Source organism: Stenella coeruleoalba (assembly GCF_951394435.1).
Source record: "Stenella coeruleoalba genome assembly, chromosome: 1".
Taxonomy (NCBI): domain Eukaryota; kingdom Metazoa; phylum Chordata; class Mammalia; order Artiodactyla; family Delphinidae; genus Stenella; species Stenella coeruleoalba.
The window spans coordinates 165,263,417-165,335,177 of record NC_137169.1 but is presented as its reverse complement, the minus strand read 5'-3'; the positions used below and the strand labels follow the sequence as shown (position 1 = coordinate 165,335,177).

General features: G+C 43.4%; 2 protein-coding genes across 3 annotated transcripts; both read right to left on the bottom strand.

The window, feature by feature from the left end:
- Positions 1-11,732: 11,732 nt before the first annotated feature.
- On the bottom strand, positions 11,733-56,681 carry HSD11B1 (hydroxysteroid 11-beta dehydrogenase 1). Of its 2 annotated transcripts, XM_079939606.1 has the most exons (8): positions 56,480-56,681; positions 55,386-55,453; positions 41,142-41,255; positions 40,270-40,400; positions 39,418-39,529; positions 39,096-39,287; positions 13,913-14,056; positions 11,733-12,311 (listed from the first exon to the last, which is right to left on the bottom strand). In XM_079939606.1, the coding sequence occupies exons 3-8, from the start codon at positions 41,227-41,229 to the stop codon at positions 12,094-12,096; spliced, it is 885 nt and encodes a 294-aa protein (XP_079795732.1). In that variant the 5' UTR covers positions 41,230-41,255; positions 55,386-55,453; positions 56,480-56,681; the 3' UTR covers positions 11,733-12,093. The 2 variants fall into 2 exon arrangements, with proteins under 2 accessions (XP_079795732.1, XP_079795733.1); XM_079939607.1 differs by lacking the exon at positions 55,386-55,453.
- A 4,959-nt stretch (positions 56,682-61,640) lies between these two features.
- On the bottom strand, positions 61,641-63,146 carry G0S2 (G0/G1 switch 2). Its single transcript, XM_079941679.1, has 2 exons — positions 62,470-63,146; positions 61,641-62,310 (listed from the first exon to the last, which is right to left on the bottom strand). Exon 2 carries the CDS (start codon positions 62,277-62,279, stop codon positions 61,968-61,970), a length of 312 nt encoding a protein of 103 aa, XP_079797805.1. The 5' UTR covers positions 62,280-62,310; positions 62,470-63,146; the 3' UTR covers positions 61,641-61,967.
- Positions 63,147-71,761: the final 8,615 nt, after the last annotated feature.

Below are 71,761 nucleotides of genomic sequence, written 5' to 3'. Positions count from 1 at the left end.
AGTCTGTTCCCATTCAAGTTTTCCCCAGTGCAGACTTGCGGACTTTCCTCTTTAGTCTTCCAAGTGTCTAGCTGGTAACTGTTTAATCAGATGTCCATACAAACATCCCTAGGACAAATATTCATTCTCAGAGGTGATACAGTCTAAACTCATCAGGAGAAGATGAATATCTTCTTAACTTGTCCATTTGCAAGTCTGCTTCTCTAACAGTGGAGTTACAACTTCACATTCATGGCAGGACAGAATTCTCAGTCCTCTTCTCTTTTGTTGCTTTGTGTCATCATTGTTGAAAGAGGACCTTTTACTGTACTAACACCTCCAGGTTACGCTGTGAGAGATGATCAACATTGGAATGAGATTCATCTATTGTATAGATGCTAAGAATCTGAAAGGCTTAACCCCAACGCACAACTAACTGTGGATCCATTCTTGTGGGTCTCAGCACTGAGCAAGGAACAAGTTATTTTTCATTCGAGGCTCCTGAGAAGGACCATCTCACTGGCTTTGACCTGGAAGGGCCCAGACAGGATGCAACTTTAAGCCTGGGGGTGGGGTGGAAGGTGTGTGCGTGTGTGCGTGTGTGTGTGTTAGAATGGACAGATAGAAAAGTGAAGAAGAAGGTAGGCCAGAAAAGGAGGGCCTCCCAGACACCAATCTGTTTGGACTAAAAGGAAAAACTGGGTGTTAGTCTTCAGAGCAACTTAGTTTCTCCCTTTAGACTTTGTTTCGGATTGTGTCCCCTTGGGCCTGTCAGAATACAAAATAAGGTTTATCTCCGAATCAGATATCATCGTGAGTTAACCCCTAGGTATGCCATACCCCTTTCTGAACTTTAAAAACTACTGCTTTTTCGGGTTCAATTGAAGCACTGCCCTCCTCTCCCCAGGGTGAGTTGTCCGATAAAAGGACTCTGAGAACTTCTAGTTTATCACTAAAAAGCCACATTATTTATTAAAAACAATATACTTACACAAATTACTCAGCTACCAAAAGCCATTTAAGAAAAAATTAAAAATATGAAGCTTCTATTCTTTAAAACATGCTTTCACTTACTTTACTTCACTTGCATATTGTTTTTTCAGGATAGCCTGGGTCGTCGGAACCAGTACCTTTGTCTTAAGCCAAGAATTCTAAGAGCCTCAACAATAGTAACTGTGCTCACTAACAATGTAATTCCAGAGACGTTTGCTTTCCGGTAAAATTAGGTTATTTGATAGTGTTATCCTCTTTCTGAAACTGACAATTCTCCTTCCTAGTTTAAATTGCCATTTTTTGGCCACAGCTTCAGTTAAACAATACCAATTATTTCACAGATGGCCTCACATTCCCAAACTGTAATATCCTCCAGAGCCTTTTCAATACATCTTACCTCTACATTTATACCCTTACCTTTCAGATCTGTTTTAGACTCAGCGCGATCTATTATCCATAACAGAGAATATTTGAATTGATGCAGTAACATGAACCCAGACTGACCTCACCAGAGGGCTGACATGTTAGACGGCTGTCAGCCTGCTCTGCAGAGAGCATTCCAGGGCTCTGAAGACTAATAATGAAAGCAGCTTGGTGGAGAAATGGGTCAGAAAGCCTTCAGATTTTCTTTCATTTTCTTTTTTTCAGTTCTAAAAAGGGGTAATCTGATACCCTTAAAAGAATTTTTAAAATAGAAAAAGAAAGACTTCATCTTACCACCCAAACACAAATTAGTTTCATATTTTTTACATTCCCTTCTAGTTTTTGCCTGTATGCACACATCTTTTTTTTTAACAATATAGATTTTGTGTTGTGAATCTACAATTGTTTTCTTTCCACTTGATACTGTATTATAAATAGTTTTCATGTTTTTACCTTTTTTCATATTTTTACTTTTTAGTGTTGTCACAATCTTTCATAATGTGAGTGTGCCACGATCTGTTTAATAATTTCCTTATTATTGAATGACAGCCATGGCTCCCTAGCATTGCTCAGGATAATGATTAACCACTGGTTAATACCATTTAATAGACATAAAAATAACTATGAGTTATAATATTATAATTTTCTGTGATTGCAATGATAAATTCAGAGCTGGGATAACTTTCAACTTTGGAACAAGATTACTTTATGTATCATATCTGATATGTCCTTTTGCTCACTCTGAAGGGTTTTGCCCTGAGTGGCAGCCCAGGGCAATAGAGCAGCAAGGGTGCTCCGAAGTAGGACTGCCTGTGTTGGAAGCCTGGCTTCACCTCTACTGCCTGTTTCAGTTTAGTAAATTATTTAACCTCTTTATTTCTCAGTTTCTTCCTCTGTAAAATGCCTATAATGATAATCCCTACCCTATGGGATTATTTAAAAGATTACATGAGGGCTTCCCTGGTGGTGCGGTGGTTGAGAGTCCGCCTGCCGATGCAGGGGACACGGGTTCGTGCCCCAGTCCGGGAAGATCCCACATGTGGGGGAGCGGCTGGGCTCGTGAGCCATGGCCGCTGAGCCTGCGCGTCCGGAGCCTGTGCTCCGCAACGGGAGAGGCCACAGCAGTGAGAGGCCCGCGTACCACAAAATAAATAAATAAATAAATAAAGATTACATGAGCTAACACTTATGTAGTACTCAGTACATGTTAGCTCTCACTATTATTTTAGCCCTTGTGACCTATCAGTGGTGGAGGTAATGGATCCTCACTTGGATCTGCAGTTGTATGAATATGAAGGAGTGGTTTCAGTGAGTTTTTGTCTGGTATAATTTCACAAGTATATCTATAGGATAAAAATGTTTAAAGTTATCACTTCAAAAGACCAATAAACACGTGGAAACTCTCCATCCATGAGATGATGGCAAAAGTTAAAATATGTAATTTTTTGACAATCTAAATATCTTTATTTTTATTCTATTTTTTGTGTTTAATAAAATATGTAACTTTTAAAACTCACTGAACAGACCAGGTTCTTTTAAGAGTACGTGTTACACTACTCTGTGGAAGAAAAATATTTGACGTGCCTCACAGAGCTCCCCCCACATAAGTGTCTGGTAGGTCACTTAACTTCTATTTTTTATTGGACCAAATCAAATGTGTTCTGACATAAATAATGGGAATCAGAATAGCAACTACCTCATTTTGAGCATTCAATGAGTTAATATTCATACAGTAGAATAATGTCTGAACATAGTGAGTATATGGAAATGTTGGCTAATAAATGAAGTTAAACAATCATCCCAGTGTGTCGATACTCTTTAGCTTTTGCATTATGTGACTGATAATTTGATTTATACGGAGGAGGTTAATTTTATTTATATGGAGATTTTGGTCATTTCTAATTTTTAGATTTTACTACGGTGCTGCCAGTGAGCACCTGCGTGCACACAGTTACGCGTCTTCTTCTTTTAAAATATATCCTTGAGGATGAAGATCTCAGCAGTGGGTTTGCTGGAGCGGTTTCAGGAAGACGTGGTTTCCTTCTGATGAGAAAGTTTTGCAGGAAGTGGGCCGGAAGGAGTAGAGCTAAGGTATAGGGCACTGCTGGAGATGGCAAAGTCAGGAGAGCTGCAGAGAGGGGAGGGCCCTCCTACCAGCATGATAGCTCAGTGCTGCTGGGTGTTGGCAAGGAGGCAAAACCAGGGTGGTGTGGTGAAAAGAGTAATGGTCTGGAATCTGGAGAAATGACTTTTACATCCATCTACGCCTCTCTCCTGAAATGCAAAGTTGTTTTGTCCCTGTGGGTCTCAGTTTCCCCTAAAGCCTTTCCCAGTATTAGGGTCTAAGAGTCCTCTATTTCTGATATATTAATTAAATACTTTATACATGCCAAGATCTGTGTTTGGTACTAGGGATGCAACAGTGAGTAAAATACAGCAAGTCCCTGGATGTAGTCATGTAAGACAATTTAAAAGGTAAATTTAGAGTTGGTAAACTCAAGTGATAGGCAAATACAGAAATTTATAGAGGCATGGGAGAGGGGTGGGAGAGCACCCATCCCAGCCTTGAGGGTTGGGCCCTGGCAGAAGGGGGCAAGTTTTCCTAGAGGGGGTAGTGGTTGAGCTGAGTCTTAAAGGATGAGCAGGATTTAAGCAGACTACGGGGAGAGTGAAGAGTGTCTGGGCAGAAGCGGTGGCCTGGGTAGAGGTACAGCGGGAATAGCAGGGCGCCTTCAGAGGGCCAGCGGTTCTGTGTCCTCAGGGAATCCAGAGCATGGCAGGTGACCTGAGGTGTGTCTGGGGAGGTGGCCGGGGTCCTTGCACATCACTGTAAAGAGTTTAGGTTTTCTATGTACCATTTTACCCAAGGATGGCTTTGGGTTTATGCTAGCTTCCACTCGCAGCCAAGACTCTGTCTTGATTTCCCTATACTTTGACATTTCTTTCCCCTGGAGGCTCAGAGCACCTTGCTTTTGAGGTTGACCACTAGCTGTCGCTATTGAACAGATCTGGCTGCCCACAGCTAAAGGCCAATGGTGGTGTCCTAGGCTGCGAGCTCCCGGCGGCCCTACCAGATGCTTGAGTGTGCCCCGCCTCCTCTGGGTCTGTTCATCCGTCCTGAGAGGTGACTCCCCGTAGACACGCAGTGAGGAGGTGGTGGTAGCCCTTGAGCAGAACCTGGGCAAGCTGGGGGAAGGAATTGTGGTGAAGTGCGGTCCACCACACCACCGCAGTCAGCCACTGGGTGGCGCTGCCACCACTGACCGCAGAAAGGGAGGCCTGTGAAAAGGGTAAGTCTCTGGATAGGACTGCTTTGCTGCTTTGGGGTGGGGTAACTTTTGCGTCCACTCTGTTACCTGGAGTTCGGGGGCCACACGACTGGTCAAGGACAGTGTGAGGGAGGTCTGGAAGCACACCGACCCAACAGTCCCAGGTCAGCCAACACTGCCATTTTTCGGGTCCTTCAGGCCTCACCCCTGGCCGGTGTGTGTTTTTTGACTTGTCCCCAGTTTCCACCCTTTGGTTCCAGGTCATGCAATGAGCCAATACACCCTTCCCTTTGGCTTCTCTTTCCTTATTTTCCTTCCCAGCAACTCCCATCTCCAAAGCCTCCCCATTCAGCGGGTGTTCATCTGGGACTTTTCTTTTTTAGGAATCCATTTCCCCCTCTCCTTTTTCCTGTGGCCTTGCTGTTCGCTGTGTCTGTGTCCTCACCCTGTGTGTTCGGGATCTGTGCAGACTTAATTCTGCTTCTCCTGGCTTTTCTGCCTCTGGGCGTTGTAGTTCTAAATACTATTTTACCTTTTTAAAAATTCTCTCTTTTCTTGTCTGCCTTTCGTTTTCACATTTGCCCTGTCTTCGTCCCTGTCTCCCATTCCCCCACCTTTAAAAACCAGAGAATGTAGACATATTCTAAGTCTAAGTAGAAAACTTGTGAGTCTAACAACTAGAGAAGTTAAAGTCTAACAACTAGCGGGGGAGGATATAGCAAGTAAGGGGTATCCTGACTTTTCTTGGCATCCTTCATGAACTGGCGACCCTCTGGGATGGGCTGGTGATCCAGGGGCGCTGCGAGGCTGACACTGAGGCAGACTTGCTGGAGACATTGTGAGACAGCATGGGTACTTATGTGTTTTTCTTTTCCCTCAATGCTCCAAGTTAGTTTGGTTCTCATACCTCCCTTGAGAAATTAAGGGATGCTTCTGGGACTTCATTAGCATATGTGTCCCCGTGCTCTGGGACGGGCACTAATGAAAAAGAATGTGGGTTCTTGGCAAATTCCCTGGACAGCAGGCAATGCCAGAAGGGGTAAGGGTTCTACCCAACATGTAGCATCCTCAGAGGGGAACAGGAGTGCACTCTGAGCCAAGGGAAGGTTAGGCCTGTAACTAAGGTCCCAAAGGACTGGTTAGTAGCATAACATATGCTGAGTGCTTCCTCTCACACAACTTTAGAGGCTTAGTCTCCAAAGGGGATTTGTTGCAGGGACTACTGGGGTGTAGGGAGAAAAATATTAGAATTTCTCTTTATTTTTTTATCTTGTCTTTTTAAGATTTCTATTTTTGCATATGTTTTGTGCTAGTAAATATTACGTGGATATATTATATAAATAGTAGCTATATATCTATCAGAAATACATGTGCCTAATCATTTTTTAATGATGAAGTTTTCGATCCAAAGTTTCAGAGATCCCTGCTCTGGAGAATCTTTGGAGCTTGCCATGAACTCTAGCGGAGGCCTGTGATGCTGGCCCAGAGCAGCACAGCTGAGGAGAAAGGTCCAGCCTGTGTGGACAGACTTGGCGGCGAGGTGGGACTTAGTTGTCCTTGAGAGGGAGCTCTCCAGAAACAGCAGCTGGATGACTGTCCCCCATGCCCACAGCCTCCGAGATCAACCTCAGGGTCCCCTGCTACCTGATATCTTAGGGCCTTTTATTATATTCTTTGCTGAGGAGAGGTTTCATAGTTTCTCAAAGGGAAATTTGAAGAGGTGGGAGGCCTAGGATATTCTGCAGCATGGGGGGAGCTGTGACTGATTAGGACTTTGTAGATGGTCAGGTGGGAGGGGATCCTGTCACCATGGTTAGGAGCCTGGCATCTTAGGGACTGTGTCCTTCTGCTCTGACCGTATCTCAGACTTGTTTCCGAGGTGATTTACATTTGTGACAAATACTTGTGGTTGCCTAACGGAACCCCATTTTTGTTTGGGGTGGAAATGTGCTCAGCTGAAAATTCCATTTCTCAACCTGTCTTGAAGGGAGAGGTGTCCCAAGATGTGACCCTAGCCCAGGGGATGTAAGCTGAAGTCCTCGCTGGGGCTTTCCTGTTGGCGGCTTATTAGGGCTCAGAATCAGCCGGTGCACACATTTGACCCTTCACATTCCTCTTCTTTTTTTGGCATGATGCTGAAGGTGGGGCAGCTGTCTTGTGACCCCACCGTGACAAGGAGGAAGATGGATAATTGGAAATATAGAAGGAGCCTGGCTGCCAGAGGTGCTGGTCTGCTCTTCCCAGACTTTTTGTTATGGAAGGAAAAGAAATCTCTATTTGATTCAGCCATTGCAGGGGTTTTTCTGTTGCTCCCAGGGGAATGCAGTGCTAGCGAACACGAAGGTGGACTCAGGGCTCGCAGACACCTGGGTTAAGGCCATGGCTTCATGCAAGATGCTGACGTCCTTAGAGTTGAAGAGCGTGAGCGTCCCCTGTCTCAGGGAGCCCTTGTTCCCTCTTCTTCTCCAGCAAGGATGGAAACAAGCTGTCCTGTTACTTGCAAGTCCTTGGAAGAGGAGAGAGGCATTGAGCTGGCCCTTTAAGAATAACTAATTCTGTTAAGAATGTGGAAAGTGAAAGTCCGGGCGAGTGCTGGAGCCGGCTGTGCAGGTTTGAGCGAACTGATGGTGCTTAGCTCTGCTAATACAGATTCAGTGGTGGCAGCTGGTGGCTTCAAGTTGGCCATGGTGAGAGTACTTGTATCATGGAAGTAGGCAAATATTACACATCAGGGCTTTTCTCTTTTTTTTCCTTTTCGGGAGAGCCACTTGTTAAGCATTTACCAACACACCCTTGGAAAGACCGCAAGTTTAGTTTACTAACTACCTTAATATCGTTTCATAGCTTCTCTGCTTTCCCCATGCTGTCTAATAAGTTATAAGTGAGCAGAATCAAGAAGCAGCTGATTTCTACTGAACTCAGGCTGGAGTCTTTTATGTATTTATTTTTAAAGATCCTTGAATTTTATTTACTTATTTATTTATTTGGCTGTGTCGGGTCTCAGTTGTGGCATGCAGGGTCTTTTGTTGTGCACGGCTCTAGGCGTGGGCTTAGTGGCCCCGAGGCATGTGGGATCTTAGTTCCCCAACGAGGGATCCAACCCACATCCTCTGCATTGGAAAGCCGATTCTGAACCACTGGATCACCAGGGAAGTCCCAGGCTGAAGTCTTATTATGTCTTTGGGCCTAAGGTGAGCCCTAAAAGTTCAGCCTGAAGGCAAAACTAATTTTAATCTGACTTTGGCTGTAAATTTGTCATCCGGTCAAGCCCCTGTCTCGGCATTCGTCTCCTTTCCACGTCATCAGCCTCCTGCCCCCATCCTGTCGACAATCTACTGGGCCTCAGCTCTTGCAAACCCAGCTTCTTGCCCCAGTTGTGCCACCCACAGAAGCCCCCGATTCTGGGTCCGGAACAGCAGTTTCTCACTTGCATCCACACATCTTATGATCTTCCTTAGGAGCACACCACGTGCTCTTTTTACGATGTGACATGACACTCCTCTATCAAGAGGTGGGGTCTGTATGTCCTGTCCTTGAAATGGGGTGGATCTTCATAAAACTGCTTCACTAATAGCATATGGTTGGTCGTAATGGGCAATACAGCTTCTGCCTGGCTCTGTCTCTCAGGACACATGCCTTTGGAGCCCGGAGCCACCATGTAAGAAGTCTGGCAGCCCTGAAGCTGCTGTTCTGAGAGACCACGCGGAGAGGCCACAGAAAGCTAGAGAGGCCCAAGGAACCCTCAGCTGTTCCAGGCTCCAGCTAGCCAAGCCTTTCCAGTTCAGGCACAGGCTGCATGTGCGACGGGGCCTGCAGATGATTTAATGCCTGGCCTTTGAGCCAGCCCAGCTGTGCTGAGTGGAGCAGAAGTGAGCTGTCCCTCTCTGAGCCCTGCCCAGACTGCAGACTCATGAGTGAAGGAAATGTTTCTCTGAGGTACTGGAGATGAAGCCTTCACCATATCTTTAGTGGGGACACACTTCAACCCACAACACTGCCATTGCAAGAAACACAGGTCTGCTCTTCAGAGGGAAACCGGTCCTAATTCTGTCAGGTCTGGGAAGAGTGTTTCATGCAAGTTAGCCTCCCCATTCCATACACTCACACTGACACTCACCCTCACACACACGTGTGCACAAGCCTCCCATTATGTGTGTGTATATATATATAATATAAATATTATATATATAATTTTAACATAAATGGGATTATGTTATACACATATGTAAACAACTTGCCTTATACACTTAGCAGTATGTCCTGAAGGTCCTTCCATGTGAGTACGTTTCAATCTACCTCATCCCTTGTTATCATGATATAGTGATTTCATAGTATTGATAGGCTGTGGGTAGATAGTAAAGTTGTTTTCAATGTTTTGGTTAGGGTTAGCCCTAACCACAAATGTAATGTTTGGTGACATTAAAATTTTCCTAACAGTTAGGACAGTAATTCCTTATGGTAAGAGAATATTTTTGTTAAAAAAGTATTGCTGGGTGACCTCCAGGTGGAGTCATAATCCACTTTGCATGATAAATGAGGGAGCAGAAGGAGAGTCAGGGCTGAGCACACTGGGGTCTGAGTCAGGGAAGACGTGGAGCTGGGAGGACGCACTTTGAAAGAGACCTGGCCCAGGGGGCCCTTTTGAGTTAAATGATGCCCAGCCATGGAATGTAAACCCAGTCTTCCTTCCCCTCTCTGAAAGATTAGGAAAAGGTGACATTGCTCACTAATACGTTCAGTGAGAGTGGAATTGGTTTTAGAATCCACAAAGGAATGCTGAATTTTTGTGTCACTGTGGGTGAAAACAGACATCCTTGCACATCTGTTTTTGAGCTCATTGTGAAGTGAGCTAGGCAGGCCAGATTCTCTTACATGGAACTCATCCAATGACAAAAACCTTTAGGCTGCTGGTATCACTGAAATTGGACCTTGCCTCTGGAGACAGTGGGCAGATATCTAGGGGTAGGGAGCCAGGTAAGGAGCTGGGTTAGGGACCGTGAGAGGGCATCTTGGGAAGGGCTCCCTGAAAAGATCGCTACAACCACCTGTGGGTGAGAGAAAGCGCTGAGTTTATTGCTCACTCAGGTAAGGGGAAGTACTACCTTGGATGGAGACTTAGCAGCCTTTCAGAATGGGGAGGGCAAAGTCAGGGTATTTATGAAGTGTTGGAGTCTAGTTTAAGGTGGGCTTTCAGTGTGGTGGCTTGATTAGGATTGGGGAAGGATCTTGATGCAAACATTTCAGATTGGTGACGACAGGGTTTTGACATCAGGTTCCAAAGAGCCTTGAAGAGAATAGCCATTTGATGCTGTCTATTGAAAAGCTGAGCATTTTTAAATGCGTTTGCAACATTTATCTTCCTGGACAGAAATTGCTTGGAAGAGTAAGGTCATGCTGCTGAAGACAAGGGAATTGTAATGTCCAGGTTAGTGAAGACAGCAAATGATGAGGGTGTCAATGGTATCGGTTCTCAGACCTAATTTCTGAGATCATCGCCTTCGGATTCTGGGGAAAACCTCATGTAGTAAGATGTTTAACCTGTACCCAAGCAAATGCTAAGTCGCTTTTAATATTGTCCCCACCCTTCAGTTAAGGAATTATTGCACTCTATGTCATCAACAAAGTCTGTGAAGAGGGAGCCTCATTTCTACAGGAGACTGAAGAGTGTTAATCTGACTGGTCAGAAACCAAGACATCTACTAGACCTCATTTTACATGTGTATGTGTGTGTGTGTGTGTGTGTATTATGCTATATAGTCAGAAACCAGACTTCACGTTTCTGGTCCATTTTCTCACACACAGGTTCAGTCAGGTCTCTCCTGCTCCCTTTGCCCTGGACATAACCTGGGAAGGTCCATGTTATGGACTGAGAAAGGTCCAGCCATATTCACACTCCCAGATCCAACTCCTTGTATATGCAGCTGGCAGCTCAATGGACTCCAATCTGTTCTGCTGACCAGCCATTTCAATTAAGAAGTGAGAAAAGGAAATTTGCCCTACACTTCCAGACCCACGTCTTGTGTCCCAGCATTACTTCCCGTGGAAACTCTCCATTTGGGAGTGTTGGGTTTGTGCTGGATATGCACCATCTATCCCTCCTCTCCATCCTTTTCCACCCCGCTCTGTGTATGGGTATGCTGACCTGTATGGTTTATATCAATCTACACTGTGCCCCTTTGTTCACCTAATAGAAAATACCAGGCAGGAATCAGAGGGAGGGAAGTGAATGAGGCTGGTATATTTATTTCCCCAGATCCCTCCCCTGTGGTCCTTGGTGGGCTGATGGTATCCTTTAACTGAATGTCATAGCTCCTGTCATGTGGCACTCTGCAAACACTTCTTTCTATCTGGGCTTTTATAACAGTTCTCACCTCTTTTCCCAATGGTGGGCCTAGGGTTGGAAATAGCTGCAACTAACCCTGAGATGCTACATTACCTCTGTGATTTCCCTATAACCTTGCCCACACTTTTGTAAAAAATCTCCTTTTCATTAGCCTCTACTAAAATTATCCAGTTTGCCACTCTTACCTGTTGGGGGACCTGGCCAATATAGGGCTTTGTTGAGTTGTTAATGTTTTGTTTCCTCTTTGGTTGTAGTCACGTGATGCCTGGCAAGTGTTTGATAGATATTTGTTGAATGAATGAATGACTAAATGTGTGAGTTGAATGAATGAATGACTAAATGTGTGAGTGACAGGATTTGAACTCCAACCCCTCCTCTACAGACTTCTAATATACTACTGAGCTTTCACATGTAGAGTACAGTTGCTTGATGCACTCTGAGTACAATAAACAAGTGCAGGTGCTGTGGCTCCAGTTTCCAGGAACCTCCACTTCTTTGGATTTGCCCTGGTTGTTCAGACCCAGATGTCCTCCTTCCCAGAGGAGCAGTATGAAATAATATAAAGAGTATCTGAAATATACAAAATGGTAAAGACACGATGTTCACTAAATGAAGAGTAGGATGATTTCTTCCACTCAAAAAAAGATAAGAGGTTCATATCACAAAATAAGAAATGTACACTGAAAAGTTTCACATGTATAGGTCATGGTTTTAATGGAGCCGTACTGAATAAACTGAAGTTACAGCCATGAGGTATGAATTTATAAAGTTTATGTGACCTTTATTATAACTGATATTGACTAAGCATTATAACATTATTACATATGAGATAAATTTGATATAACTATCTTGTAATTATATCTATTGTTACTATCAGGTTCACAATTGCTGGTTCATGACATTCGTACACTTTCTACTGCATAAGTGTTAGAGGAGCTTCTTTAAATTTTGAGATGTGATATGTGACTTGCAACCCCCTGGGAACACTCATATCTCTCTGGGGAGATACCTTCAGGATGGAGCTCATGTAAATATCAGGCAGAATTGTTCCAAGCCCCCTTATCATGCCTAGCCCTAAGGAAGTACCTAGTTGTTTATAAATATTTCCATATTATAATTTCGTAAGGAGAGAAATTCCATGATCTTCCTCCCTGGATTTCCCAGCAGGAAAGGAGTCAAGACCGAACTGTCATAATATACTTCCTTTTGGCGCAGAGCTCCCCCTTTGATAATCTCCAGGGCACATTCTTCCTTTGGAGATGCTTCTGCATTGTATATCCCAGCAGTTCCTGTCATGGCTGTTTCTGTAGAACGACAAGAGAAGAGTGGGGTTATCTAAGACTAGCAGAGTCTACACGATAGAAGGCCTGCAGACACCAACAGCTTAGCTTTTAGGGGCTGTTGGCCAGTGCTTGCTCGGCAAGGTCCACGGGCCCTGGCAGGAATACGTGGAGAAGACTGGGTATGTTTAGGGCCTATTGGGCAAAGAGAGGCTTAGTGTTCATATGGACCTCGTCTAACTGGATGAAGATTTGTGGAGGCAGCTGGAGGTTACTTGTTGGGAGATTTGAATCATACTCCTCTCGGGTGTTTTGGCTGGAGTGAGGGAGTAATATGGGGGAGCAGAATGAGGATAGAGGTCATATGATGGGAAGTGTCAGTGGGCAAAACCAGAGTGAGGTATGATAACGACTACTGATTTGTAAAAGGAAATGACGGGAGAGAATCCAGACCTTTGCTCCCTTGTCAACACCAATCACTTTCACTTAGAAGGAAACTCTTGTTACCTGCTCTCTTCCTCCAGGTATTCGTGTCCTTCTTGCCCAGCTTCTGTCTCTCTCTCCATCCTTGTTTCATTGTGTTTCCTTGTCTCTCTCTCGTTCTGTAACTACTACTCAATTTACTCAATTACTCTTAAATAAAGTTTTCTTTTAAAAAAAATTTTAATTTTTATTTATTTATTTGGCTACGCAGCATGTGGGATCTTAGTTCCCCAGCCAGGGACAGAAACCATGCCCCCTGCAGTGGAAGTGCGGAGTCTTAACCACTGGACCACAGGGAAGTCCCTTAAATAAAGAGTTTTCTTATCATACTTGCCACATGTTTTAGATAAACTTGCATTTGGACTTAAAGAAAAGTTGTAAAAATTGTGCAAAGTTTTTCCTTATATCCTTCAATCACAACAACATAACCATTGTACAATTATCAACAATAGATATGATAGAATTGGAACAACCTTACTAATTAAACTGCAGGCTTTATTTTTTCACTAATATCCTTTATATAGTCCAGGATCTTATCCAGGATTTCACTTAGTAGTAATTTCTTCTTATTTTCCCTCTTATCTCTGACAGTTCCTTAGTCTTTCCTTGTCTCTCATGGCCTTGATGCTGTTGAAGAGTACTGTTCAACTGATTTGTGTAATGCCCCTCAATTTGGGTTTGTCCACTGTTCTTATAATTAGAATGAAGTTATGAATTTTGGGTAAGAATACCCCCAAAATGATACTGTGTCCTTCTCAGTGCATCATATCAAAGGGTTCATGATATCTATGTCTTATTACTGGTGTATTATTAAGGAAAACAAACTCACATTTGATAAGTCTCACATAGGAAAGTAATGGCCATTGAGTTTTCATGAGGACATAAGGTGTTTAGAATAGGGTCATATGATGAGTGTGGTGTCACTCAGCTCACTTGGTGGTCAGAATGGAAAGAAGGGTCAAAGAGCAGTCAGAGGCTCCACTAATGACAGTGGAGCCCCTTCATTAAAGGGAGAATAGCGCTGTCACTGGTTTTCAGTGCATGACACATGACGATATCAGGGAGTTCAGCACCCTCTTTACCCACAATGGTAAGAAAGGCAATCCATCTACAGGCCATTTATTCCAATCTCTTGACCTTACCTGTGTCTATGAGGCCAAGGATACAGAGGGTGATCGACACATTGACATTGGTCACTGCATATTCCACCCTGATAGAGGAGAAGAACCCATCCAGAGCAAACTTGCTTGCAGAATAGGCAGCAATAAGTGGATTAGCTGTTTTCCCTAAATGATATAGAGATGGGTTAACACGGGGACCTATTTCAACTCTGACAGAGCTGATCTGTGTTTTATCAGTAGCAGGCTTTGTAACCCCTGTGAAGTCCTTTTACCCTTTGACTCTTAGTTTTTCTCTACTCCCCAAAGAGATTATTATGCTGTGTTGAATTTCTGAAAGAGAAAAAACATTAAGGTACCAGAGAAACTCCCCTTGATGAGACTGGGATGCAGTGTGGAGTGGGCTGCAGGAAAGCCTTCATTGAAGAGGGATTAGTTAGATTTTTAGTAAAGATAGTAAATATGTGGATTATGAAAGACCCATGTAATTCCACAGCTGCTAACTTTTCCACCTCTGACCCAAGAGCGCTGGAAGGGTTTGGCAAGGGCTGTCTACACAGAAACCTATCACTGATCTACTTTCTATGCAAGGGGAATGAAAACTCCTGTCTTTGTTTTCTACTCCATATCACTTTTCTTACTTTCATCAGCCTGGTTAATTCTCACTCAGTTTTTTGGAGGATATGTGGACATATGCCTGATAGCATAACCTATTCGTTATACCCTTTCCAAGATGAGAGAGTAGTGGTGTCCTGAGACCTTAGACTCTTTGCTCAGCATTATTATAACAGCTACTTTAAAATCCTTGTCTGCTAATTCTAAAATCTGGGTCATTTGAGGACTGATACCCATTGATTGCCTTTCCCTCCTGAGTATGGGTCACATATTCCTATTCTTGTATGTGCAGTAATTTTTCATTGTATCCTTGATATTGTAAGAGTCTCTGGATTCTATCATATTCCTCCAAAGAGTATTCATTTTTATTTTTTAGTTTTTGGTAGGCAGTTAACTTGGCTGAAACTCTGTGTCTCTTGCAGTAAGTACCAGATGAAATCTCTGTTTAATATTTGAATCTTAACTGGGCTTCTTGGTATCTACACTGCCCTGTGAGTATTTCAGGGGACAAATAGAGATTAGAGAAGGGTTTACAGACAGAATTTGGTGCTCTTGCACTGTGGCTCTTTCCTTTCTGGGCTGTCTCCCTTCACTTTCCAGCTGCTACAGAAACCCCAAACTCTTCCTTCTGCTTTTACAAGGTAGTAAGATGGCAGATTTCAATCCTAAAAATGACACCGATTGGGGTCTGCCCTTGAGCACGAGCTACAAAATTGGGAAACTCATCTAGTGTCATTTCCCTCTTTCAAGTGCCAACAACTCTCCAGTTTCTTCTTTTGATTCTTCTCTTCAGTGCTTTCAATGGTTGTTTTCTGTATTTTGTCTAAGTTTGTTATCTGGAGAAGGTTGGTCTATTAGGTATTACCCTGCCATTATTGGAATTGGAACCTCTGTGAGTTTTTAAAATATAATGATGTTTCCAATTCCAATTCCATTCTTCCAATGAAGGAAGAATGATTTATTCAGTAAAGATGCTGGGAAAGTTGGTTAACTAATTGGAACAAATTGTTAGCTCTTTGTTTTATGTCATATATCAGAAAATGATACATGGAAAATTATGGCAGGTGGTATTGTCTACCCAATATCCATTTCCCTTTCTTTAATAAAAGAATCTAATTTTGTTCAGGATAGCAATGTATTCAGATAAAAATATTTACTTCTTCAAGATTCCCTTGCTCTTTTGGGTAGTCATGTGATCTAAATCTGGCCAATGAGAAATCTAGTAGTTGGGGTCTCCAGGAAAGATATTGATTACCTGATAAACTAGACGGATTCAGGTGACATGCAGCTTTTACATTTTGCCCTTTCTCTTTTTTTCTAAGTAGACTACAGATGTGATGCCTAAAATTGCAGTAGTCATTTATGAACTTGAGGAAAAGCTGTATATTAATTATATAATTAAGGATTATAGAACAAAAATGCGGGATGAGCTTAGATTCTTGAAGATATAGTAAGTCCATCAAACCAGCCCTGAACTTATTACCTGAGAAAAGGAAATCCTATTTAGTGTTAAGCCATTTTAAGTGGAGTTTTTGTTACATGTGGAGCAGAATGAATCTCCTGACTGATGAAAACATTCAATCATAGAAAGATAATATAGGCAAACACTTACCAGATTCTCGTTTATGAAAAATCATTCTAACATAAAAGTAAAAAAACATGTAAAGGCAAAGAATATTTTATTAAACACAATGTAAAATTTCTATATGCCAAAACGGTAACTATACTAATTTCACTATAAAGATAAAGGGTAAATGATAAACTAGAAAATAATTTTCAACATATTAGTCAGACAAAAGCTTAATATCATCAATCTTTAGTATATAAAGAACTCTTAAAAATTCAAAAAATACAAACAAATCTCTGTAGGGAAACACTCCATCCTCAATCCTCAATCATGAGTTTTGGCTTGAGATAACTCTACAGTCAAGTTCCAGGAATGGGTGTGTAACACAGGATGGCCAATCAGAGTTTCTGATACCACTGGGTTACTGACTAGTCTAAGGCTGGACCAAAGACCCAAGCAGGGCATCAAGATACATTGTTGTTGCTTAACAAGAAATCAGTTCCCTTTTCTTCCTCTGTATCAGAACCCCAACTGAATTCATGTTTCCACCTGTTGCAGAGACTGCAGTATTCTCTCCAAATATCTTCTGCCCCTCTTCCTTGGCAGTAGAATCCCGGATTTGTAGCTGGGCTCCGTTATCTGGAATAAAGTCCACACTTCTCAGCTTCTTTCAGCCAGATGGTGCCAAATGACTAAGTACCATCCAATAAGTTGTACACAAAAGTGTGTCACGTGATTTCTGGGATATGTCCTTAAAGGAAGAAATCAGTCTCTCCCTTCTCAATCCTTCCTCCTTCTTGGTTCCTGAAGGTTGACCCCAGAACTATCATGGACCTTGAAGTAGAAGCCATATGTTGAGAATGGCAGAGCATTTAGAGAAAAGGAAGGAACCTGGGTGACCATGGAGCTGCCATCCTAGCCCTATACTGCTTACCTCCAGACTTGATTTGCCTTTTAACTTATTACATCCACTGTTACTTTAGGTTTTCTGTGTCAGAGAGCTGCACCTAATCCGTGTTGGGAGTCTCCCTCACTTTTATGTAGCCCATGTGCCAAAGGAAAGCTGATACCACCTCTAACTCTAGGGGTGGCTTGTATGATTTATTTAATACCATCCTCCTTGCCCATGATTGTTACTGGAATGGGCATGGGGCCCAGTTTGGACCAATGAGACTTGAGCGGAATCTTGTTGGAGTGTCTGGGAAAGTGCTTCTCCTTGTGGGAGAGTTTCTTAAAGTAGAAATCCTGTTTCTCTTCTGCTGGACATTTCCGTGTATGGATATGAGGGCTGAAATTGCTACATCTATCTCACTGTCAGCCTGAGGATGAAGCCACACATGGAGGAGAGCAGAGCCAAGAGAGTCACGGGGACCCTGAGCTTGAGCCAAGTCAGTTGCCTGCCCTGCATCTGGACTTCCACTTATGTCAATAATTTTCCTGTTGTTTAAGTCAAAAATAGATCCAAATTGTTTATAAGAATAGCACAATTGTCAAAACTATGAGTTCTCGAGTTAGATGACCTGGGTGTGAAATCCCAAGTATGCCATTTCTTAGCTGTAATATGTGGATAATAATATTACTAAGCTGAAGTAATCCATGTAGTAGACTTAGGACAAACTGACACTTAGTAAATGCTATTATTAGTAGTATTAGTATTTCAAATTGGTGAGAAAAGCATGAGCTGTTCCAAAAATCACGTTGGAACAAATAGCTAGCTATTTGGAGAAAAGAAAAATGCCATTCTAATAAATAAATTCAAATTATATTAGAGAATATATGTGGAAAATAAGATAATAAAATATGTGTGAATATATAACCTCAAGGTAAAAGATATTCTTTTTGTGGTACGCGGGCCTCTCAGTGCTGTGGCCTCTCCCGTTGCGGAGCACAGGCTCCGGACGCGCAGGCTCAACGGCCATGGCTCGCAGGCCCAGTCGCTTCGCGGCACGTGGGATCCCCCGGACTGGATCCGGGGCACGGACCCGCGTCCCCTGCATCGGCCTCTCTCAACCACTGCGCCACCAGGGAAGCCCCTGTTTTGTATTCTTGATTACGACCTAGGTAACGATCAAAATAATAAAAAGGATTCTAAGTTGTTTTGCAGGAGAAAAGGGACAGATTTTTTTTTATTGTTGTTTTTCCTGAGAGGAAGGTGAGAAAAGAGAGAAAGGGAAAGAGGAAGAAAGGAGAGGGGTACGGAAGGAGCCATGGCAGAAGAGTTTTTGAAAAATTCATCAGATAGCTGTATGGTTTCAAAAAACGTTTTAAATGGTGAAGAGAAATACTGAATTGACATAGAGATGGCCAACAGGCACATGAAAAAATGCTCAACATTGCTAATCATTAGAGAAATGCAAATCAAAACTACAATGAGGCATCACCTCACACTGGTCAGAATGGCCATCATTAAAAAGTCTACAAATAATAAATGCTGGAGAGGGTGTGGAGGAAAGGGAACCCTCCTACCCTATTGGTGGAAATGTAAATTGGTACAGCCACTATGGAGAACAGTATGGAGGTTCCATAAAAACTAAAAATAGAGCTACCATGTGATCCTGCAATCCCACTCCTGGGCATATATCCAGAAAAAACTCTAATTTGAAAAGATACACACATGCCAATGTTCATTGCAGCACTATTTACAATAGCCAAGACATGGAATCACCTTAAATGTCCATCGAGAGATGAATGGATAAAGATGTGGTACGTGTGTGTGTGTGTGTGTATATAAAATGAAATATATATACATATAATGAAATGTTACTCAGCTATAAAAAGAATGAAATAATGTGATTTGCAACAACACGCATGGACCTTGAGATTATCATACTAAGTGAAGTAAGTCAGACAAAGATAAATATCATATGATATTGCCTATATGTGGAATCTAAAAAAAAAAATTCAGATGAACTAATTTACAAAGCAGAAATAGACACACAGACATAGAAAACTTATGGTTACCAAAGGGGAAATGTGGGGAGGGATAAATTAGGAGTTTGGGATTAACATATACACACTACTATATATAAAATAGATAACCAACAAGGACCTACTATAATACAGGGAACAATACTCGCTATTTTGTAATAACTTATAATGGAAAAGAATCCGAAAAAGAATAGGTATATTATGTATAATTGAATCACTTTGCTGTACACCTGAAACTAACACACACACACACACACACACACACACACACACACACACAAAATACTGAACTATTAGACAAGGGTCAAGATTGAACAGACTACTGAAAGTTTTTCATCTTTATTATGAAAATTATGCATGAGGTACACTTTAACCTACCTACCTATGGGCACTGTCAGTTTTTCAGCTGAAGGCTGCAGCTGTCATTGACATTCATTATAACCATATTTCATTTCTTAAATTTTGTGACCTGCCACTGATCTGCAAACCTTTAAACCAGTAGTTCTCATATTTAATTCCCGTAAGCACCATGCGTCAAGAACATGCAGTTTTGAGCCCACCTCTTCCTCAGAGTCTTCTAGTTGGTGTTTTGGGGTAGAGGCTGTGCTGAAGGGTTCAGTAGGAAAGAGGGTCATAAACCATATCTAGGGTAGTTTTAAAGGTGGATATGGGAGCAGGAAAGGTATGGCGACATAAGCTTATTGAACTTGATCTAGGAACTTACAGGAGAAATGGAGGGGGAAGGTCTTTGGAAGGGGCTGAAGTGTCTCACAATGATAAGTGGATGAGCCGTCAGTAAATTATGAGTTGTTGGATCTCTTTAAAGCTCATACTAGTATGATCAGGGAAAACATCTGTCCCAAATCTAAAGTGGATATTCAGGTGAAGAAACATATTGGACTAACCAGGAAACTTCACCTGCAGGAGGTAAGTTCTGAGCTCTGCTTTGATGAAAGAAAGTGCAGGAAGGGCCAGGCTGGTGGGGGAATGGTTTGTACAAAGACTAGGGGTGGGAATGAGTTAGTTACAATGAAAAGCCAAAGGAACAAGAAAAATAGCAACAAAGTTTATTATATTTTCTCCTCTGTAGAAGTAAAGGCTTGTAAGCACTTATCCAAAGCCCTTAGGGCCTGATGTGTTATGGAATTATTTTTGGAATTTAGTAGATGGTGTGAGGCTTACACAGTGTATTCCATAACACTCCCAGTAGGGCCTGGGGAGGCATCCTGTAAGCAAACACATTATTATTTCTGCACTAAGATATTTGAAAGTTCACACAGAGATAAAGGCTTTAAGTAGCCTCACTTTAGTTCAAGTGAAATTAATTACAGTAAATCCCTTACATACAAACGAGTTCTGTTCTGAGAGCGCGTTCCTAAGTCCACTTTGTTCGTAAGTCCAGCAAAATTAGCCTATGTACCCAACTAACACAATCGGCTATATAGTACTGTACTGTAATAGGTTTATAATACTTTTCACACAAATAATACATAAAAAGCAAACAAACACAAAAAAACAACGAAAACATTTTTAATCTTATAGTACAGTACCTTGAAAGGTACAGTAGTACAATACAACAGCTGGCATACAAGGGCTGGCATCGAGTGAACAGGCAAGAAGAGTTACTGACTGGAGGAGGGAGAGGAGGTGGGAGGTGGTAGAGCTGAAGGATCGTCAGCGATAGGAGACGGGCGGCGAGCTGCCATTTCACTCACGCCTGACATTGATGGCACAGGTTCTGGCTCCTTGGTGGATTCAGTTCTATCTACCTTCTTGAAAAAACGATCCAGTGATGTCTGGGTAGTAGCTCTTTTTTTTTCTCGTCATAGATGACACGGTGGCACTGGATTGCATTCTGAATGGCTGCTGCAACCTTCATGTACCGTTCTACATTCGGGTCCTGTGCCTCAAAAACTAACAGTGCCTCCTCAGATAAAGAAAATCCCCTTGCCATTTCCTGCGTCGTGAATCTCTTTGGTTCTTCAGTTACTTCTCCCTCTTGTCTCTCTTTGTCCTTTTTCTGGACCTTCAATACCATCAGGTCCTCATTAGTAAGCTCCTCATGTGGCACATAAACAGTACTGTACAGTAAAGTACACAAAAGCACAACCACTTGTAGAGGATGCACGTACGTAACAATGTACACCAGACACGTGAACTAACTTACATGCCTGGACATTCGAATGCATGTTCGCATCTTTGAAAGTTTGCAACTTGAAGGTTCGTATGTAGGGGATTTACTTGCATATAGAATTAATTTAAAAATCCTTGGTTTTCAGAGTGTTTTTTTTTTTCTTTTACCCCACACAGCTTTTTGGATTTTTGGAAATTGCAGATAAAGGATTGTAAACCAGTCTAGGCTCGCTAAAGGAAAGCTGAAACATATCAAAAAATAGAAAAAAGAGGAAAGAGGAAAAAACCTCCTAGGTTCTCACGATTCCAAACAATCTTGGTGCATTTCGTTAAAGTCTTGTTTTCTCTTCACAGCACTATTAATCATCTCCCCACATAATGCTAATTAGCTTGTGTGAGGAAACCTTTGCATTCTGCTCTAGGTGAGATACATTTTGAAGTTTCAGAGAGCTGAAAAGGGCAAAAGCCCTCTAAAAACACAAACTTTTATTTTTCAGAAAGGATCTTTGAGCTAAGGGGCCCTGGTCAAAATGGAATAAATAATATGTAACCGGATGTTAAAATACGACTTTTCCTGCTCTAATTTCAGCTGAGGTTCAAAGACTGAGAACATAGTAAATGGCGAAAGCCTCCGTATTCTGAAGGGAGGTTCCAGACTACCTGTGCACCTTATGTAGGATGTGGCAACACAAACAAACCCCCCCCCCAAAACCCTAAACATAAAATCTAGTTTGCAACACGTAAACCCTTAACCATCCCAAGGGAATAAAAAGGACTGAAGGTGAAGAGGTTGGAAAGGACAGGCGTTAGGGAGAGGAAAAGAACAGTGTCTCAATGAGCTTCCAAGAAGAAGGAGTTAATCCTTGTGAGAGGAGCTTCAAGGGCACCTCGTGGAGAACTTGTCCCCAGGAATTTGAGGGCCACTAAGGGCTGGGGTTTGACCCAACCTGAGAGGCGCTGGTTACGGGCAAGGCCACTGCAGAGCTAGTGCAAATTGTGTCGTACGTAAGGGAACTCTCCCTGTGGGGGGCCTGAATTCCAGCCCACACTCTGCTTGCCAACCTGCGGGTCTTGTCCCAGGGCTCATCCTTTCTCCCCTAGAGTCATTTCCAGTCCTGCCCAAAAGGACAGCCCTATGTGATAAGTGTATTCGCCTGTACTCCCACTGTATTCTCAGAGTCTGAGGGAAATAACGTAAGCAAGTGCTGCCCAGCTCAAAGGAAGAACTCTCAATATCCCAGCAAGGACCTCCAGAGAACCCATGAAAGCACCCAGTGGAAGAGTCAGGTGTGGTCATCCTCCCAGTCCAGAGAACATGAGCTTTCAACATGCACTGTGTCCAGAGGAGACTGATGCTGTAATAGCTGGGTACCAGCCAAGGAAGATCTTTCCTACCCTGAACTTTTCTTCCCTGCATCCTCCCTTTCCTTTTATAGAAGAAGCTAGAGGGAGCCTGATGAGTAGGGAGATGCGGAACAGGAGGAAAAGTTGAACACATGTCTCTTTCCTATCCCAGGTCTCCTATGACAACAGGTTCAAGCTTGATGAGGGGAGAAGCTTTACTTAAATTACAAATGAATGGACATTTTAATTACTGAAGTGAGACCTTTCCTGAGACTGGAAGCAGCTGGAGGATCTTTTATTATCCTAGAGTGTTGCCATCTGCCCTCAATCACAGCCAGGTTCAGAGAAGAACTCACCCATAGAACAGGTCTGAAGGAAAGAATAAATTTGTTTTCTGATTGCACCTTACGAGATCCACCGTTCAACCATTGCTCATAAAAAATATGCCAGAATATGAACCTAATTAAATCAAATGAATAACTGAATGAATGAATAAATAAAACAAACAAATAAATAAACTGTTCTAATATGCATGACTCAGTCATGAAAGTGAAGGGATTAGAAGCCTGAGTGCTTTTGGTCAGGATTAAGTTTTGGTTTACGTCGGGAGAATGGAGCCTGCAGTGAGTTTTATCTTCCGGGAAGTTTTAGACCACAAAGAACCAAAGCTATGGTGACCGTATTTCCTGAAGCAAAATATGGGACATGGAATCTGACAAATAAGAGTGCAGACTTGGTGATAAATGGGACAGACTGCAATTAGCTCTGTCCCAGAAACGCAGGGACTTAGCCACTGTAGAAACAGCAAGAGCCAGAGAGCTGGCAGATCAGCTGCGCGCTGGAGCTTGTTAGCTGAGCAGAAGAGGTCGAAAGCAGGCCTCGGTGCTTTTGTTCATCCACTCCACACCCTCCATCCCCAACTGCTTTGCTGAGATTTTGAAATGATTTCCATTTCAAAGGCAGATTTTAAACTACTTTAATTGAGAACTCGGAAGAAAGTGCACAGGATTGAAAAGCTTCATTCCTGCATGCCCTTAGACTTTCAGAGTGACCCCAGGAAAATGTGCCACATCCTCTGTTGAGCAAGCCCCAGCTTGAGGTTCATCATGCCTCAAAGCCTGGGTCCTGCCCATTTTTTCTAGCTCTTCCTAGAATATTTTTTCTCAGCTAGGACCCTCATGGTCTAAACTCTTTAGTTGTTTGGGTTGAGTTGGGTGCTAAAGATAAATCCATCTCTTTACTCCAAGCTTTGGTAACCTGAGGTGTCGTCATAGGTATTGAGACAACCCACCGTTATCCAATAATAATTGAAATAATGGGAATGGATGGGATTGTCCAGGGAGAGTATGTCGGGTGAAAAGAGACACAAGGGCTTACAATGGAAAGAATCCTGAGGAAACCAACAAGACAGAACTGAGACAGGCAGTCAGAGCAGCTAGAGGAAACCCAGGGAAGGATTTTGGCTGAAGACAAGAGAGTGTATGGTGTAGAATCAGCACAAAATCCTGCAGAGATGAGATAAAACCTATAAAATTTCACAAGGCAACTTTGGCAAGAGCATATCTGTGCAGGTACAGGACCTGGGAAATGTAGCTCCTCCTTAGATCCTTAGCACATCTCCCAAGGCAAGAATAAAAGAATAGATTTTAAGAACCCCCATAGTTGAAAGGTGGACCCAAACCAGTTCCACCAGCATCACCACCTCTCCCACATGCAGCCTAAATAGTTGTACTTGGAGAGAGGAGAGTTGTCAGTGTCCTATGTGTTCATCCACCAGAGGTCAGTTCATCCACTAAGGGTCAGGTTCATCCACCAAGGGTCAGGGGAGGCATTTGCATTGCCTTCATCTTAATCAGCATGAGAGGGACATCAAGAGGATTTTTTGGAGACCTTTACAAGTATCCTGGATACTTGGGGATTGGTATTTGACACACACCTGGAAGTCTAAAGGCAAGAGGCAGGGCTGGAACTGCTCTAGCTTGAGAGTGGATCTGAGTGCATTGTGGGATCAAATATATCCACACACAGCAGGCTTCCCAGAGACCTGGGAAGGGTGAAGGGGGACTGGCTTGGTGTCACCTACTCAGGGATGGTGGGTGGACTGGGTCAAGAAGGCTGGATTTATTGAAGCCCTGGAGCTGAGGAGGACACTTAAAGGAGTGAGCTAGAGGAACCACTGTTCAGGCCAAGGGGGTCTCCTGCAGGGGATCTCTGAGGAACCCACAATAAAGCCCCACAGAATCCACCCTCACTTCCCCCAAGTCAATAGAGCCCTAAGGTGGGGATTTTTTTTTCTTTTGAAATAATTTCAGATCTATGGAGGAGTTGCAAGAATAGTACAAATGACCCACCCCTCTTCCTGAACTATTTGAGAGTAATTGCTATAATTTAGGTAGTTGCTGACCTGATACCCCATCACTCCTGGATATGTTAGCATGCATTTCCTACATGTAGGGACATTCTCCTACATAACCATCCAAACGAAGAAAGTAATTTATTAGTTTCTTAGAACTGCTGTAATACATTACAATAAGCTGGATGACTTAAGACAACAGAAATGTATTTTCTCACGGTTCTGAAGACCAGAAGTCTGAAATCAAGGTGTTGGTAAGGCTGCACTCTTTCCAAAGGCTCTAGGGGAGGGAGAATCTTCCTTTGCCTCTTCCAGCTTCTAATGGCTGTCAGCATTCCTTACAGCTGCAAACTCTGCCTCTATCTTCACGTGGACCTCTCCTTGTTTCCTTCTGTCCTTGTCTTCTCTTCTGTCTCTTACAAGGACACTTGTCATTGGTTTTAGGGTCCACCCAGATAATCTTGGATGATATATTGCAAGATCCTTAACTTAATCACACCTGAAAAGGCCTTTTTTTTCCCAAATAAGGTCATCTACACAAGTTCAGGGAGTTTGGATGTAGACATATCTTCTGAAGGCCACCATTCAACCTACTCCATCAACATTGATGTATCCATTTCATCTAGTCCAAAGATCCCATTCAAGTTTGTCACATGTCCCAATGATATTCTTTATAGCAAAGAATTCAATCAAGGATCACATGTTGCGTATAGTTGTCATGACTCTTTAGCTTCCTTCAAGCTGGAACATTCTCTAGTCTTTCCTTGACTTTCATGAGTTTGACACTGTCAAAGAGTATGCCAGTCATTTTGTACTGGAGTTGGTTTATCCTGGATCATGAGAGCTGGTTGTGCAATTTTCATGAGTTTTGCAAGCAAGTTGATCTTGATATGGCTATCAAGAGATTATTTACACCATGGAAATGCTACCAAGCAGAGTTCTTAATGTTCCCCTTCTGAAGAGCTAGTTGGTAAACATTTACCAGCTCACTGCAGATGAATGTCCCTCAGTTTGGATTTCTCTGTTTCCTATGATCTGATTCAGGCATATATTTTTGGCAGAATCATACAAATAATTATCTTCTTTTCACACTGTATCCCATAAAATTATACACGATTTCGATTTATTCCATTACTGGCGATGTTAAGTAACTTTGATCATTTGATTCAGGTGGTGCCTGTCCGGTCTCTCCACTGTAAAATTACTCTTTTTTTCTTCTGTAATCAATAAGTATTTTGTAGGATGATATTTTTTTTGTTTTTTAAAAAAATATTTTAACCATTTTTAATTCTACAGTTCAGTGGCATTAAGTACATTCACATTGTTGGGCAACTATCACCACTTTTTATCTTCAGAACTCTTTTCGTCTTGCAAAATGGAAACTCTGTACCTATTAAACAATAACTCCCCACTCCCCCGTCCTCTGAGTCTCTGGCAACCACCATTTTACTTTCTCTCTATGGCCTTGACTACTCTCGGTACTCATAAGTTTAATCATGCAGTATTTGTCTTTTTGTGACTGAGTTACTTCACTTAGAGTAATGTTCTCAGGGTTTATCCATGTTGTAGCATATATCAAAATTTCCTTTCTTTTTAAGACTGAATTGTATATATGTACCACAATTCAAGTTGCTTATCTATTATCTGTTGATGGACAATTGGGTTGCTTCCATGTTTTAGCTATTGTGAATAATGCTGCCATGAATGTGAGGGTACAAATATCTCTTTAAGACTCTGCTTTCCAAACATATTGATTCACTGTGTTGTACACCTGAAACTAATATAACATTGTAAAGCAACTATACTTCAACTTAAAAAAAGAAGGAAAAAAAGAAGAAAAGACTCTGCTTTCAATTCTTTTGAGTATATACCCAGGAGTGGAATTTCTGGATCATATGGCAATTCTATTTTTAATTTTTGGAGGAACCTCCATCTATTTTCCACAGCAGCTGCAACATTCTACATTCCCACCAACAACAGTGCACAAGAGTTCCAATTTCTTCACATCCTTGTCAACAGTTGTTATTTTTTGTTTGTTTTTGATATAGGCCATCCTAACAGTTGTGAGGTGATATCTTCTTGTGGTTTCAATTTGCATTTCTCTGATAATTAGTGATGTTGAGCATTTTTCATATACCTGTTGTCCATTTGTATGTCTTCTCTGGAGAAGTGCCTATTCAAGTCCTTTGCCCATTTTTCAATCAGGTTGTTGGGTAGGGTGGTACTTTGAGACTATGTAAATACTATGTTTCTTATTAAACTTTTACCCACTAGGTTTAGCATCGATTTATGCTTCCTGGATAAATTATTACTATGATAGTTGCCAAATGGTGATTTTACTAATTTCATTATTCCATCTATATTTATCACTTGGCTTTTTATTGTATGGGAAAACCTTCTTCTCTCCCCATTTATTTATTCATGTATTTATTTATATGATTTTGAATTCTTATTGTATGTAAAGGTTTATAATCTGTTATTATCTTTACTATTTATTTGAATGTCCAAGTGGTCCCAGATTTGGCTAGTGGGAGCCCATGAGAAGTTTCTGTGTTCTAGTAATGTGTCCCTATTTTTCTTTGAGCAGTTCTTTACTTACAGACACAACGAGATTTTCGGGTTCATCTTTCTGGCCATTGTCCTGGAATCAACCTTTTCTCCAGAAAGTCTTGGTTTCTTTTAGTGGAGAATGATATTTAGAAACTAAGATCTGGGTGCTAAGTGTGCTCCCAGGGCCTCTCAGATGACAGAGGTAGGGAATATATGCACTCATATATAGACACATATATCTATATTTCCATATCTATCCATGTATATTAAAAACTATTGATTCATACCAACACCTCCAATTCCAATTCAACATCACTGGATTCATTCTAATTTTCTTATTTTCATATTTATAACTCCAAAAGTGAGAGCCTAGCTTCTGTTATCCTCAATAGATACTACTTATTTGATTAGTGATCCTGTATGTGTGTATTCTTCAGTGGCTTCTGTGCCCTCTACGTGGATGCCCTCTCCAGTGTATCTGGGCTCTGACACCCCCATGCCAGGCTACACAGATGCCCTCTTCACTCCACATTGGCCTGCTCCATTGCAGCCCCCTTGCACATATCCTCTTTGCCTTTCTTAGTTCTGACACCCCGTGCCAGATTATCCAAAGGCTATGCAAGCAACTCAGACATGTCTACCATTGCCTACCTTGCTTCTAGCCTCACTCTGCCTTCTCTCAGCATGGCTTTGCTGATTAGACCTGAGTCAATGTCTGTACCTCTCTAGGCTGGTCTTCATAAATAATTTGGGGGGTTGACTTATAAAATTCAGCTGAGCCAGTTAGACACCCCTTCTTTGGGGGGAAGTTTAGAGTTGGAAAATCGAGAGACCAAGAATGTTGGCAATGGGGTTGAAGTCAAGAGTGCACTGAGAACTGTCATGCTGAGAAAGGACTGTAACAGCCAGATTGAACTCTGTCTCAAATGAAGCAGAGCTTAATAGGGAGAGAAGGAAGAGGAGCAGATGTGCTGAGGGAAGCTGGTATGACCTGACCATGCTACCTCTGGGATATCCCAGCTGCAGTTCCCCCAAGGCCAGTTGTCTCCCTAGGGATGGACTAAGACAGATGTGTGCCCAGTGTGGGCCAGTAATTTGGCAGCCCTTCAAATAATACTCTTTAAATATTGTTCACATTTAATTATTTAGTGAGTACAGGGAAAGACTAATTTTCTAATGCTATAAGTAAAGGATTTATTATATACACTTATTACATGGAAGTTCCTGAACCAGACAACTTCATGGAAAAACGTTAAATAATTTAAAACCCATGTAATCAACTCAACTCTGCCATACGTTAATCGGAATTTGATTTCAGGCACATGTCCATTGCCTATTTTCAGCATTGGTAGCTTTGCTTGTAGGTGCATAGACACATTGAAAAAAATCCTACAACAAATGTTTTTGTGCATACATCTATGACTGGATTGATGATTATTCCTTGACAGATCCTTAACATTATATTTGCTGGGTGAAGTTGGAACCGAGCAGAACCCTGCAGACTCCACACTACCCCAAGTACAAGAGCCCCTCTATGTCCCCTGCCTCTTGTTTGTAGGAAACCTGAAGTCTCCCAGGTCTCCTACAGTCACAAAAGAGCGGGCTCGAGAAGTCAAAGATTAGGACAATAGAGTCACAGACTCAGTGTCTCATGCACACTCCTGAGCTGTTTTTCAGATACTATAACTGCTGCCAGAGGACATGACATAAGCTGCTCCATCTTGATCAGTACTAAGTATATGACTAATGCAATTCCAAGAACTGGCCTCAAGAGAATGAGATTAACATTATTGCTCATAATGATCTATATCTTTGTGGTCATCAAAATAATTATAGCTTGCTCTGCCTGTATATGTAAGTGGGCAATTAAACTTGTCAGCAAAGAGATGCTACAGACCCATGCTGATATCTTCAACTCTGAAAATACGGCACCCTATGCGAGCATGAAGAAGTTACGGAAGATGGACCTTTGCTCCTAATCCCATAGAAATGGAATGATGCTGGACAGTGGGGAACTGAAAGCAGCTCTTTTGCCTCTTTCCTGTTTGCCCATTTCTGTTCCCGTCTAACCTTGAAAGAACCTAATTATAAGAATGAGATCACTAGACAATTTAAACTAACTTCTGACTTATGTGTTCCTGAATGCACACCACGCCTTGCCTAAGCTGTTGATTCTTTTCCTAGATGAAAAGAATTAAGAATGGAGAATTAAGTGGTTAAAGAGTGACTAGCTCTCTCCCCCCAATAACCCTCTTAGCAATCCTGCAGGCAGAACACAAGGGCAAGATAACATCTGAAGAGTCAGCCAGCCTGCACGAACGCAATGGAGAATGATGCAGAACCCAACTTCCTGCCTCGATGATTCACTGGGATTCTTCCCCCGCTTTTTCCCTTTAAAAACTGTCATGGCTGAGCAGATTCTTTGGAGTTGGTCTCCGGACATGAGTCCACCTTCTCCTTAGATTGCTGGCTTTTCTGATTAAAGTGACTTTCCTTTCTACTGACACTTGCTTCTTGAATTATTGGCTTTTGAGTGGCGAGCAGCCGAACCTGAGTTCAGTAACAAAATCATGGGAACACTTGAGGCTACATATTGAATATAGAATATTCATATTCTACATATAGAATGCATATGGCTAGATTGCTTTAGGTAAGATGAAAAATGAAGGACTAGACTTTTAAAAATCAATAGTGAAATCAGTTAAAATGAATAAAAGAACTATACCCTTTCCCATCATCTCACACCTATTTTGTGGAGTTAACAAAGTTTGCAACAATTTACAATGTTGTAGGCAAACAAAAGACCAAAACAAACAAGAAAAAACAATACCTCCACCCGCTCCATGGTATTTAATAGTTTGAATTTTGTGTTTTAGTACTTTCAGTCATTTCAATTTATTTGTTTACTTGTGAGATGGAGTACAATCTCTGTCGTCCTGAAGTCAGTCATCCTGAGAGGTGAAATATTTTGCTTTTGGTTACCATACAGAACCTCATCCCTTACTTTTCTTTTTCTTTTTTTTTTTGCGGTACGCGGGCCTCTCACTGTTGTGGCCTCTCCCATTGCGGAGCACAGGCTCCGGACGCACAGGCTCAGTGGCCGTGGCTCATGGGCCCAGCTGCTCCGCGGCATGTGGGATCTTCCCGGACCGGGGCACAAACCCACGTCCCCTGCATCGGCAGGCGGACTCTCAACCACTGCGCCACCAGGGAAGCCCCCTTACTTTTCTTTAACAAAGTTATTCTAACAAAATTCATACCAAGCTTGTTGTACAATAAGCAGTTCCAAAGTGTATAAAATGAAAGGTAAAAGGCCCTTTCTTTAGACACAGTTGAGCTAATACGATATATACTGTTCTCTAAATTATTTTTCCTTGAATTTATGATTTTTATAGTCAGTATGCATAAAAATTTATGTAGTATTTCACCACCATTTAGAAATCTGTCCCTAGTGGTGGATATGTAGGTTGTTTTTAGTTTTTTTATGACCATGAACAATTCAGTGGCAATCAGTTTGCACTGGAATGTGGACTCCAAGGTGACAGGGGCTTGCCTTGTCACAGGGCTGGCATCTGGAACTGTGCCTGGCTCAGAGTGGACCCTCCATTCACATCTTTTGAATAAATGAATGAACGTATTTGGGGAACATTTGTGCAAGTTTATCTGTAGAATACATTTCTCAGGTGTAAAGTGGTGTTCTCTCTCTCCAGCCTGTCCTCATTTTTTTTTTAAAGATTTTTAAAAATTTTAGATGGTTTTACTTTTTAATGTTTATTATTATTATTATTTTTTTTTGGCTGTGCTGTGCAGCATGTGGGATCTTAGTTCCCCAGCCAGGGATCGAACCCACACCCCCTGCAGTGGAAGCGCGGAGTCTTAACCACTGGACCGCCGGGGAAATCCCCTGTCCTCATTTTGAAGTAGCTTAAGTGGATTTCTCCTCATTGAAATCAATGCTTATTTCAAGAGGAATCCTCCTTGGGTCAAGCTCAACCATCTAAAGCTATATAGTCACACCATGTCAAATTCACTTTTCACTTTATTAACTTTAAATTTAGCTGTGTCTCAACAATATACCTTTGTCAAAGTTTGCAACAAGAAGCTGCATATGACATTGATTTGCTATACATATTGTTAGAAAAGTTTTGCTAACATCTCAATGGGCAAGGACATAGAAAAACAACTCACAGAATAGAAAATATAAATAACCTATAAACACATGAAAATTCATTCATTCATTAATTACCTGACTTTTATGAAATATCCACCACGTGCCAGGTGCTGTTGTAGGAAATAAGGAAATAAGTATAACCAAAAATAGAGTACTACTAAGACAAGAGACAGATGGGCCCCCAGGGCAAACGGTTTGAGTTTGTTCCTTGTGGACAAATACTCCGAGACGGGAATAACAGGGCAATTGAGAGAGGAGGCTGGCACCTGCCCAGAGAGAAGATGAGACCACATATTCCTCATTCTCGAAGTCAGAAGACCTCCCTGACTACATACGTGCAGAAAGGCTCCTTGGAGGTCAAAAAGGGAGTGATGCCAACTAATGCTCACTACCCATAGGCCTCTTCGGTAGAATCCATCTTGGCTAAGAGATGTGCGTGCACACATGGGAAATCCTGAGCTATACCAAATACGGACTTTGAACCAGGCAAATCAGAATGATTGGCCAAAGGAAATCTGGAAGGAATGCACCATAAAAGTGATTCAAACTGACACGAGGGCGTGACTCTGTCTCTGAGCCTGCCCGTGTGTCTATCCACACGTACTCTTTTTTCCTCTTAATAAATACTTTACTTGTTTCACTACTTTCTGTCTTTGTGGGAATTCTTTTTCTGCAAAGCTGTAGGGCTAGGGCCTTGTCACTGATCACGGGTCTAGTGGCTAGGAATCAGTGCTCTCACCGCTGAGATCCAACCTCAATCACTGGCCGGGAACCGAAACCCTGCTTCAAGCTGCTGCAGGACGAGGCCACCCGAGATCACTACTGCTCTCAAGGGGACAGAGACCTCACATTACATTTCATAAGTTAACAAAGAAATTCAAATTATAACCACTAAACACCTTTCTCCTTTACTTACAAAATTGTCAATGGCTGAAAACTTTGTTAACTCTGCAAAGCAGGTGTGAGATGAACACTCATATGTATACTCAGGGTGGGAATGGGACATGATGTTCATGTTCATTTAAACTGGATTTTATTTTTATATATTTAAAAAGTCAGGTCCTTTATTTTTCATTTTATATAAAGCGATTTGGAAATATGTACCAACAACCTTAGAATTGGTTCCATCATTTCACCCAATAAATCTAGTACTAAGAATTTATCAAGGAAATAATCATCAACCAGGCCACAGATGTACATGCAAGACACTTGTTTAGAATTTTTAAAATACATTGAGAGTAACTGAAACCAAGTCCCCCTTAAACTGAGTTAACAATCTTTCTATCCAAAACTTTATTCCCTTTCTTGTCCCACCCTTGTTCCCCTCAAGATTGAGAAGCATCAAAGAAAAGGGGGGACTGAAACCAAGCACGACCCTGAGGGGCATTCCTGGGGCCTTCCGTGCTCCCCATTTCTTGTTTATAGAAAAAAGGTTTTCACCTCCTAGGCCTTCCCCAAGTTCCAAAGTGCAGACTCAAGCCATTAATGATTAGGACAAGAGTCGTAGGACTCCTATTTCCTCCTGAAGGGATATAAGTAACAATCTGATGCATATCTTTGAGTTGTTCTGCAGGAACTAAGCCCCTCACTCCGGTGGAGGATGATGACTACATGCTGACCACAAGCTTGTGGACCCCAGACTGTTGGAACCAGAAGGCTGATGATTGAGATCTCAGAAACATCACCCTGTTACCTCACAATCAACTAATCAGAAGAAGGTCCTCAAGCTGATCCTATGAACCTCTCCCCAACACTGTCTTTAAAAACCCTTGTCTAAAAGCCAGTGAAGAACACGTTCCATCCCTGGTCGGGAAACTAAGATGTCGCATGCTGGCCAAAAAAAAAAAAAAAAAAAAGCCAACAAAGAGTTTGAGTCTTTTGAGCATGCACTGCCTATTCTCCTTGCATGGGTGACTTGCAGTAAATGCTGTACATTCCTTCACCACAACCTGGTGTCAGTAGATTGGCTTTGCTGTGAGACAGGTGAGCAGACCTGAGTTTGGTTCAGTAACATAACCTAAATATCTGGCAGTAGGAAAATAATTGTTCTGCACCTATATGTACCTGGAAGGAAATTCTCCAAAATATTGTCATGAATACGGATGATCTTTATTTTCAGCTTTGTGCTTCTCTTCATTTTTCCAATTTTCATAATGTGTGTGTATGTGTAGCTTTTATAATCACAGAAACATTTAAAAAAAGTTGTTGGGGCCTTGCTAGTTCCATTATTTTGTGCCTTCAACATTTATAATCTTTTATGAGAGGTTTATTTCAGAAATTATTGGCTTCCTGCAGGGCTTCCTTCTTTTGAATATAATCTTGTGTATATACTGATACTATTTTTTTTCTTTTTTTTCCTTTTTGTTAAGAAACTCAAGAGCCAAATTAGAAACTTAAGCACAGCTTCTATGTTGAGTTTAATTTTGGTGTTTTTATATTCTTCTTTTCTTAAGACCTAGTTTTTTATTTGGGTGTTTCCAAATAGAGTGTATTTGTTGTAAGCCTTTTGAAACTCCTTGGTGAGTGAACGTAAAGGCATGGATGATGGTAGAACCCTGCTATTTTTGTCAAGAACAGTACTTGAACAAAAATAATGGTCCAGCAGGGTTAAGGAGCCATGACTACTTAAGCTCTTCCCACCCACCCCTTTCAAGGGAGTAAATGGAGTAATGGTCACATGGATAGCATTACAGTGTTCTCAGCCTGCACTAAATTGTCACTGTCATCAGCAGGGAGTCTTCTCTTCCCCTTTAAAATCTCCAGTCACCCCTCCTGGGGGGACAGATACAACACTGAACTCCAATGTCGAGTGCATCAAGTTGTTTCAATCCTCCAGATTCTGCCTGAGCCCAGTCTCTTGAATTTAGGTAACAACGACTCCTGAAATTTTTATGTCCAGGCTGTTGATTCTTACTCTGAACTCCTTTTTTTTTTAATGCTTTAACATTTTTTATTAGATTTGTTTCTGATTGCATACTTAGTACAGACAACTTGGAAAATATTTTTAAGAAAGAAAAATTTGTATAATTCCATCACACAATATACATTTAACTCCAGTTGCCTTCCAGTTTTTCTATATACATAAATATTTTGTTTATAAAAGTATGCACACTGTTTTGTAGCATGATTTTTCTATTACAAATATTTTCCCATAGCAATGAGTGTTTTTATACAGCAATACATATAATAACATCCATTAATGAATGTACCAGAACATAGTAATCTCAATCCAAATCTATACGCACACCGGCCTCACCTCCCTGTGTTTCTCCCCACGCCCCTCCACGCAGTCCAAATCTGCAGCACTCCTCCATCACGTAAATACCTGTATCCACATGCATGCACTCCCACTTACCTTGGAAATTGCGGTCCCTGAACATTATTTCTGAGGTAATCAGGTTTAAGGGTAAAGATTCATCTTTCTTAGGAAAATTAGGACAATTGGGTGAGGGATAAACTACCCCATTCTACTATATTTCTTAGTCTCCTTTGCATCCTAGACCTTGGTTGCCACCCTCTCCCCCCCATTCAAGTTATATCCATACACTAAGCATTGATCTATCTCTTAGGAAAAAGTGTGTGCCAGAGGTGAAGGTGGGGCATGAGATTAACACCTGTACATTCTTGTCTTTATGCAGAGCAGCAGTTTGCATATTCCAAATCCTGTTAGTTGGTCTGTGTAGTTGAGAAATCTGTTTCTTTTTTCCTCTTTGTAATGTAGAATTCTTGAAATAGGTTTGGACTGCACAGCCAACCCTCAACCGACAAAGTTTAAGGTCCAACAAGTGACTTCATGTCTTGGTTTGAGTTTTCCCACAAAAGCATTGTCTTACAAGGTATTTGCCTCTGGCTAGTCAGCTTATAATGAGCCTGAAATACTACACATTTGTCTAAAAAATAGTATGAAACAGTGCTGGGAATGAGTAAACCAGGAAAGGAATAAATTTGAATAAGACTTAAACTTAAACTTTATATATATATATATATATATATATATATATATATATATATATATATATATATATATATATATATATATATATAAAGTTGATCTTTTTAAAAGAAGATTTACTTGGAGAAAAATGAATAGGTAACTGGAGACATTTAATGGAGCTTCCAAAGAGAGATCTGAGCATTCAGAGGTTATTGGCAAGGCTCTTTTACTCCTTTTGATGTGTTTTTCACTTTGAATATTTAAAGAAACCCAGTGTTTTATTATGTCTAGTTTCACTTCAAAATAGGCGTTGGATTTTTCTTGATACAGACGAATCACCATCCTTACACTTGTACCGGCCCAGTGTGGTTGGCATTTGTACTATAATTGCTGTTGCTAGTATTTGTATCACCAGTGAAGCCAGAAAAGAGAAATAGAGAGGAAGTAGGGTTTCCAAAGGTAACTTAGGAAAATGTAGTAGGTAAGAGGAAACGTTTAAAGGAAGCTGGTGAGGACTGAAAAAGTCTTCATAGAAGGTGAGGTTAAATGGATCCTTAGAGGAAAAAAGGTGGGGCTGTTGGTGGGGGTGACAGGTTTGTCCATGATCCCCCTGAGGGGGAGTAAAGAAGGGGCAGAGAAGCAGTGTTAGATGCTGGGTCCAGCTGTCATGTGTGTAACTACCATAGTTATGGGGTTCACAGAACCAGGGAATTCAAAAATGGAATGACTTTTCCTTTTCTAAAATTGAACCTAAGACAACCTTTTTGACTCAGGGCAAATAAACTTTTTCCAGATGTTTTCAAATGTTCTGTGCCCAATCCAGTGATTTTTCTCAGGCAAATTGGAGTGTTAATCTCTCTGTCTCAGTTTGTTTCACAAATACCATCTAGGTATTTTCTTCCCATTCTTTCTCCTGCCCCACTGTCTCCTGCATCAGTGGAAGGGGTTTTGCTTTCGTGATGGACCTGAATGTGAGAGAGATTGGGTCTGGGGTGTGTGTGTATGGTGTGAGGTACACATGTGGGGTGGCCTAGAGGGAATACTGCCTCTGGTCTTATATGCATGGGTGATATGGGGGAGACTGTTAATTGTCAACATCAGTGTCTTTTATAGAAATAGAACCCCTGATTTTCAGCTGGACACAAGTTCACCTTGAATAAAGTCCACAACTGCAATCAGCTGTAGCAGAAGTATATGACATTCAAGTTGTATTCTTCTTTCTCCATTTTCTCTAGCTAGAATTCTGACATGATAATGAGCCACCTTGGACATACAGGTGAGGATAACACCCAGGGATGGTGGTTTTGTGATAGAAGGTTCCTAGACGATTCCATGGGGCAGAACTCCCATTGCAGCTCTAAACTGCTTACCCCAGGCTGTTTCATGAGAGAAAAATTAATTTCTATTTGTTCAAGCCATTGTAAATTTAGGTTTTTGTGATAGTAGCTCAAAATATATCCAAACTAGCATGTGGAGGAAGGAGGGGAGACTAATCGATGCAACATATACATGGAAAGTTGAGCAGTAGCTGCCAGAAACAGTGTTGAGTGGTGGATGGATGTGGACTGTAAGGAAATTCCCAGAGGCAGCCATACTGTCTTTGATGATGCTAAAGAAATAGCTGAGGCTTTAAAGAACGTATTAAAAGTATGGGATTTCCATGTAACACAATACCTAGAAAGGCACTGGGGATACAAACAATTGCTGATTACTGCAATTCAATAAATCACTTAAGGCAGTCCCTGGAAAGAATTATTAAAAAGCCAACCCAACACTCTTTGGCTGACCTTAGGACCAATCTGCGGTTTAGCGTCCCATGTTTGTGGAATTCAGATTTTACGGAGGAAGGATTAAGGAACATATTTGCTGACTGTCTGAAAGAACATAGCTTATGTAAATCAACTATGCTTCAATTTTAAAAAAGAATATAGCCTAGAGCAGAGAAATTCTTCAGTTAGGGCGAGAAAGCAAAGTGTTTGTACTTTGCCAATTCACAGACATGCTTCAAAGCAAGCAGGCTGAACTTTTGGCTATACAAACAATAGACATGAAGGTTAGTAGTCCAGCTAGATTTCTACCTCCCAGAGTCCATAGAAATTACGAGGTGACATTTGGTAGGTGGAGAAGATGTGTGGAAGCAGAGGTTATCAGAATTTCATCACACCCTTGAACTTCTACAGTAACTCTGTTCCTTCTGAGGACATTTAGGCTGTAGTGTTGTAAGGCTAAAGTGGATATATTACTTATTCAACTGAGATCATTAAAGCCACCTACACCATGACTGATGCGAGGGTTTGGGCCAATGCCCTAGGATGGTTTGGGGATGTGCCCAGCACCCTCTCACTCAGTATGCATCCAGGAGCTCTCCCTTCCTTTCAGCCCAGAGAGAGGCTGTGTCTGGGGAGGGGCAGGGGAGTCTGTGTTGTCCAGGAAGCACAGGGTTGCATATCAATCACCCTGTTTGGCGGGTAGAACAGACACACTGCCCTTTTATCTGATCACTGATCACTATGCAGGCCTTTTCCGTCCTGGAAGTAGAACTCTTTACAACATAGATGGTGTTCTGAGTCACAGTAATAACTAATGTTTGTGAAGTACTTAAGAAATTACAAAGTCTAGGTTATTTGTTTTTACATTGCTAGGAATCACATGTAGATGGCTAATTTTGATCCCGGTGTTTGCATCTTCCATGCACATCCTTCTAACGGACTGATCGACAAATACGTGTGGAACTTCTCTACTGGACCCATAATGAAAGGGGCCTAGGAATCCCCCATGGTGGAAACTCTCTGGCTTTTCACTGGTGATAACTTCGAATGCTGTCACCCTCCGAAGCATAGGGCACTCCTCTTGATCACGCAGAGTTCTCTTTATATTTCTCTGTACACACTCTCTCCCTACCCTCTTGGTGGATTAAAATGGACTTTTGATGTAGCAAGTTCGGATTTTGGAGAACACCCCAATACAGGCAGGTCTGTTATAATACGGTGCATTTGTTTTTGTTGTTCATTTCATTTGGTCTTGGCTCAACCCACTTATCAGACAACTGTATGTTGTTCAAACACTTCACCTCTCAGTTCTACCTTTGTATCAACTAACTTTACCAACCTAGAGCTCTTGGTCATGGAAGAAGCAAAATCTTGTTTATCTATGATGACCAGGTCTCGCCCTGAAACTCAGGACAGGCTGTCCCTCCAGCAGCCTCTCGATGACCCTTTGGACTCCCATTTGTTGATCACAAACCACCAGGCGAGTTCAGGGAAGCACTCCGAACTGCTGCTCTTCCTCTGTTACTTCCAGGAATCTTGTAGTCTATCCACCCTGAACAAGCCCTCATTTTCATGGTCTCACTTGTTCCTAACACTGTGTCTTTTACTCAGCGTGCACGCATCTCGGTGAGTTTCCATACCCAAGGCTCTTATTCGTACATCTGCCTGTCCACGCATTTGGGCAAGCTGTTTAATATCACTGTGAGCATTTCAGCTTCCAGTTTCTATTGTGTTACTTCTCGGGATGGAAACTGATAACATGCATGTTCACTGCAGAGCCCCCAATACCATCCCCGGCACTTCTGCCACTCCTGCCTTCCACACTGGCCCCTGCCCCACTCACCGGCTATCGAGGAGACAACCACAATGCTCCCGTTGCTCTGCTTCAGCATGGGCATGGCGGCCCCGCTCAGGACCACATAACTCAGGAAGTTGACCTCCATGCTTTTGCGCACGTGGTCAATGTCATCGATAAATACAGTCATAGGATTGTTGGTGTTGGTGATGTGGTTGAGAATGAGCATGTCTAGTCCCCCTGTAAGAGACGGCTGTGTTGAGAGAAACCATCTGAGGTTGATACCTTCTCCCCCTCCTCCCCGTCTCCAAAGCTCCCTGGTGATCCCTAGGGCAAAGTCCAGAAGAGGAGAGAGGAGAAGCTGTCTCACCCATGAGTTTTCCAGCTTTGGCCACAAATTGCTCTGCGAAGGTCATGTTCTCCATGGTGCCAGCAACGTAGTGCGCGGAGGATGCGCCGAGCTCCAGGCAGTGGGATACCACCTGCAGAGGCACAGCGGCCATGGCGTCAATCTCGGCTGCAGACTTTTGGGGGGCAGTCTCTGACATAATGGGCGTTTAAATGAGAGGTTGCTCACAGCCCTGTTTTGGTAGGGGTGTGTGTGTGTGTGTGTGTGTGTGTGTGTGTGTGTGTTGCTAAATGCAACTGACACAATATTAGTCTCCTGTTTGAAATACTGTCTGGAATAAGATAGGGTATAAATGGATAAATCACTGTGCTGGAGTTTAAGTCTGTGCTCATGAGTTTCTGTAAACAGATGTTTCTGAACACATTATTGGTAGGGATGCTAGTTCCTGTGTGGGTAGCCCTAAGTTTGTGAATATTTGTGTATCCTTGGGTTTCTGAGTCTGAGTATATAAGAGAGCATGTGTCTGCATGGGTACCAGAGTATGAATTCCTGAGTACGTCCTGGAATGTTGGTATCTGAGCACATATATGTATGTCTGTGACTCCATGTGTCAATGTGTGTGAATAGGCATGCCTATCTCATAGATAGAGATAGAGCCCAAGAACTTTGTGTCTAGATGTGTATGCATGAGAATGAATACTTAAATGCATATTTTTATATTCGTTTGGGTGTTTGAACCCTCTGTGTGTGTGTGTGAGTATGCATCTATGTCTGAGTGTGCCAGTTCTGTGTGTTGGCATGTATATGTGAGCATACATAGGAATACATCTGGGCACGTGAGGGTACCTATGGCTGTGGGCACAGGACCCTCACCTTCTTTAGAGCTTCTTCTGACCTTGCTGTCACTACCACATGGGCTCCCATTCTCGCCAGATGATAGGCCATCTCTCTTCCAATCCCCTTGCTGGCCCCTGTGACAATCACTCTTTTTCCTCGAAGCATCTCTGGGAAACCCCAAAAGAAAATAAGGACCATAGCTGTCAGCAACATACCTCCTCCCACTTTAGAGGTGGACAGCCTTATCTCAGTGTCTAAAGGTTATGAGCCCAGATCCACTCATCTCAAATTGCATAAATCAATGAAGGAACAGATCAACTCTTCCGTAAACATTCTCTGAAATGGGAGTTTGCTTTGGTTGCTCAAAACCAAGCCTTCCTGCTATCCTTTTCTGAATACCCCTATGGAAAGAGAACAGCTAAAACACTGGAGTTCCAGACATTTCTGGATTCATCCAGTTGCTCAATTGAAATAAAATTCAAAGAGTCATCAAAACACATGTGCTCAGAGAGATTCCAGATATTTTCTCTCACTTCTATTTAGTCATCAACTCCAGAATTCTTTCTTGTTTGCCACTTATCCATCTCTCCACAGAGCCCAATTATCTGGCTAAGTTGTGAATTTTGGAATAGCCCTATTTTTTTGGTAAGAGATCTGAAATTGCTTTTGATCAAAGGTGCCAAATAAAACAGGGACTATTTGGTAATCTTCTAACGCGATGATTACCCCTCCCTACACCCCTATTACCCAGACTGTGGCTGGAAGACATAGAAACACAGTCTCACCTCAGGGTCCCCTCTTGTCCAGCAACTTTGGGGATCAAGAACTCCTTTTTATCCTCAGAAACACTCTAGCCATCCCTGGGTTTTTAAATCTATTCCTCCAAAATTAGACACATTGGTACTTACCTGGTCTGAACTCCTCCTTCGCAGAATAGTAGTAGTAGGCCAAGAAGATCCCCAGAATGGGGAGGAGATATTTCTTCATAAAAGCCATCAGACAGGGACCTGGCCTGAGGAGCCCTGGAGGACACACAGAGAGAACCTACAGAGCGTTCTACAACCTCCTAGGCAGGCAGCGGCCTCTGAATTGTGACATCAGGGATGGGGGAGGCTGGTTTAGTCTCAGGCAGTCCTAGCCAATTTCCCTGTCAGAGCAGCGATTGGCTTTGGGTGGGATCCCATTCGTCCCTGGCAGCCTGTGTGGTGGATTTCATAATGGACAATGTTTACTCCATTTCATTGAGCAAGAAGAGACTTCCAGATGGCCAGGCTCATGATTGTACAGGACCGGATTCCAGAGCATCCCTACCCTGAGCCCGTCTTCCTCTTAATGTCGTTTACTCCAGGAATCAACGGCCTTTCAAAAGTGGTATATCAAAGGCAGAGAGAAAGTGTGCACAGGGCTTCTGGGGAAGTGTGAGTAATAGCAAAGAGAGCCAAAGTCAAGCAAGTCTCATTCTCAGCCCCACCTCCTAGTCGGAAGCAATTAAAAATAACAGCACAAAACAGAAAAATAAGCTTAGTTAAAAAAAAAAAAAGTGCACATTTTGGAGGAAAAAAAAAAAGCAAAGAATCCCTATAAATCCCACACTTAAGTTCAATGAACAATATTACAACATCAAAGGGGAATGCAAGCCAGCCAGAACCCAGATGGCGGGAAACCCATGACCGGGTCAAGACTCTCAGGCAAGTGCAATGGAATGTACACTTATTAATTTAGCAGCAAATACAGAAGAAATAATGAGTGCCAAGAAAAAAAGGCATTAAGCTGTTAAAGTAGGTCTTATAAATGCGACAGAGGACCAAGAACGTGAACAGGATGGTAGGAAGAGGGGACCTGACGTAGAAGAAAAAAGAATGAGCATCGTTGAAGCAAAGCTAGCCTGAAAAGCCCACATCCAGCTAAAAATTGATCTAGTAACAGTAAAAGGACCAGGGGGGAGAAACCCCTACTAATTTAGAATTTATCACAGAAATATAGAAATAACCACCTTGGTATGTCTGTAGCAAGAATTCATTAAGGCTCAATCTTCAAAGAAAGAATTTAAGATATAGTATTGTTAAGTTTTTCAACTTAAAAACAACTAACCAAACCATACACATTACCCTATCACAGAGCAAATCCAGAATTCTGCAAGTTACCAGCGTAGCCAAGAAAATCATTTAAATATGGCAATAAGAATAGGTACCTGTGCTTTGGAGGAGGAATGTGGGTTGAGGGCGGGGGTTGGAGGATTCACACAAGATTAAGAGAAATTGAATTATGACACCAAGCACAGTATCTGGAAACACTCACTGAATTTTCACTTCAGAGCAAGGGAAAATAAGTTAAGACCCAGAGGAGATGAAATAATTTGTCAACAAAGGCCCACAGCTGTGAAGCTCACGTCCAGAAAACAATGCAGATTTGAGAACAGTTGAGGGCTACATAGAGCTCAAGGTTCATGGAGGACAAAATAGAAAACATGTTTTTTAAATACTTTTTTTTTTTTTTTTTTTTTTTTGCGGTACGTGGGCCTCTCACTGCTGTGGCCCCTCCCGCTGCGGAGCACAGGCTCCGGACGCGCAGGCTCAGCGGCCGTGGCCCACGGACCCAGCCGCTCTGCGGCACGTGGGATTCTCCCAGACTGGGGCACGAACCTTCGTCCCCTGAATCGGCAGGCGGACTCTCAACCACTGCGCCACCAGGGAAGCCCAGGAAACATGTTGTTTAAAAATCAAGTGGAAAATTACATTACATAGTGTCAGAACTACAAGACCTATAGGCATAGTTTTATAAAGGACTTTATGCCACCAAGATATGTTACACACTAGACTCCATTTTCATCTCTACAGGAAAAGGAATTTAAGTTTTATTTTCTTAATACTATACTATTAATAGCAAAAATAAAGGAAACAATGAAAAATGACTTTCAAATCTGATGATGCTAAAATGATAGAAAGATGAACAGATTAGGGAAGTTTATTGCCTGACACACACAAAAAAAGAATTTTAAAGTGCACTACAGAAAATATAAATTTAAAGAAAGCAAAAATAGCAACGAGCAGGAGGAACTGTAGGTGACAACATAAAACAAACAAGTCAACTATTGCTTATTGTTGGCTGAATTAAAAAATGAAGTCCAGGGCTTCCTTGGTGGCGCAGTGGTTGAGAGCCCGCCTGCCGATGCAGGGGACGCGGGTTCGTGCCCCTGTCCAGGAAGATCCCACATGCCGTGGAGCGGCTGGGCCCGTGAGCCATGGCCACTGAGCCTGCGCGTCCGGAGCCTGTGCTCCGCAACGGGAGAGGCCGCAGCAGTGAGAGGCCGCGTACCGCAAAAAAAAAAAAAAAAAAAAAATGAAGTCCAATGTTGTGCTGCCCCCAAAGACACATTTAAATGCAGACACATAAAAAACGCTGCAAACAGATTAATAATTAGATGGCCAAAGAGCTATCATGTTGGAAAATAGGGATACAGAGAGAGCATCCAAGAAAATAATTTTCATGGACTTTGATGAAATAATTATTTTTATATCTTTTTTTTTGTGGTTGCGTGGCATGCGGGATCTTAGTTCCCCGACTAGGGATCGAACCCGAATCGGTGCCCCCTGCAGTGGAAGTGCGGAGTCTTAAACCCTGGACCACCAGGGAAGTCCCTGATGACATAATTTTTAATCAATAAAATGCATCAGTGAGAATGAGGACACCGCGTAATGGTTGATGACATTCAATCTTAGAGGCTCTCAGAAGTTTTGGTCTCAGGATCCCTTTAACAATGTTAAAAATCATTGAGGATCTCAAGGAATTTTTGCGTATGTGGTTTTACCTATTGACATGGATGTATTAGAAATTGACTGAGAATTTCTTTTAGCTCAAGAATACATGAGCATCCACGTATTAAGCTTTGTGTTATTACACATCCTGTAGGCTGGGGAAACTCATGAGAGAAGGAGAAGGAAAAAGGACAAATAATGTTTTAGTATGATTATGAAAGCAGTTTTGACTTTTCAAACTCCCAAGAGGGTCTCAGGGACCCGGGGAACCACACTTGGACCACATTATGTAATACACATGGATCCACTGTATGTCTAGAGTTACATGCCTGGCTCTCTAATTAGCTTGTCAACTCGGACACGGACTATGTCTTTTTCATCTTTACCTCTCTCCATCTCCTTCTAGCTTTGCTCCAAAATAGGCATTCAGTGAACTTTTGCTGTTTTAGTGTTTCCGAGGCACTGCAGCGATGAGAAAATGGCTGTCTTTCCGGAGCCTGATTTAATCCAGGGAAGTCACTGAGATTTAGCATTCTGGCCAGAGCTGATCAACCCCCGCCCCCCTAATCCTCTTCTGGCGGTGCTCAACAAATTGAAAAAAAAAAAAAAAAGAAAGAAAAAAAGACAAAGGAAATATGAACACTTCACCTAGCGTTTGTTTGGACAAATTTTCACCAATCAAGTAAAGTTTCTTTCACTGCCATAGCAACGAACTGAGCTGTTCATTCCTTCACGCTGCTCCTCCTTTGTAAGGCATTGACCACCTACATTTTAGAGCAGGGTTTCAGTGAAATGCCCTCAACATGACCTGGTCATTTTCAAAAACCCACGTAGCATGGGTCACTCTCAGCTGGAGGTACATGGCTGAGCCCAGCCAGGAATTCTCTCCGACTTGATCAGCCCCACCTAAATAAATGGGGTCAAGAAAAGTGAGATGGTGAGAAGATGTGCGGTGTTGTTGAATGGGAAAGGGCCTCGGAGGGATGGGCCAGATCTGGGAGGACTCACAGGAAGTGGCAAACACGTGAGGGGGGGAGGCCACAGGGGAATTCCTGTGCATTTGGCATAAAATGTAGATCATGCAAGGAGCACCTGTCATTTCTGAAGCAGCAGCATCTGGAGGGCTTTCTGGGGGCTGTTTGGTAGCTTTGTTAAGAAAGTGGTCTCTTCCTTGTGAAAACTAATCCTGCCAGTGGAACAGTGGGCAGACCTTGGAGTAAAAGGTGGGTGAACCCTCTCTGTTCCGAGGTTCTGCCTTCTCTGGGAAAGTAGCACCAACAGGTTGAGACAGGAGAGGATCTTAGCATAATGTTAGAACGCATAAAATTCTCCCCTTTCCTCAATCCTCCCACCCTGTTCCCCACCCCAATCCAGTTCCTCTGGTCCGATGGTTTTAAGGACTCCTCAGTCTGTGCCATGGCTGCCAAAATCTGTTTCTAGCCATGGAAACAGCTGTAAAATGAAATTCATTAAATTCATTTTATGGCAAGACAAGAAAAATTTAAACAAAAAATCTTCGCTGCCCTTTGGCCTCCTTTCTCCTCCCACTGTGCATTGTATGTCTGTATTATGCATGGCCCAAACCTTCCCCATCGACAGAAATACCTGCTCAACCGTAAGAGCGATGTTCTCCTAGCACGAATAAGACAGTTCCTTAAAGATAACAGTCCTTCATGGTGCTTAGAAGTGGATTATGTAAATTGTCAATAATCCGTCATTATACGTCAATATTACAGCCCTCTGTCTCAGAAAACTTATATAACTGTGGCTTGACTTCTAACGGGCAGAAAGATTCTCAGAACTTTCTGAGATGATTTTCCTGGGTTGTAACCCTCAAATTTGACTCAAATAAAAATTTCCTTTTCTTTCTTAGATCCACTGATTCATTTTTTGTCGACACAACTATCATTTTACGTCATTTTGTCTAATAACATTGATTCCCTTCCTCCCCTACCCCGTCCCCTTCTTCTCCCTCCCCTGTATACCTAACAAGAGGGGAAGTTCTATTTGTCAACCCTTTTGTAGGACCCTACTCCTAATGCACAGATTTACTCATTTTTTCCAACTAATGGAAGCTCAGATGCAGGAAAATGATGGGATAACCTGCCCTGTGTCTGCCATCCTGTCCCTACCAGTCACATGTAGTCCATGGCAGGGGGACTGATGAGGCAGACTACCTGGAATGTGTTTGCCTGGGAGAGCCGAGAGCCTCCTGGGAAAGAGCAAGTACCCTAATGAGGCCCAGAGTTTGGCCTGATCCCTGCCCCCTCAGTGTGGGTAGGGCAGAGACAATTCTAAATATGTACTTGCATGCAGTTTTTCAAGACTTTCCTCTGGTCTATGGCACGTGAACTTGCCCTGGAGCCCCGAGTAGCCATGCACAGTAACTGTAAAGTTACTCCCCAGAAAGTTTGGTGAAACAGGGGCAGCACCAGGGCTCCACGGGAGAGGCCCACACAGCGGGGAGGAGAGGACTGACTCCGGCAAAGCTACCGTACGGCTTCGGCCACCCAGTGCTTTTTCTTGGTTGTTCAGCCCAGCTTTCAGGAAGCACATCAGGTTGGCATAGCAGCCTCTGCCAGGTGGGATTCTTAGGGTGCCAGTGACTACAGCATTAGAGGGAGGCCACTTCCCTTAGGGGCGAAGTAGGGTTGCCACATTCAACAAATAGAAAGACAGGACACCCAGTTAAATTTGAATTGCAGATAAACCACAAATGCTTTTTGAGGATTTATATAATCTCAACTATTGCACGGGATTATACGAATACTAAAACATTATTCATTGTTTACCTGCAATTCAGATTTAACTGGGTGCCCTGAGTTTTCTCTGGCAATCCTGGAATTGGCACAGAACTTTGGGAACGCTGGGAGAAACTGTACCTTAGGTGTGGACAAAGCATCCTTGACCATGGCTAGTGATAGCAGAGGTGAGAACACCTTGTGTACCTTCCCCACAGTGGAATCCAGCTGCCCGGCCACAGGCAGCTCCCAAAGGGCTATAAGTAGCAAAGGAGGAAAAGGGTACATGCCGCATGTTGGCTGAGTGACTTCATTTATTTAGGTTGTACGACCGATCAGATCCTACGACCTATGAAAGAACAAAAGCCTTCCAAGTCCTAGAAGGCACTAGACATGGCAATAAATGAAACGTGTAAAGTATTGTCAGTGCTGTGATGGAAGTCTACGGTGGGGAGTAAAGAAGGAAATGGCTCTCTCAAAGTGGGGGATGGGCAAGTAGGGCAGGCTTCAGAGGAGAGGTCAATCCTGATCCGTATTGAAGCAGGAGCAGGAATACTCCAGGCAAGTGAGGAAGGGTAGGAGGGAGCATTGCTAGGGTTCCAGAGTGTGTGGGAGAGAGAGGAGGGTTGGTCCGTAGCACATTCCATGCAGAGGAAGCTGTGTGAGAAAATAGAAGGAGGTGAGGAAGAGAATGGGGTGTTTGGGAAACTGCAAACAATTCCACGTGGCAGGATCACTGAATTTCAAGGGGTGGGGTTACGTGGGGCGAAATCAGCCGGGAGAAGTAAGCAGAACCGCATCCTTGAGGGCCATACACATTTACTGCTGGAATCTGTTGTTCTGGCGTTTACGGCCAGACGTGAAGCCTCGGCACCCTACTCCCTTCCCAGCACTCTGCCTGTTCACTGGCCTTTTGCAGCCCTCACAGCCTTATGCTGAAAATTCAGGATCCCCTGCCCACCTCGGGCTCATCAATCCAGCCCCCCTCCCTCCATCAACACTTCGCTCTCCCAGGGCCACACTGGGCCTGGCCTCGTCCTCTGGCTTACAGCTCTGGAGCTCTGCTGAGCGATGTTCCTGGGCTCCCCAACCCACACGCAGGTAGATTTTCCTACCACGTCTTCCGCTTTTTGGTTCTGTTTACTTATCTGATGTCTCAGGAGCCCTTTCTGCTCTTGCCTCTCTCCCCTGCTCCCAAGCATCTTCTTCCCTTGGATTCTGTCCATATATAGCCTCTGGGCTTTCTTCTTACTCCTCAGACTACTTCCCCTTGGTGTTCTTTAGATTCTGTCCTCACTCTTTCCTCCTTTCTATCTTTGGGCGATTTCTCTCATTCTCATGGTTCCAATTGCTATCTTTCAGTTGATGAGTATTAAAAATCTCTATTTCCTGTGCCGCATTATATCCTAAATTTCAGGCAGCATAACCACCTGTTTACTCCACCTCTCCCTCTTAATGCCTTCTAAACACCTCAAACTCAACATGCTGAAACTGCCCTGATTACTTTTTTAACAGCTTTTGTGAAGTACCGTTTTTCTTGTTGTTGGTTTTTTTATTTTTTTATTTTTTTTGCGGTACGCGGGCCTCTCACTGTTGTGGCCTCTCCCGTTGCGGAGCACAGGCTCCAGACGCGCAGGCCCAGCGGCCATGGCTCACGGGCCCAGCCGCTCCGCGGCACGTGGGATCTTCCCGGACCAGGGCACGAACCCGTGTCCCCCGCATCGGCAGGCGGACTCTCAACCACTGCGCCACCAGGGAAGCCCAGTACTGTTTTTATACCAGAAAAGTATCTCGTGGTAAGTGTACAGTTCAATGGTTTTTAATAAATTTGCGACGTTGGGAAACCATCACCACCATCCAATTTTACATTTCCGTCACCCCCCAGAGGTTCATCTTTACCCATTGACAAGTCCCCATCCCCAGGCTTGGGCAACCAATAATCTAAGTTTCTGTCTCTCATTTTAGTGGAATCACATAGCATGTGATCTTCTGAGCCTGATTTCTTTGACTTATCCTGTTTTTGAGGTTCATCCACATTGTAGCATGTGTCAGTACTTTGTTCCTTTTTATGGCCAAATCCTAGTCCGCTGTACGGATATACTACGTTTTGTTTATCCATTCACTAATTCACAGACATTTAGAATTTCCCACTCTTTGGCTATTACAAATAGTGCTTGTATGAACATTGGTGTGAAAGTCTTTATGTGGTCTTGCTGGGTTGTGAGGTAAATCTATATTTAACTTTTAAAGAAACTGCTAAACTGTTCTCCAATGACTTTGTGATTTATTTCAATCAAGGGCTTTAGCATCCATCCAGTTAATGCTCCAGAACCTTGGAAGTCCTTCCTTACTCCTGCTTCCCCATCTCCCCACATCCCATGACTTACCAAGCCCAGGCAATTCTACCTCCTGGATATCTCTAGACCCATGTCATTCCATCCTCACCCTCGCTGTGACTATCCTCACTCTTCTCTCTGCCTATCCCACCTTCGCCAATCCATTGATTTATTTTTTAAAAAGTTTGTGAAACATTTGATATGCACAAAACAAGAGGTGAAGACATGAACAATTTAGGGGGCATGATAATAAGGCAAAAGCCTTGCTGGCCTACCAACCACCTTAAGACCTGACTGTTGCCAACACTGTGGAAGTGCCCTGTGGGCTTCAGTGCACCCAGTTCTTCTTCAATGACTCCTTATTGTTCTTAGAATACAGTCCAAACACGTTATTTTAGCTTTAACAAGCTCTTTGTAAGCTTTGAAATACTTTCCCAGGAACCTCTCACCACTCTACCCCCATTCCTTCTTATCCTTCAGGTTCTACCCATTGAAGTCACCCTTCCTGCCCTCCCTTGGACATGTAACGTATCACCAAACACTGGGTATTTCTCTTATCATAGCTCCCATCCCTTTGTCCTCACAGTTGCTCATTTGTCTGTTTTTCCCATTACACACAGGTCTGAGAGGGCAGAGGCTTGATCTGTCTCACCAGTGTATCTCCCGTGCTTAGCACGGTGCTTGCACATGGTGCAAGTGCTAGAAAGCATTTTCTGAGTGCTTAATGGAAACAGACTCTTATGCATACACATAAATACGTCTGCTAGGTATTTGAAGGTCAGGAGAAATCTCTAGGCTAGAGATATTGATCTGGGAGAATGAAATCATATAAGCTAAAGTTAAAAGCAGACAGATGACACCCCCAGGGAGAGGGTGAAGGGCACAGTGGGATATCACAGAAGACGAGAACTGGTGGAGCGGAGCAAAGGAGGAACAGGCAGCGGGAGGACCTGAGGCAACAGGTAACCTGGGGGAGGGGTGGGGGTGGGCGGAGGGTGGTCTCTACGAGATGCGAGAGGTCACAGCTTCTGAGAGGTCAAGGAGGATGAGAAGCGACCAAAATACATCGGGTCTGGGAATGGGAATCGCTGGAGACCTGTCAGAGTCGTGAAGGCACTAAAGCCAGGATGCTAAGGGTTGAGGAGTGATGTATAGAAGGAAAGGACATGTTTCGTGTGAGTGTGGAGAAGGGGGACATTCGAGGAGCTTGGGAGGCACGCAGATCTGAAGGAGGGTTCTGATTTTTAGGATAGCGGTGAGTTAAGGTTTCATTCAAATGTTTCGGAGCATTTTCTCTGTGCCAGACACTGTGCTGGGCTGAGCAGATTTTCAGCGTATGGGAAAGATCCAACAGCGTCCATAGACGGAATCGCTGGATTTACAGGGTCCGACGATCTGGCACGTGGCTCCAGAAAAGGAGACTCAAGGAAGGAAGGTGAGGGTGGCTGTTGAACTCCTGCGGTCTGCTTCTAAATTCCGTGAGCTTTTTAGCCTAGCGTGTGTCCTTCCTTCGATTTTTGAGAGGCAGATGGCTAAGGCTTCCCCATGTGTCCATCTCTCTTGGAGGAGGGCGAGGAAGCAGGCGGGGAGTTGAACTCCTTAAGGTCTCCTTTTCCTCGGATTTGGCCACAGTAGGTAACTTCTATTCTCATACCTGCCTCATCCCGCGCCGTTCCTGATCTTCGTGCATTCACACCTGTAAGGCAGGAAAGTCTTTCCCAGGGTGGTTGAATTTTTCCTTTTCTGTCTGATGGGAGGTTCACGAAGTTTGAGGGCTTGGAAATCACCCAGGAAAATGGCCTTACAGGAACGGAGGGAGAATTTCTAGGTTTAGGATGCTACGAGTTTTAACAGGTTTCTGCCAGAAGAGGGAGCCCCAGGGCTGAGAGAGAAAGCACAGACTGCTGGGGTTTAAAATCTTGGGGATGGGGTCTTTGTTTCTGGTATTGTTTTCAGCAGTCCACAGGGGTTTATGGGTTAAGATAAAAGAAGATGAAAGAGGGAAGGAGGGAGGAAGACAGACTCGCAATACACCGACATATACACAGAAACAGTTACACACACACAAATCACATAATCCCCCCTCCCTCACTCCTCCCTACACGCACTCACAATTTCTGCTTTAGTCCAGTGATTCCTAAAATTTGCTGTGCAATTGAATAATCTGGGGGAACTAAGGGCAGATCCTTAAGCCCCACCAAGGCCTGTTGAATCAGAACCATCCAGGGTGGGACCCAGCAATCTGTCTTTTTGCACAGCTCCCCAGGTGATTCTGAAGTAACCTTTAGGTAGACAGACTGGGAAACTCTTCTGGGTAATTAGGTAAATACTTTAAATATAGCTTGTTTGAGACTGAATTTAATGGCTCCAGCCATCAACATGTTGAGTGGTAAGTAGAATGTAATCCATGAATGTTGTTATAACTGAGCCATTTCCTCTCTTTCTTCTTTTCTTTCTTTCTTCTTCCCTCCCTCCTTTCTTTTTCTTTCTTTCCTTTCTTTCTTTCTCTCCTTCCTTCCTTCCTTCCTTTTTCTTTCTTCCTTCCTTCCTTCCTTTTTCTTTCTTCCTTCCTTCCTTCCTTCCTTTCTTTCTTTCTTTCTTTCTTTTTTGTATTTATTAATATAATACATGAGAGGCGTTACAAAGTCACATGATATCAAAAAGCTTATGATGATAACAGCAATCCTTGTTTCTCCCTTCCCCATGCCCTAGTCCCATTCAGAGGCAACCACGTTTTAAAATCTTCTTTCTTTCCTCTGGGAATTAACTGCATATTTAAAAACATTTACTGCTATTTCTTGATTTTGCAGTTTTAGGGATTGTGTACTGATTTTCCACTACGGAATATTAGGACTTTTCCTTTTTTTTTTTAACAGCACACACAGATACTCATTCCCTTCCTTCTAGATTCCTAACACTATTAAATTACAATTTTAATTAAATCAATAGTCAGTGTTCATATTATTATGACGGATTTTTTGCAGCTCAGCAATATAATGTACTATGATTGCATTTCTTTTCTTCTATTCCCCACCCCCGACCCGGGAGTCAATAATTACCTCATTTTTGTTTGTTTGCTTACTCAGTTGTCATGTTCTCCAAATCCTCCAGTAAGGGCAATACAACTCAAATAAAATGGTCAAATTAATCGGATAAGCTCTCTATTTTTTCCCTTGGAGACATCCATCTGGGAGCCCCATTCTTCCTGTTCCAATCTGGACTAGGAGCCTGATAGGCTGGTAGATGGGACCTCCCTTTGCCATCCACCTGGCAACCCCGACTTTTTCTTGGTTTATTTCTTCATGATGGTAGGGAACTTTTTTTGAGACCTTGGATGCAGGAGTGCTATTTTACATTGAACATCTTTACATGGGCTTTAGTCCATCAGACCCTGGCCACATACAGCCCAGTGTGTCAGCCCTGCCTGCTTGTCCTTACTTTACCCTCTCCCTGATTCATTGTTTGGCTGGGTAAGGATTTCAAGATTGGAGATTATCTTCTCCTGGAATTGGAAGACATTGCTGCATTGCCTTTCGGTTTCTAGCTTCCAGTATTGATACTGAGAAGTTCAATTTCTGTCTGGACTCCTGATCCTTGTTTTTTTGTTTTTTTTTTTGCGGTACGCGGGCCTCTCACTGCTGTGGCCTCTCCCATTGCGGAGCACAGGCTCCGGACGCGCAGGCTCAGCGTCCATGGCTCACGGGCCCAGCCGCTCCGCGGCATGCGGGATCCTCCCAGACCCGGGCACGAACCCGTGTCCCCTGCATCGGCAGGCGGACTCTCAACCACTGCGCCACCAGGGAAGCCCTGGAATTCTTATTAGAAGATGTCAGAGCTCCTGAATGGATCCTGTAAGTTTCTTATTGTTTTTGTCCTATTTTTCATCTCTTAACCTATCTGTCCTACTTTCTGGGAGATTTTGTCAATTTTATCTTCCAGTATTTCTTTTTAATTTTTAAATTTCTAGCTGTATTTTTATTTTAAAAAGCTCCTTTCTGTTCTCCACTATTTTTAGAAACACTGACTTCCTGATCTTCATTGATGTATACACTGCCTTCCTTTATCTCTGGGGGGGATATTGACGTTGCCAGGGCTGTTGTTAATGATTTCTTCTGCTCCCTGGATTACCTACGTTGGGGTCTCCATCGGCAATGTCAGGGGCTTTCATTTTATGCTTGGTGATCTTTGGAGTCAATTCCTTGGCTGTTGGAAGCTTTGTGTGTAAGGGCAGGGCTTGTCAACCATGGGAATGCACTGCAGGATAACCCAGAGGGAAGTCGGCAGTATCATTGAGGGACCCCCAAATATCAGTGTCTGTAATCATTTTTTCTTTAGTTGTATACTTTCTACAAGGAGGAATGCTTCATTCTTCTGCCTGGGGTGGGCTGGAATAAGGAGAATGCAGAGGGCTGTGCGTGTTCTGGGATCTGAGTCAGCATAGGGGCTGAGGAGTCTCATCTTTCAGGATGGCGTCTTCCTCTAATCCTCTGTTTCTAGCTCCCTGCCTAAGCCCACCCTTTGCTGTGCCTGATGTCCCTGAGCCTGGCATCTCTTTGGCCGATTTCTCCAGAAAATAAACTTTCCTTCTTCTTGGAGGGAAAGAAAGGGGATTTGGAGCATCTCTTCCTATTTTTGCTCCCATCTCTCCCTCTGAATTGAGGTTTCTGGTGGCCTGATCCCTGGGACTCTCCTGGGCTCTGTGGCTTCTTGTTGGCCTCCATGGGCTGTTGGGCTTCAGCAGTCTCCAGTTTGCTAAGTCCCTTATCCCTCGTCCATCCACTTTCCATCTTCTGAAAGGGTATTGACATTTCTCATCTGTTGTTGTCTCCATCCTGGTCCTCTGTCCTTGTGATTTGTAGCATGCACATTCTTCTGCTGTCCTGTGATCAGTGCATTTTGTAAGGGAGCAGAAATGAATGTTTGTTCAACTGGCACGTATAACCCTAGAGAGTGCTTTTGAGCAGGCTGTCAGGTTTGAAGGGAGAAGAAGCCTACAGTAGTGCCGTTTTCTATTCCTCCCAAGATACCCAAAATTCAAGAGTGTGGGAGTGAGACTTTTTATTAAATCATTTACGTGGAAGAAAAGGAGGGGAAATCTTTCATTTGCTCATTCATCCATTTCCCCCAAATGTTTATGGAGCACTAATAAATGTCCAAAACTGTGCCTGGTGCCAGGAATGTATTGTAAAAGCTGATCGATATCTGATGCTTTCCTTCAAGGAGATTCTAGTTAACTATAAGGAGGGTAGGGAAGTAAGTCAAAGCTCACAGTAGTGTAATACTAACGTGCATAGGGTGCTAACGGAGTACAGAGTAGGGCAGCCAAGTCATCCCAGGGCAGTGGGAAAGCCTTCAGGGAGGAGGTGACCCTGGGGCTAAGTTTTGAAGAAATAAGTACAAGTTATGGAGATGAAGAAATTGGGGGAAGGCCATACCAAGCAGAGGGAGCTATTTGTGTTTAGGTAAGGAGTCTAGAAATAGCTTGATACCTCAGAGCGACCTCAAGTAGTTTGAAGTGGCTGGAGCAGGGGTCCATGTTGGGGAATGGCCTGAGTAAGAATGCAACAGTCACTGAACTGTAAATATTCACGTTAGTCCATGGCATGATGCTGGGCCTACTAATGAAAGATGCAGAAATCATAATATCTTATTCTCTCTGTGAATTTGAGCAAATTAAAAAAATATTACTTGTAAAAGGAGGATACTATGCGATTATATAAAGAGGTAAGATATGTAAAATGCTGGATCAATGGTAGGAATGTAAAATATTCTGGCTCTTTCATGACAAATCTGTCTTGAATCCTTCTACTCTCCAGTTTCCTAACAGTTACAAAACAGATCTAGAAAAGCTTAACTATTAGGAAAATCTTTTCCCATTTTCCATTTCTGCCAAGTAAGGATTAGTTGAGCATCTTTAACTGAATATTTTATTTTATTTAATCAGGAGTTGCCGTGTTTATGTGTCCTTGGGTATCTGGGGCTCTTTTGTATAAAGTTTCTTGCAAGGCGCCTGGGTGGGACCCAGATAATTGAGTTCCAGTCTCCCTTCCTCCACTGACATATATGTGGCCTTGGGCAAGACCCTGCCCCTGTCTTGGCTTCAATTCCCTCACCTGGCAAACAAGGGGAATTAGATTACCTTTAAGATTTGTTCCAGCTCAGAAATTGGATGCATGGAGCTTTTTAGCTGTACTGAAATCAGCATCAAGAAAGAGCTAGGATTTTTGGATTTTATTTTCATATCATACATAAGAGGGAAAGGCAATTCCTTCCAAATTTTGGCAAGCAAGCAGAAGTGAGATTCTTCCATCTCTCCTTACCTCTCCCGCCTTCCTTTCAGCTTCCGTCTGTGATGCACTCACAGAAAACCCGAAGGAAAATACTGGCACTAAAAGAAAAATAAACACTTCAAGTGTGTCCCTTTGAATTGGTAAGTTCTGTTGGAAAAGTTGCGGGAGCAGGACTCTTCAAAGCCAAGTGTTGTGAAAGCACACCATCATGGTCTACAGGCATTTTCCAAAGTGTGAGTTTAACTATTTTAATTCCCCCAAGTGACTGGATCAGTAAACTGCAACCTTCTGGATGGTACTAGCTATCGATGGCAAGGGAACGTTTGGGCAAATGGGGGTGTAGAGCGTGGCGAATGCTATTTCTTGCTCCTGTTAGGTTTCCTCTAATGGACCTGAAACCAGGGGCTTTGAAATCTGATTAGACCCTTCTAAGGCTCAGAATGTCAGTATCCTAAGCAGCAGTCTGGGCTGGGATTAAGGAATAGATGAACAGCACAGGAAGAATTTTGAATGACAACTACAGGCCTCCCTTGGTCCTTTGAATAAGACTCCTTGAGATAAAACATGCCTTCTTCAAAGCTCTAGATCTCAATATTAAAAATATGAAACTAGCTGATGATTGGATGCAAAAGGCAGATATCTGCACTCTTAGCAGTTCCCAAGATACAGCATAGTGTTTGTGCTCTGTCATTACTTTAAAGCCGCTTTATAAAAATGCTTAAGACCTGCAATCTTTGTATGATTTCAAAAGAACATGCAGACATTTTTGAAACTATTTTTGCAATTTTTGGTTTCAACTTAACTTTCTGTCCCAAAATGATCAGAATGTACTCAGTGCCAGTAACAGACATCTGGTTCCATCTGTGTTTTATCACATCTTCCCTCCTACAGAATGCAAAGCTCCAAAAAAAAAAAAAAAAAAGAATGCAAAGCTCATCGGGCATTTCTTTTTGTTTCTTGTTTTGACCAGCATTTGACATTGAAATCTCTTTCAGCCCAGCCCTCCGGTTTATTCCAAATAGATGCATTATTTCAATAGCGGTTTTTTGAGGACCTACGATGGACTAGGCCCTGACACAAATGGTGATGCTATTACATATTATTGTGATTTAAAAAAGTCTTACCTTGGGGTTTCAACCAGATTTGACTTCTTTTTATTGATCTCCTTTTTTCTCTTGCTTCTTTTCTCCCTCCTCCTCTGCCTTCCCTTCTGTTTCATCTCTCTCTTCCTCTGCGGTTTCCCACTCTTTGGGGAGGGGCAGGGTTTCCTGCTCAGAAGGTGGTTGGTTTCTGGGAGGAGTCAGAAGATCTGATTCGGGACTGGAACCAGCTGGTTTGCCACCTGATACAAGAAGGTGAAGGAAGGGCCAAGGAAGAAAGCCCTCATGCTAGGACTGAGCTTGCAGCCAGGAGGCACTGGGAGATGAGCCCAGTTCAGGGCTCCCCAAAGAATAGAGGGCCCCTGCCGCGGCCCACGGTGGGAATGCTTGGAAGTGGTCCTGGTTGCCCTGGAGACTTGTCCATTACTATTGCTAGCTCTGAACATGCCAGAGGCACACCAGGCAGAACCCCTGTTCCACCCTTAGCAAGCGCTCACTCTCAGATTCCTGGCTTTGCCTCAAAGGAAATAATTAAAACAAGAACTGGGTTTGGGCAGATTTTCCTTTCCCACCCAGAGAGACCAGCAACCTAATGTACTCTGTGAGGCTGCGTGTCTACGCGTTTCTTAGTTATAAACTGCTTAGGAATCATCGAGATGACTTATAGACCATTACGGTGATCACATCAGCGGGAGTGTGGAGTGGACGGCAGTGGGGAGACGGATCCACATGGGGTAGGGTCTCCACAGGTAGGGACAGTAATGCCAGCCTGATTCACACCAACTAATGATGGAGGGTCACATCCCAATTCAGAGGTTTCCATTCTTTTGGACTAAAGGCACGGATAACAATAGGTCATCAAAAAGTTTACTTTCTTCATCCATTTACTTATTCTATATTCAACAAATATTTAATGAACACCTGCTCCTTGCCAGGTCCTGGGTTAATACTTCAACTGCTGGGTTTACTCCAGAATGCTCTTTGAAAGTTTCCCAAAGTCTGTTTTCATTTTTAACTTATAATTTTGAATTTTTGTCCACTGTATCTTTAAAAGAAAGGCTTCTAGAATTGTCTTTTTTTTTTTTTTTTTTTGAGGTACGTGGGCCTCTCACTGTTGTGGCCTCTCCCGTTGCGGAGCACAGGCTCCGGACGCGCAGGCTCAGCGGCCATGGCTCACGGGCCCAGCCGCTCCGCGGCATGTGGGATCTTCCCGGACCGGGGCACGAACCCGTGTCCCCTGCATCGGCAGGCGGACTCTCAACCACTGCACCACCAGGGAAGCCCTAGAATTGTCTTTTGTACTGTGTTTTCTGTTTTTTTTTCTTGCCCCCCTTAAAACACTTTTTTTTTCATTTTACACAGCTGAGTTATTTAAAATTTTCCTTGCTAACCCTGTTGCTTTTAAATATTTTTCTCCAGCTGAAGGATTAACAATTCACTGAACTAGTTGGTAAAGATCTAGTCCAGAAGAATAAGTACCAAATAGAATCCTAAATTATGTCAAAATTTTTTACCTGGCTTCCTGAGATTTAGGAAGATCCTTAATTTTAACTCTTAATATGGCTCCAGATCAGGGCTTAAATTTCACTTCTTTAGGGATGCCTTCTGGTTTAGCAGATTTACAATGTAATTGCATCTTTTCTAAAGAAAACTCTGAAAAAAAGGGTGTTTCATATAGAAGGTCGGAGAAAGGTAAGTGGAAGAGAGAGAAATGAAATTAGGGTGGACCTCAGAAGGTACTAGAGTCTTTGCGGGAGACCATGTTGGAATTAGAATTTTGTTTTTTAGACCTCAGCATACCAATCAAAGAAGCTAACTACTGACTCTTTAGATTTCTGGGGTTCCTCTTAAATGTATTAATTTATTTGGGGGTTCCTCAAATGAATTAATTTATTGATTTTGATATGTCAAAAGTTCCCCCATGTTGACGATCGTTATTCTAAACTCAGTTTTTGCACTTTATCGAAGTAAGTGCAAGAACTGGGATTATAGTGCAACAGGAAGCAGGAGTTCTTCCAAGAGGAGTTTGCAGATTAGAAGAACCCAAGATAGACAAGAAAGGCTACTTAGTAAGAATGTGTGCCTGTGAATGGTATCTTGGGTTCCCTTTCTATGCAAAAGTTAGGAAGGGGCCATGTAATCAATGACCTGACAATCTTTGGCCTCAGAATACAGACTAAAAGTGACCTTCTTTTACACCTTGGTGAGATAGATAGAGAGCGGCTCTCAACAAAGTTTTAAGGAGACCCAAAGCCAAGTTTGATCATTTACATTTTCCTGAATTGGTCACAATCTAATGGAGCTCCAACTGTTGTCCCCTAGGACCAGCTTGGATTGGATTGTTGACTTATTGGGCCATTCCATATGGAACACTTCTTTATCTGTGTATCAGAAATAAGGCTTTTCAGTACAAAACAGAAACACATAAAATAAAACTTTACAATATAGATAAACAAAAGCAAAAGCAAAGTGAGCAGCAGGGGATTAGCAGTTTAATGGCTAATGCAGTTATCAAATGGTATGCCTCCAATAAAAGAGTCTAATGAACTTATACAAGACCTATGTCTAATTACTCAATAGTATACCTCCCAGACAAAATGTCTAATGGCCATATACAAAGGCCTAGCTATAATTATTTACCAGAATGTACATCTGTAAGCTAAAATTTCTATTTACTTTACACAACGACTGAGATCTAATGATTTTATACAAAGACGTACTTGGTTAGAAATTTTAGAAGCCGTGAGAACTCAGTGAAACTCATCAGATTCAGACTATAGTTGAGACTGACTTATCTGGCAGCAGATCTGAAGGACAAATAGAGTCTGAACACAAGGAACCCGGTAAGTATATCTTTTGGTTTTGGGAAAGCAGGAAGTTCAGAGTTTGGTGTACTTTCCTGGTCATAGGTGGGCTGATATCTGTAGAAGCATATTTATTTGTTGATTGGTTGGCACTCTGAAATATATTTATGGGGTTGAGTCACTTCATGGTTAAATGACCCTTAGAAGTGAGGGAATGTTACTGATTGGTTGGCTTGTAAAAGTGTGTTACCTGAGGAGAGTTGTGATTGATTGAGCCAATGGGTTTAAAACTGGTTCTGGTTACCACGATTACACAACAATCAAACTTTTCCTAAGAAAGTGTGAAACTTTTAAATGTTCTCACAGTTGATACCTAGTATCTGTTTTCACTAGAAAGTAGTACAAGTTCACATCTGATCACCTCCATAAAACAACTGGGACAAAAATGTCCATTACTGCGTGATCCAGTATGAGACCCAGACTGAATGTCCTGTAGGAATTCAGAGAAGTGAAAAGATCAGTGAGGACAGAAAAGATTTCTATAGCTTGGATTTGATTGGGTTGGGTAGTTTGTACATGTATAGGTAAGAGGCATACCCTTCGAAACTAAAAATACACAGGCATTTCCTATATATTTAGGCAAATATGTAAAATATATGTAGTTTTACATATAGGCAAACCAAAAAATATAGGCATTACCTTCTAAACCAAAAATTGGAGTACATGATTTGATATACAGTTTGACAAGAGGCAGAATATATGAAATTATCCCTCTCTTGGAGAATCTGAAGTCTATGGCTTCAGAAGGTGTGGCGATTGTGGATGGACGGGCATTCAGGTGGGAAGAGTAATGTGAAAAAAGGTGCGAAAGACCAGAAGGGACTAGGAAGGTCCTGGGTTCGTGCGGAACATCAGGTGGGAGGGCTGAGATGCAAGCAGATCATGGAGACACTGGAAAATCTGGACAGGGGTCTTAGGTGCTGACATTTTTGAGGGAGGAGCAGCAGGATGAAAGAAGGTCACAGTCCCCAGTCTGGCAGGGATGTTTTGGGGTGAATGGGCTAGAGAGTGCAGGAGGCGGTTTGAGATGCTGACAGCTGGATCAGAGGGTGGCCGCATAGGTGGAAGAATAATAGACATAATAGGAGAGGCACTTGGGAAGGACAACTGAAGAATAAGATGGGGTGGATTCCTGAGAAGTTTTTTGGTCATTTAAGGTGAGGTTATGTCACCTTAATATAGGGTCGAGTTTCCCATTTTGGAAACTGCGAGATCAGTGGTTCCACTGATATTCTTCTTTTCCTTTAAATACGTGTCTTTTCCCTTGATTAATCTCACCCCATTCCGACGGCTCTCTTGTCTGGAGTGATAAGGATAGATATCAGACAGAGATGGCACTAGATCAGGGCCAGGAACACTGGGTAGGATTTGAGTTGGCAGAAATAAAATGGACGGGCGTGTGTGAGGGAAGAGGGTGGTGGTGGAGAGCGAGTCTGGTCAGAGGCGATGGCACGAGCCTTGCTATGTTTGGCAAAAATGCATAGCCATGGATGGAGAGAGGGAAATGTCTGTACCTGGTTAGGGCAGGAGACGTATTAAAATCACTAGGGGAGTGGCATCAGGCCTATGCCCCTAACTACTTCTTTAAGAGCCATTGTTTAAAATTCCCTATGCTGAGCCCCATAGAGCCACTGGACTAGCTATTACCACAGAGCAAGTTCTGTCCCTGGAGGAAGATGATTCAGGACTGTGACAACCGGTCTTTTCCCCTCCTAACCTAGAACTTCTTACTGTGATTCAGTTTGTGAGGAGAAGGGCTTGGTAGAGCTAGACATCCAATTAAATGTTCTTGGGAGATTGCCTTCCCTCTTTTCCTACCAGCTAGCTAGTTTCCTCCCTCCCTCCACCCCTCCTTCCCCCTCACTGTCCCCACCCCCGTCCACTAAAATACAGTTAGGAAGAAAGAGGTATCAACCACGAGACCCTCTGGTGCACAGGTCTGAGATGGCAAATAGGCTTTGCGCCCTGGAATTAATCAGTATCGCTCATTCACTTACTCTAGCCCAGAAGTTGATTTATCGTCTGATCTTAAAATGCTGAGTCTGGTGGGACTTAGAAAAGTTTCTCTCTTGCCACTCCTCACAAAAAGCAAAAACAAAGCCTTAACAGACTTATAAGCATGTAACATCAATATGAGTCCAGAGCCCTGAAGCAAGTGTTGCCTGACCTTCAGGAAACTGCTCTCTCCACTGGGCTCACGTTAAGAAGACCCCCTCCGCCAAAATGCCCGCCCTCCCTGCTGCCCACCCCAGAAAACCGTGCCCCTCAGGAATCAGATGCTGAGATATAATTACAAAACGTTTTTTATTTCAAAATGCAAAATGGTGGTCACTGTAATAATAATAACAATAACAACAATAATAATATAAAAAGCATTTCTCCTCCGTTCACCCTAGTGCAAAATGCTGGATGCAGTCAGATAGCTGGAAGGTTTTGGACATGTCATCTTTCTGCAGTGCTGCACAGCAGCAAAACTCAATCCCAAACGCCTTTTGGTGGATCCACGTGGTAGTTCAGTTCTAAAATCAGTAGCTTCTCGTCAGTCCAAACAGCACGAGACGCCCACTCGAGCCCGACCCTCGCGCTCTGCCTCACTCTCCTCTCCCTGTGTGTCTCTCTCCCCCTCCCTCCGCCGGCCCCCAAGGTTCCTACGAGGCGTGCAGCCGGTTGGTCGTGGCCCGGCAGCCCTGGACGGCCTCCAGCTGCTTGCTTTTCTCCAGCAGGGCCCGCGCCCGGAGGGCCTTTCGCTCCCGGGCGGCCTGCAGCTCGGCCACCGCTGCCTCCCGCTCCCGCTCCCGCTCGGCGGCCGTGAAGGGGCTGCACAAGGTCTCCATCAGGCCGAGCACGGCGCCGAAGAGAGCCAGCACGCCGCCCAGCACGTACAGCCTCACTAGACTCCGTCTGGGCTTCTGCGCCATCAGCTCCTTGGCCAGAGGAATCAGCTCCTGGACAGTTTCCATCTCGGCTCCGGGCTCTCGGGGTGGGAGTGATCTGCGGGAGAAGCGGACCAGAAAAGGGGGCTTTTAAGCCACCGAAAGACGGATGCATCCTCCCGAGCAGCCCTCACTCGGCTCTCTCGGGGTAGGCCTGCAGAGAGGGGAGCCAACCCGGGACTCCACGCCCCGCCGCGCTCTTCCCCGCCGGACTCACCTAGGGGCGTCGAGCGAGCAGCAGGCAGCGCAAGCCGGGTGGGCGGTCACGGTGTGCGTGGGTCCCGCGGCTCTGCGTTCTCCTCCTCCTCCTCCGCCTCCTTCTCCCCTTCCTCGGTAGCCGCGAGTCTTCCGGATGGAGATTCCGCAACTGACACCTGGTCAGCGCCCCGGGGCCACTTATATGTTTTTCTCCGAGCCCCGCCTCCTGGGCTCTTTGGGCTGGTGCCAGTGCTGCACCGGCCAGAGAGTGGAGGGGGCGGGAAGAGGAGGGTGGAGGAGGAGCGGGGCAAGGACCCTGGGGGAGTCAGCCACGAGATGTGCACGTCGCGCCGGCTGTGTGAGCCCGGGGTGCGGGGGAGGGCGGGCCTGGATGTACAAGGGTGAGGACCCAGAGCCCAGGGAGGTATCCACGTCCATTTCTGACCTCTTTCTTTCTTTTTCTTTTTTTTTTTGGTACGCTGGCCTCTCACTGTTGTGGCCTCTCCCGTTGCGGAGCACAGGCTCCGGACGCGCAGGCTCAGCGGCCATGGCTCACGCGCCCAGCCGCTCTGTGGCATGTGGGATCTTCCCAGACCGGGGCACGAATCCGTGTCCCCTGCATCGGCAGGCGGACTCTCAACCACTGCGCCACCAGGGAAGCCCCTGACCTCTTTCCTAATCGTGTGGGTGGGTGCTTCCCTCGTCCGGGGCAGCCTGGAAGGACCCCTTATAAGGACACCTGGGGTTCTACCAAACTGAAAAATTAGTTTTTATTCAGGAGGTTTGTCATCTTCCCACACGTATAGGGATCCGAGGTAGAAGGCAAGGGGGAGGGATCCGGGTAATGATCAGAACGGGTCTCCAGGCTCTGCATAATGCACTTTGTGCTTATACTGTTTATTTCTGGTCTGACTGGTTTTATTCATAGGTGCTTGCATTGCTAAGGTCACTTGATAGATAACTATTCATTGAGGGCGCCCTTTATGCACAGATGGGGCGTGTGTGTGTGTGTGTGTGTGTGTGTGTGTGTGTGTGTGTGTGATGTCAGTCTCTGTGCCTGTAGGTGTTTGTATCTGTACTTTTGTGTATCAGGCAACTGCCGTTAAATCCAAATTGTCCCCACTCCCACTTGAGAAGTGAAGTTGGGGGCTAGGGAGAGGTGAACATGGAAGGGGGGGCCGTTGGTAAAAGTTTGTCTGCTGGTCTGAACTGCAAATATTTCATTACTTTCCTCAATAATTATATGCCACTTCCCTGGATCTGGGGGGGCAACGCCACCGTACCAGCCCCACTTAGCATAGAAACAGTTTAGGGACAGAAGAGTGAGAGTAGGCAGCTTGGGTAAGAAGCTGAAGAGTAGAGAGTACTCTAGGAAGCATGAGGAGGGTAGGGTTGATTTCAACTAGGATTAAACTTCATCACCTTTGCGGCGGGTGTTCTGGTTTAGCTTTGGTTATCCATACACAAGAGTTAGTTAGCAAGTAGGGGAAAGGAGAGACCTTGGGCTAAAAGCGCTTCAAGCAGAGAAAGGGAGAGGGCAAAGAGAGGAGGGGGAAATTGGACTGGCCAGAAAATTGCAAAAGTCAGTGATGCAATCTTGCAACAGCAAAGTCGGTCAGGCTGAGCCTTGCGGGGAGGGACCAGGAACGGCTGTTGCAGGGCTCACGTATTGGGTCCTTGGAAATTTTAACAGTAATCTTTCTTTGGGGTCTGAGGCAATTTCCTAGACAATTCATTTTAAAAAGGCAACAGTTACGTCTGCCCTTCACCTTGGCTATTAGTAGTTCAGTTAGTAGGATTTGTGTGTGCAGATTGGGCAAGAATACCTAAACAACTTATTTGAAATTCTACATTTTAATATGTACACAAGCAGTCAAGGTGACAAAGGGCCAAAGAGGGATGATTCCTGGAGGCTTGTGTCCCCTGCTTATTTATTCTTTTCACCTCGTGAGGCAGGAAAATTCTGTAACAAGGGGGGATGAATATCAGTCTTGGCATTTTCTTTGAACCTTCCTTATAATTTTAGAGAAGCCTCTAATAACCGGCGGAAATGATCTGTGAGCTTACCCAAGATCTGTATGAGTTTCAAATACTACGGCTTCTGAATGAGCGTATGCTGTACACCTTAATACCAGGGCTTTCACGTGATTTCTGCTCTGACGGTGAGTCAGCCCTTTGGAGCTTTGGACCCAAAACTCCGAAATGGACTGTTCAGTGAGCATTTCTAGTATTTCTGTAACTCAAAGACGCAAACTGCACGCCTCCCGACGTCAGCAGACTGTAACGTATATGGGGTTCCCCTTTCTTGTGATTTGCTGCGGTACAGCACGTCACCATCTCAGATGGGTTCTCCTCTGTCCCTCTCTGATAATCCGACTCTGTCCACCGCCCCAGGCCCTACCAGCTTGCTGGCCAGGGCCGGGCGGAGAGGGTGGCCAGTGCCATGGACTGGGGTCACTGGTGGATTTGGTGTTCCTTGTTTAGGTGGTAGCTGGAGCTGAGTGTGAGATGGTGGGAATAGAAGGCTGAGGAATCCAGGGTCACCACATGCCTAGAAATTTCTGACACAGCTCCTCTGTCTGGGTAGGAAAGAGTACCCAGTTCCTAGGGTAGCAGTTTGGCGAGGGCTTGGGAAACTAAGCACGTGATTTGACTGCACTGTTGTCTCTTTAGAGATGTAAAGCCTTGTGTTGCATCATGCGTGTCAGACATAGGGTATAGCGGTCAAGGTCATACCAGTTGTAGGGTGACCAACCGTCCCAGTTTGCCTAGGGCTGAGGGGTTTCTCCAAGATACGGGACTTACAGTGCCGAAACTGGAACTGTTCCGGGCAAACTGGAGCCTGAGTCTATCCCAACGTTAATTCCTGCCATTTCTAGGAAAGCAGGATTGGTCAGTTTAAAATTTGTTTATTTTGCTTGCCAAATCCCTTTCTCCCAAACATTAAAACATTCAGAAGTATCAGCAGAAGAAGCAATCACAAAGGGGCAACGTATGGTCCGAGCAGTCAGTTCAGAAGAGGGATAGAGCTATCCCAACAACCGTGCTTAGGGGTTTGAAGGAACAGGGGACAGACGTCTTTTGGATGGTTGGTTGTGTATGAGCCTCAATTATAGTATTATTATTTTGTTACTAGCTTGCTGCCTATCAAAGTCACTGCCCAATTCCTGAGGTTCCAGGAGGCTAGAGCATGGGGATCATCACAGGAGATATGATAAAACTATTTGTGTATCTTATACTCCAATTTTTTCAGTCCTTGAGTTACTTTCATTTCATGTAAATTAGTTTTGGAGAGAAGGTTCTTATCTCTGAAATATCAATGGATGATTTTAAAATCTACACGGCTAACCTAATTTATCTTCCTCTGATCTTGTGCATTAGAGTTCTAGTGTCCTGACATTTCTGTGTGGATATCCTGCTTTTAACACAAGCCTGCCGCGCTTGAAACAAGACTCCCCACTTTCTCTGTACTCTTCCAAACTGACTCACCTTCTCAATATTCTTATTTCTAGCGGTGGCATCTCCATTTTGCCTGTTCTCTGGGTTTGAAATATTGTGACATTTTCTTTTAGAGGTCTTCCCTGACCTGTTTATCACACCATTCCCTGCCCAATGCCCTGCTTTATTTTCCTTCCTAGCACTTCGTACCTGGCTTTACATTGATGTAATTATTGGTTTGCTTTTGTGTTGTCTTCCACACCCACGTGAAGCTAACCTTTATGAGGGCCAGAGTTTTGTTTTATTCTTCACTGTGTTCCCAGGACCCAGTATAATCCTTGGCACATAGCAGGTCCTTAATAGATAACTATGGGATTAATGAATGTCTTCCCCATTGGACTGGCAGGGGATAGACTATGTTTTAAGTTTGCATGCAGTCAGACTTTCAGTGGATACTCAAGAAGCATTCAGGGTTTATTTGTTTTTGTTTTTTTTGGACAGTTTTTTTTTGTTTTTGCCTTTAGTCCTTTCGTCTCTAATCCATCTCAAACACTACCACCAAATAAATCTCCCTAAAATTAAATTTTTATTCTTTTTTTTTTTGTGGTATGCGGGCCTCTCACTGTTGTGGCCTCTCCCGTTGCAGAGCACAGGCTCTGGACGCGCAGGCTCAGCGGCCATGGCTCACGGCCCCGGCCGCTCCGTGGCATGTGGAATCTTCCTGGACCGGGGTACGAACCCGTGTCCCCTGCATCGGCAGGCGGACTCTCAACCACTGCGCCACCAGGGAAGCCCTAAATTTTTATTCTTAATTGCCTTTTTCAAAGCCCGGATGATTTCTCATTGCCCACGTGACAAACTTTTGGATTCTGCACGTTAAATTTACTTGATCAATATTCTTGGATCCGAGACCTCTATCATCTGATCTTCCCTACTCATCTAACTTCAGATACTATTCTTCTCCAACAAGAATCCTTTGTTCCACAGATGGGTTTCATACAGCCCAAGAAACAATTCCTTCTCATTGCTGCCGCCTCACCTTTGCTCCCCCTCTTCCTCCTACCCGAAAAGCTCTTCTCTTCTACTCTGTCTTCCTCCTTTCAGGTCCTGTGCTCCAAGAAGCCCCCACTGCCTGTGCCAGCACACTCTGCTCTTCCCTTTCTGCGAATTCCAGCTGGCTTTGTGGCTGGGACCGCACAGGTTGACACTGTATTGTTTTATACAGCGCTCTCATTGTGTCCTGTGCGCTTGCCCTGTCTCTGCAGAAGACCAGGTCTTTGTACCTTTCACGGTGCTAACGTAGAATAGGGGTCCAGTCAATGTGAATGACATTGACCTAAAAGTCAGAACTGGGATAATGATTACAAAATGGTCAGTTAAGACTCTCTTGGGAGGTTATTTTAGGCACAGTGGCTTGTCCTTGGCTCAGAGCCTTGGGCTTGAAATTGCCCAAGACCTGGCAACTTGGCTCGATCCCCTCCACTCTGGCTCCCTCACCTTTTACTTCCATTCCCAACTTCGTGTCTGACATTGCAGTGACTGGCTTACCCTTTGGAATCCCTCCTACCTGCCCCCGGGACCCCAGGGCCTTGACAAATCAATATCAAGGGATAGACCCTTCACAGACATTTTGCTTTTGTCCCTCACAGCTTCTGGCCAAGCAGAGACACTAGCTGCTGGAGCAGGCAGCATGGGCTGGGAGCAGTGGCACCCTGCTGCCCACATAGCACAAGCCCAGTACCGTCCTTCACAGGTTTGAATCAGTGCAAGGAACTTCCTTCAAGCTCAAGTGCTAGCTGGACTTAAGAGTATGGGGCTCTGGAGTCAAACACACTTGGGTTCCTTCAAGTCCTGGTTCCTCTTGCTGGGGTCTGACCTTGGACGAGTGACTTAACTTCTCTAGCCTCCATTTCCTCATCTGTAAAGTGAGGATGATGCTAACACCAACTAAGGGGTGTGGTGAATACTGAGCTAGGGCACGATGAAGGGCTTAGTGGTCTGGCACCAATGAAGCAGTTGGTTCAGTTATTATTTGGTTATGCTTCAGTTGTCTTTGCTTTCTGCTCCATGTCAGCAATTCCCGTGGTCCTTTATCCTAGCCCAAGACATTTGCATTCCCTAGGTGGTATAGGCAGCAATAAGGTCCAGAGCCTTTGTTGAAGCCAGCTGTGTGTCTGATACTATGTCATGTATAGCTATAAAAAAAGCAGAATACAAAGTTCTCCTTGCCCTCAAGTAGCTCACAGTCAAATAGAGGACACAAACATTAAATAAGTTATGACAATATATTGAATACTAGGATAAGCACAATCATAGAACTATATACCAGGTAAACAAATTGAGAAGTGTATTGATTCAGTTTTGGGAGGAGGTGGTCAAAGAAGGCCTAAGAGTGGATGTCTGAGCAGCTTAGCGTATTAAAGGATGAATAGTGTTCACTGATTCTGGGAGGGAAAGGAGGGGTTCAGGGTTGGGGATTCAGGAATGAGAGAGGACTTCACATGAAAAGGGGAGGATGCATGAGAGTACATTGCATGGTCCAAGAGAAGTTAGGCAAGATTGGTGTTAGAGCATAAAGGATGGGTTTGGGGAAATGGCAGGAAATAGTATGCAGGAGGCAGGTGTTTAATCCTAACTATCAATTTGTCTTATATTGAATTGGTTATCCTGTAGGCAATGGGAAACTCTGATGAATTTTAGGCAGCAAAAGAGTTCAACAAGGTTACCATTTTAAGTAGATAACTATGGTAGAGTGAAGAATACATGAGAATGGAGCAAGCTAGAGGCAGCGAGTGGGGTATTGTTAGAATAATTCAGGCAGGAAGCGGTGAGGGAGTGGACCAAGACAGAGGCAGTGGGGACAGAGGGAAAGATCTGAGTGATAAATTATAGGTGAAACTGGCAGACTGTGGAAGAGAGAGGAGTTGGAGGTAACTCCTAGGCTTGGAGAAGAGAAGAGGAAAAACACATTTGGTGAGGAAGAGAATGAGTTCCATTTTGAATGTATTAAGTTTGGGCTGTTTATGGGACATACAGGCAATGATGATCAGCAGAGAGTTGTATGTAAACCATGAATCTGGAGCTCTGGAGAGAGGGTAGGTCTGGAGTTGAAGATTTGAGAGGTTTCAGTGAGTTGGGGATGGATGAGATCTTGGGAATGGGAGAGATCACCCCATGAAGGGACAGAGAGAAGAGGGAAAGGTTGAAAGTCTGGAGACTGAGGAAACTTTGATGCTTGCATAAGGCTGGTAGTGAAGCAGAGCAATAGGTCTTATTTCCTAAATCAGCTTCCAGAGTAGTTCAGTTCTAGGGGTATGTACCACAAAATCTGATTTTCTCCCTTCGTATCCAGAATCTAGATCAGAAGCCCTCTTGTGATAAAGTACTCTTTTCTTTTCTTTCCTTTCTTTCTTTCTTTCTTTCTCTTTCTTTCTTCCTTCCTTCCTTCCTTCCTTCTTCCTCCCTTCATTTTTTCTTTTTTTTTTTAGTAAAGCCAATACTTTATTCACATTTCCTTAGTTTTTGCCTAATTTCATTTTTCTGTTCCAGGGTCCCATGAGAATATCACAATACATTTAGTCATTATATGTCTTCAGGCTCCTCTAGACCGCGACAGTTCCTCAAACTTTCCTTGTTTCCACTGACCTTGACAGTGTTGAGAGTACTGGGCAGGTATTTTGTAGAATGTCCTTCAATTTGGGTTTGTCTGATGTTTTTCTCATGGCTAGACTGGGGTTATGGGTTTGGGGGAGGAAGATCACAAAGGTAAGATGACATTCCCATCACAGCATATCAAGGGTACATGACATCAATGTGACTTATCACTGCTGACATTGACCTTCAGGCTCAGGTAGTGATTGTCAGGTTTCTCCAGTGTACTCCTTAAAAGGAAGTCACTGTGAATGGCTCACATTTCGGGGGCAGAGAGTTATGTTCCATCTCCTGGAGGGGAGAGTATCTACATTATTTGGGATTCTTCTGTCAGGTTTGTCTATTCTCCCCCATTTAAAAGGACTCTTTTCTAGTGTGGTAGGCAGAATTCTAAGATGGCCCAAAGATTCCTGCCCCTGGTGAACAAGCCCTGTAAAATCCCCAGGACCTGTGAATATGATTGGATAGGCACTCCCATGATTCGGTCATGTTACATGGCACAGCTAATTTTAAGAAAGGGAGATTATCCAGGTGGACCTGATCTATCATGTGAGCCCTTAAAAGGAATTGGGCTGTTCTTGAAGAAGAAATTCAAAGTGTGAGAGGGATTCAAAGTGAGGGAGAATCTCCCTTGTTAACTTTGAAGATGGAGGAGGCAATGTGGCAAGAAATGTGGGTGGCCTCCCAGAGTGGCTCCCAGCTAACAACCAGTGAGAAAATGGGTTGTCTGTCCTACAACCATAAGGAACTGAATTATCCTGCAACTACGTCAACTTGAAAGAAGACCCTGAGCTCCAGATGAGATTGTAGCCCCCTGGATATTAGCCTTGGGAGACCCTGAGCTGCTGTGCCCAGACTTCTGACTTACAGAAGTGAAAGCCTATAATTGAATATTGTTTTAAGCTACTAAGTTTGTGGTAATTTGCTATGCAATAATAGACAACTAATACAAGCAGTATGCTTGGAGCTCCTGCTGGGATGCCAGGAAAAAACCCAATCAAAACTTGATGAGGATTGGGGAAGACTCCCCGGGATGAGGAGAATCTGGCTTTGATTCTGTGGTCCATCCTCATAAGCACTTCTTTGAAGACACCTTGTCCTTCCTTGTCCTTCTCTGTTTCTTTCATGTTTACCCAGAAAGACTTAACTGTGGTAGAGTCAGCTGTCTGCTCTATGTCAATCAACACCCAAGAAATTGGAGAAATTTGTCAAACTAGGCTGCCTGCTTATTTTCTATAAATTTAAGATCACAAATCTCAAATGAACAGTTAGCTATAACTTATGTTTTCCCAGTCAGTTATTTTTATTATTCTCTAAAAAGACTTTTCCACACTTTCTCCCCACCTCTTAAACAGGCTGTATCCTCTTCTTCCCTGATACCTCCTGCCCTGGTAAGATAGAAGGAATCAGCCGGGAGCTACTTCATTTTTCAACCACCAAATCTATCTGCATCAGTACCCAGACTCTCTACCTTCTGTCACGTTACCAGGGAGGAAGCATCCTCCGTTCTTTCTATATAGAGGTGCCCCTAAATCTCATCCTGACTCCTCTATTTAAGGTCTTGGGAATGTACACAAAACTTAGGTTGCTTTGGGTTGCAAGTAAGAATCTAATTCAAAATGATTTAACAATAAGACAAGTATATTATTTCACAAGACAGGGTTTCCAGGATTAATTCAGTAGTGTAACATTATTAAAAAGCAAACAAACCTGGTTCTTTCCATCTTTCTAGTCTGATATCTTCAGCATCTTGTGGAGATTGCCACAGTCTGGCTCACATGATGTTTCTAAGATAGCTGCCACTGTTCTAGGCATTGCATTCAATATGATAACATTTGGTGAAAGGGGAGAGACTGTTTTTCTTTTTTTCTTTTATCAGCAAAGAAACCTTTCTTAGAATCTTCCTAGAGACTTCCTTTCATTGGCCAGAAGTGCATTAAATTCCCATCCCTAAGACTACTTATGAAGGAAAGGATAACTTTCATGAACTTGGACCAGTGGTTCTCAAAGATTCTTCCTGGGACCAGAGCAGTAACATTACCTGAGAACTTGTGAGAAAAGCAAATTCTTGAGCCCTACTCCAAGCCTACTGAATCAGAAATTCTGGATGCAGGACTAGTTGTGTTTTTAAAAGTGCTGTATGTCATTCTGACACATGCTAAAGTTTGAGAACCACTGGCTAAGGCTAATCTTTGAACTGGGGAAAGGACAACAGCCCTGAA

Coding starts and splice junctions, on each gene's coding strand:
- HSD11B1 (XM_079939606.1), bottom strand. CDS start 41,229: ATGGCTTTTATGAAGAAATATCTCCTCCCCATTCTGGGGATCTTCTTG. Junction 40,401..41,141: donor GAAGGAGGAGTTCAGACCAG/GTAAGTACCAAT, acceptor GGGGTTTCCCAG/AGATGCTTCGAGGAAAAAGA. Junction 14,057..39,095: donor GGTTGTCTCCTCGATAGCCG/GTGAGTGGGGCA, acceptor TATATCATTTAG/GGAAAACAGCTAATCCACTT.
- G0S2 (XM_079941679.1), bottom strand. CDS start 62,279: ATGGAAACTGTCCAGGAGCTGATTCCTCTGGCCAAGGAGCTGATGGCG.